Raw genomic sequence first — 72,089 nt, 5'->3', positions numbered from 1 at the left:
GGAGCGAGGTAAGTGTCGTGGTTAACATTAACTTGAGGGAATATGACTTGTTTGTCTAATTGCTACATGTTTAAATGTTGGGGAACAACGTATATGTGAGGTGATAAGTACTTATGCGTTGTAGTCGGGTTAAAGCATGCAGGTGGGGCTTGGTTTCTTGCAATTATAGCTTCCTTTGTTCATGTTATCCATGTTTAGACTAGTATTGTTAAATTGATCGTTCTTATCATGTTTACGGATCTTCTGGTGATAATTGAGTCATGATTCCGAAGTTGAGGTTGATATTGTTGAACCAAATGTTAAAGTAAGGCTTGTACTGGTTATTCTATCTCCCTGTTGTTATTTGTTTAATACATTATGGTAAGGGAGAGTGTTAATGCACGAAGGGTGATGCCATGCCATATTATGAGTGTTAATGCACGAAGGGTGATGCCGTGCCATATTGTGAGTGTTAATGCACGAAGGGTGATGCCATGCCATATTGTGAGTGTTAATGCACGAAGGGTGATGCCGTTCCATGTTATGAGAGTTAATGCACGAAGGGTGATGCCGTGCCATTTCTATTGATTTTATGGTGAGGTTGAGAGTAAAAGCACGAAGGGTGATGTCGTGCATTTTTCCTTTACTGTGTTTACTTGTTCTTATTGGTTCATAGTATATTGACTGTTCAAGTTACCATTCTGCTGTAGTTCTCTATCTCATATTCCCCTCAGCATGTTCCCCCTCCCAATAGTACATGTTTAGTTGTTATTTGTACATATACTGTTAAATTGCACAGGTTTGTTATGTAGGTGTCTTGTCATAGCCTCGTCACTACTTCGTGAATGTTAGGCTCGACACTTACCAGTACATGGGGTCGGTTGTACTGATACTGCACTCTACACTTCCTGTGCAGATTATGGTATTGGTCCCAGCTGATCGAGAGGCGTAGCAGCTCGGACTGGTTCATCGCAGACTCAAGGTATATCCGTTGGCATTCGCAGACCTTCAAGTCCCCGTCTATCTTTTTAGTTTTTTTACTGTTTCTTTCGTTCAAATAGTTGTATTTCTTTCAGACTTCTACTTGTAGTCAATCCTAGAAGTTTGTGAATTGTGATTCCAGATCCGGGTGGTAGTAATTAATGAAGTTTTTTATATTATTCCACACTCGTTGTATTTCATTTTAACTTATTTGTTGTTATTTACTGAATTGAATAAGGATTGGCTTAATGATTCTCTAATGTTGGCTTGCCTAGCAAGTGAAATGTTAGACGCCAACACGATCCCGACAGTGGAAATTTCGGGTCGTGATATATTTTCTTGAGGTAAGTATCGTATTTAAACTCGGTTGAGGCACCAGTTGCATGAATTGTTATGATTGCCATATGCTTTTGGGTGTGCACATGCGTGGGCACCGGGGTTATATATTCATGTTCGGGTTATGCTCGGGCTCTTATAAGCCTAGATTTGACTGTTAAGCTTTAAGTTATGATATCTCGCATGTAGTAATAGTTTATGTGGTCTAACTTGTTAAATGTGTTTCAGTGATGAAATTACCGATTCGAGTTGCTATACACCTTGCACATGCCTACACTTATCATGTCATTTTTACCAGTCCAGGGACATGACAATCTTATTTCATTCATCATATACATGTATACTTACTTTATTGCTTATGTATGATATCTTTGGACTGAGGGCCTGTGACTATGTTGGGCGGATTATGTTATTGGCACGTGAGCTGTCCGTGCAGCGTGTGAGTTGTCCGTGCAGATCCATATATTGATATTATTGGCACGTGAGTTGTCCGTGCAGTATGTGAGTTCTCCGTGCGGGTACATATATTGATAATATTGGCACGTGAGTTGTTCGTGTCACACGTGAGTTATCCGTGCAAGTTCTATTATTAGCACGTGAGTTGTCCGTGCAACACGTGAGTTGTCCATGAGTGTGTCGAATTGTACCTCTTGATCATTTATCTGATTTACTTGTTTCTATCCTCTACATGCCATAATACTGTCAGAGCAGGGTATTTGACAACCTTTGCACATGCACACACGGATATTTTTCTCACGAAGCTTGATGAGTTAGTTTTAAATATTGTTTTTTGCTGGTTTAAAAAGGCAGAATTGCACCAGAATAACTAGTATCCTCAATAATTTAAGCTTCTCTTACATTGCCTTGTTTATTTACGATACTTATTGAGTTGGTTGTACTCACACTACACCCTGCACCTCGTGTTCAGATCCAGGTATTTTTGGGCATGGTGGTTGCTGATCGTGGAGTTTTACCTGTTTGGAGATTATCGAGGTAGCTGCTTTGGCATCCGCAGACCTTGACTCTCCTCCCCCATCTCTCAATTTTTACTTATTCTATTCTCCTTTCTTAGACAATGTATCGGGCTGTGTTATTGTATATATGCTCATGTACTCAGTGGTACCAAGGTTTTGGGAATTTCTATATTGAGTTGAGGCATTTTCATCCAGTTTTTATGAGATTTTTACTTACTTAAACCTGTTTCTGTATATTTTGAATTTAAAAATATTGGTATGTGTGAGTTGTTGGCTTCCCTAGTATCATGATAGGCGCCATCACGACATGTGGAGTTTTGGGTCGTGACAGTGACAAACTTGGTTTCAGAGAAAGTCTGTCATAGGGGTTATCTATGAGCTGTGTCTAGTAGAGTCTTGATTATGGATGTGTAGCGCGCATTATTTATAATCAGGAGGCTACATGAAATCTAGGGTTGTGACATTCCTTCTGAAACTAGATCGTGCGTAGAGTTGAGTCGTAAGTGTTCATCTCTAATATTCACCTTGTTTTCTTTCAGCGATGCCTTCAACTAGGAAGCAATCGATTAGTAGATGGCTTCATACAGCCATGAGAGAGGGTGTCACGCCCAATTTTCTCGCAAAAGCGGGCTTCGACGTGTGACAACTCTTTAAAATAGGTGTTAAAAGAGAAGAGTCTCCACCTAACTACTTTTATGGTGCGTTAGGGAACCTATTTGTGAATGACTTTGATTTAACTAGTCTATGTCACCAAAGATAGGGTAAGGGCTCAAATTACCTCAAAGAGAAGGTGTTAGGAACTCTTCGAGGTCCACAACTACGGGTCCCGACCGATGTTCACACTATGTGGATTACTAGATTATAACTATCCTATTTGATCATATAAGCGAGGGAAGACAAAGAATTTAAAGGTTCTTTTATGAACAAGTTTAAAGAAAATCGGACAACAATTAAGCTATATAGATAATCAGTACAAGTCCTTAGACGTTACATGGTACAACTTAATTGTTCTAAATTCAATGACTAAGTGTGAAAAAATTATCATATAAAGGAAGCGGGGGGGGGGGGGGGGAGTTCCTAAGTTGTTTAGCATAAATGATTACCCTGTGCAACATAAATAATACTTTGCAACTCCCTTAGGGTAGGGGTTACTCATATTATTCAGCGGGCACAAACTATCATCTCCTTCTACCCAATTATTATGTTAAAGTTATTTACCTGAAGCGTTCTAATTCAATTCTAAACCTTGTCTTATGCGTGCACTACTCGTCTCATGCCTATGGTCCAGGAGGCTTTAGACCTAGTATTTGGGTGGTTCTAAACTGGGTGCTCAAAATGATAAAAATAGGCGCACATTCAAAACATATAGGACTTCACATAAAGACAATTAAGGGCCCAAGTTAGCCTCCACACATAAACAAAAAATGCATACGGCAGATTAGACAGTAGGTAGTTTCAGCAGTTAAGCAGCATTATAGTCGTTAAGTCCTATAGGCATGGTTTTAGGTGATTATGATTTCAAGCATTATACAAGCAACACTGCAGCTTTAGGCTAACAGATTTGTAGATTAAGGCATTACAAACCTATAGGCATGATATCTATATATTGCGCAATGAGGCAGTAAAACAACTTCGAGAGCCCAGAATTAACAGTTTCTTATGCAAGTGACAATACCCTATAGGCAGGATTTCTAACAGTTGATAGTCACAATTACTGTTATAAGATTTTATCCTTATAGGCATGATTTCTATGTATGGTAACACAATGGAGTAACAAAGTAGTTGATTAATTAATTAAGACCATGTAATCATGATATCTAAGTTAACTGCATACCAAAATAATAGAAGTGACTGATTGATTAGTTGAAACCCAATAGACATGGTATCTAAATGAGCTTTAGCAAAACATATGTTACTGTTTCCTGTAGGCATGCTGTCTAAGTGTGCACAGTGATAGAAATAGAAAACAAGTATGGCGAGTACTAACATGCTTTGAATAGTGTATAAGGAAAGTTTGTGTGATCCCTATAGTCATGATTCTTTTAGTGTACAGAAATAAAGCACGCTAAACGAAATAACAAATATGGCATGCTAAACGAAATAGCAAATAAAACACATAGACCCTATAGACATGTTTTCTACCCTTTTTTGCAAGAGTAGAGTACACTCTTCCCCAATTTCACTAACTCCCCAATTGTTTGTTTACAGATAATTACATGCCCAACATGAGATAACACATACTTAAAGATGACCAAATACAGGCTGAAACAAATACATACCCACTAAGGCAATTACATGCCCAATAAAAAGTAACCTAGGGGTATCCCTAGGCCTTCAATAGCATTATTCCAAAGAGAAACAGCAGACCCAAACCACAGGCTCACGAGGACATTACAATATTCTTGAATCTAATGCCCAAGTCCAACAACATATATGGACCAACATCATGCCCAACGAATAACTTACTTACCCAAATAGATGTCAAACTTAGCCATATAGGTGACAAAATACACATAGAGTTAATTAAACAACTTTGAAGCTTAAACACTTAGTTCTTAAAGCTATGACTAATAGCAGCTCTCGGACATATAGACATGATCATACTAAATTGGAAGGCACATAAAGCACATATGAGGAAAGTTTATGGTTGTAATTCCAAACACAAAGTTAGAGTGATAGGATTGACCATCATAAGATAGTAAACCATTCTAAAGAGTTTCAAAATGAAACATGATTCAGGATCACCTAAAGAACTTTAGATGATGGTCTAGCAGAATCAATGAAAAGAAGCAAGTAGAGCACAACCTTTATATGAAAGTGTCTATCATGAAAAACCTAATGGAAATAGCATGACCACACAGGTTGATGGACATAGTCTACAAACAATACTTAATTGAGCATGAAAAGTCTTGAACATGCTAAATATCAGTCATAGCACAAACACTTAAGCAATACCAGAATTCATAGTAAGCAAGGATATGCCAAGATCTAGATTACACATAGAAGAAAAGCTGGATATTTCATTTTTACCTTGCAGGCTTTAGGTAGTACTAATTAGGCATGGAGCACACTTTAAAGTTCACGAAGCATATTAGGCTAAACATTGAGACAATATTGTCACATGAGAATAATCATGGGTCAATTTGCAGAGAAATAGTAGGTTATACATAAAGGATTCAACAGAAAGATACTCATTAAAGTAACATATGGGAAGGAACTAGTTCCCTAGGAGTTACAGTACAAAATTTCAAGATAAGGCATGAAAAAGGACTAATAACAAACAACCAATATAGGAATTCGAGCATACATAAACATGATAGTCTCAAACAAGCATAGCAGTAAGAAAATCTTCCAAATTGAATACACTAAATAAACATATATAGACTTATATAGTTTCTGATGAAGTAGTATAAAAGAATTTCAAAGCAAGGTCGACACAGTGTCATACTGGTTCGTACAAGTTCAAATAAAATTGATATTTATAAGCATGAACACAAGAAGGGAGAAAACATAATTGTGAGGGATTAAACACTTACCAATTTGCAGATTTAATAACAAATAGAGGAGAATCACTAAGTTCCAATAGCAAAGTAAGAACAACAACAAGAACTCCAAATCCTAGTGCGTCAGAGTTCACAGGAGCTTCGAATGAGCTCCAAGCAGTGCTCACACTAGCAAGGTAGATAGAAAAGATTCTGGTGGCCTTGGCTTTCAGTCGGCCAAGAGCTCAAGTTTCAGAATAGTATAGAACGAGTGAGAGTGAGAGAATAGCAATCATTAAGGTCTGTTTTAGGGGAAATGGGATGGGTTTATATAGCAGTAGAAACTGAAAGAACAAACATGGAAAACAATCAATTAAGCACAAATAAGGAAAGAAAATATCACATGCAAATCAAAATCAGTAAAGGAGATGGAGAGTCTCAAACCCTAATTAGGGTTCAATTGTCTGAAAATCGAACCAAGAGTGCAAATCACTCTTTATTGAGCGTATATAAATGAAATAACACCTAAAATCGAAGATTCGAATCATTCCAGTCCAATCTCGTAAGTGATACTTGCCAAACTTAGGCAAGTACCTAAGTAACACCATAAACAGACGACCAACAATGAGAGAAGATTAATAAGGTAAGTATATCATAGGTAGATTCCATCTCTAGGTTGGAATCGGAGAAGAACCAAGCAACGACGCTAGGGTTTCTTAGAGAAGAAGAGAGGATGAAAGGATTAGGTGGCGGCTGGTTGAGAGAAGTGGTCTCTAGGGTTAGGGTGAGGGGTTATAAGGAGAAAGAGCTGGTTTATTATGGGCCGTTGATCGGTTAAGATCAACAGCCAAGATCGAAATAGGAAATGAAATGGGCTAAATGAACGGGTTGCGACCGGGTTTAAAAGGGGTCGTTTGTTTGGGCGGGTTAAGTGTTTGGGCCTGTAATCTGGTCCGAAATTAGACTTGTATTGGGCTGTAAATTAAATATGCAAAATTTGTATACAATAATTTATAAAAGTAGTTTATAAATTATAAAAATACTACTGATGCAGTAAAACGATTAACAATAATATTTTAACATTATAAAACATAAAAAATGCTATTTTAGCATAAATAATATAATAAATGCAATTATGTATAATATATAGGCTATAATTGCAAAAATTGTGTAAATTGCTCGAAAATACAAATGTAATTGTATGAAATGAAGTAAAATATTATAAAATATATATGTGGGTGTAATAATAATTTTAGATGATTAATTCGTCACAAATATAATTTCAAAGTATTAATAATAACTATTTGAACAATTTAAATGCGAGAAAATCAATTTTAAAGCCTTAAAAATTATAGAAAATACTTATATGACTCTTGTAAATTGGTGATGATGTAAAAATTATATTTTGAAATTATATACGATATTTATAAAAATATGAGAGCAAAATTGGTGTCAACAGCTGCCCCTCTTTTCCCGGGAGTGATGAAAGAATTGTCGGATAAAGAAAATAATGACCACTTCTGACCGAAATAAGTAAGGATGATGCATTGTTTGGAAATAGGGGCCGAACCCTGGTTCCTGAGTTGCCTACATATCCGTGGTGTTACGGGAATCAGGCCGTGTGTAATTCTGGATCCAACGGCGAATGAAACCGATGGAGTTATTATAAGAATGGTCATATATTTTGAGGAAACATCATTTGTATAGGATGGTGTAATGAGTGACATATAATTTTAGGTGAAGCTATGAATGCAGATTTGAACGTTATGGATGTATAAGGCAAATATTTGAGCGGTTGTGGGATAAAGGGTAATCAATTGTTGATCATCGGTTACGTCTAAGATGGTCGAATGATGTGAACGTTGTGAATGGAAACCAGAGTGATAGTTGCTCTTGTTTGTAGAAAGTTTACTTCTCGAGTTACATGCAAAACTTAAAAACATGATGCGCGCGAATATAGATGGGGTTATGACGGAAATTTAAACATGATGCAAATTCCCTTCAGACCATGAGAATTGTCTTTGGACGATGAGGATGATGTCCTTAGACCATGACATCCTGGTCCATGAAGCGTATGATGAGGGATTTGCAGGCCATGAAATGGTGTCCTCGGGCCATGAAATGGTGTCGTCAGGCCATGGCATGATGTCTTCGGGCTATGAGGATGATGCCTTCAGACTATGACGCCTTCGGACAATGCGGCGATGTTTCAGCCCCTGAAATGCAGAGATGCGGTGATATCAACTGTTTGATAGAAGGAACAGGTGATGCTTAATCATATGCGAGGATGAAACAAGGCATCACTTAGCCTTGTATGTGATGAAGGCAGGGTTTAGCCCTATGAGGAGGAAGGTAGCGTTTAGCCATATACAATAATGGAGGCAATGCTTAGCCTCGTATGATGGAATGAAGATAGTTCTTAGTCTCATGCAAGGGAAAGTGGTGCTTAGCCTTGTGCAATAAAAGAGGCAATGCTTAACCTCGTATGATGTAATGGAGACAGTGCTTAGTCCCATGCAAGGGGAGACAATGCTTAGCCTTATGGAATAATGGAGGTAGTGCTTAGCCTCACGCAAAGAATGGAGACAGTGTTTAGTCTCATGCAAGGAAAGGTAGTGCTTAGCCTTATACAATAATGGAGGCAGTGCTTAGCCTCACACAAAGAATGAAGACAATGTTTAGTCTCGTGCAAGGAAAGACAATGCTTAGCCTTATACAATAATGGAGGCAATGCTTAGCCTCAGGAAAAAAATGGAGACAATGCTTAGTCTCATACAAGGAAAGGCAGTGCTTAGCCTTTGCAATGATGAGGGAAATGTTCAGCCCTATGCAAAGAATGGAGATAGTGCTTAGTCTCATGCAAGGAAAGAGAATGCTTAGCTATATGCAAAGAATGAGGGCAGTGCTTAGCCCTATGCAGAGAAAGACGGAGATTAAATATGAGAAAGAAAGCGATGCTTAGCTTGGCGCGTTTGCGCTTGGTGACTTCTGTCAGTAACAATAGCATTCTTGTTATGAATTTATGGGCATGCTTGTCATGTTTGTTATACCTGCACCTAAAGAAAAATCATGAGTTTTTTTGTGGGAAAGGTTGGTTTGTGCCTTTGATTCTTCATTTCTCCTTTGCTTCTTGTCTTGCTGCCTTGTTCGAGTCACCCTGGGTAACATCTTGCTATTACAAGTGAAATTTTCAAAAATATGCATTTGTGACAAATCATTTATAAAAATGCAGTTGTTCAAAATATGTGATAATGCCTAAAAGCAAAGAATTTTATTGAATCGACGACTATGACACGCTTTTGAGATATTTCAAACCTCCTTAACTCAGAATTTTGAGGACCCTCCTCAAAATTCTGCCCCAGTTTAAATGCATACTTCCGGTGATACACTTTTTGGTGATCCTTGAAATAGAGAGATTTGACAAACTCGAAATCTTGACCTAGTTTATGTCCATAGGGGGAATGAAGATTTTATTATGATGTGACCGAACCCATATGAATTCCTATGTATCCCATTTTAAACGGGAATCAGGTCAAGTGTAGTTCAGGTTCATCAAATAGAAAGTGCAAACATAGTCTTAAACGTAATATCTCTTGACTGCGTCTGAATCGATAGGTTTTGACCATATTTATCCATCCATCTCTGCAATAGCGCTCCTCCTATCAGTACTCGATGAACCATATAAGGGCCTTGCCAGTTAGGTGAGAATTTCCCTTTTGCCATATCCTGATGCAGGAAGATCAGTTTCAACACCAATTGCCCCGGTGTGGATTGCCTCGATCTAACCTTTTTGTTGAAAGCCCTTGCCATTCTATTCTAGTAGAGTTGACCGTGACACACTACGTTCATCCTTTTACCATCAATGAAAGCCAGCTGTTCATACCGGCTTCGTATCCATTCCGCGTCGCTGAGTTTGGCCTCTTGTAAGATTCTTAAGGAAGGAATCTCCACTTCGGCAGGAATAACGACTTCAGTACCGTAGACCAGTAGATAGGGGGTTGCCCCAGTTGACGTACGAACTGTGGTGTGGAACCCGAGCAAAGCAAATGGTAGCTTCTCATGCCATTTCTTGTAGTTGTCTACCATTTTCCTCAATATCTTCTTAATGTTCTTGTTGGCGGCTTCTACGGCTCCTTTCATCTGCGGTCTGTATGCTGTAGAATTTCGGTGCTTGATCTTGAATGTGTCACAACCCTAAAATCCTAACCTCTTGTGATGACGCCTAACGTGGTACTAGGCAAGCCGGCATTACGAAGTATTTCCAAAACTTTTAATAGAAAATAAATTTAAATAGTTTAAATAATAAACGTTATCATAAACAGGATAGAAACCCAAAACTCAACGCGGAAGTTCCTAAAACAATTGGGGTATCACATAGTACATGAGCATCTATAAATCACTAGTCTAGAAAATAATATCTATAATAGTCTAAAACTAAATACAATAAGAGGAAAGATAGGGAAGGAGAGACAAGGTCTGCAAAACGTCGGGTATCTACCTTGGAATCTCTAAAAGATCAACTGTGCGATGGAATCAACACTCACCGTGTCCGAAAACACCTCGATCTGCACACGAAGTGCAAGGTGTAGCATGAGTACAACCAACTTAGTAAGTAACAATACTAAATAAAGGACTAAAAGTAGTGACGAGATTCATAGTTAAAGTTCAATTACAGTAATTTCCACATAGGAAGGTAGGCATGCTTTCAAGTTCGACAAATAAAGCCAAAACAATTATTTCATGTCAAGTTCAATTGAAACAGAAGATAATATCTCTCAAAAATTTCAGGACCGTGATTATGATAGCAAAAGTGAAACAATAATGAAGTCAAATGCAACCTCACAGAGCAGTAGTCACTTAGTCATCCCATGCACTCTAACCTTACAATCACTCATTCTTCACAGTCACTCCATCCTCTCAGTCGCTCAGCACTCGACACTCGCACTCAGTATGTACATGCGCTCACTTGGGGCGTGTATAGACTCCGGAGGGGCTCTTTCAGCCCAAGCGCTATAATTAGCCAATCATGGCATATATCAATGAAACATGCTGCGACATGCAACGCGATCCCATAAATATCCTCACAATCAGGCCCTCGGCCTCACTCAGTCATCAACCTCTCCTGTCTCTCGGGCTCTTAAAAATCATGATAATCAGCCCAAACAACAATGATATAATGCAACAATAATGAATAGAGACTCAGATATAATATGCAAGTAAAACCGTGACTAAGTACAAAACAACAATTTAGCAGATAATTCAACATGTACATGACCTCTATGAGTCCCTACAGTGTCAACACATGGTCTAAATGTGATTTCTAACATGATTTGCAGTTTAATTTCTCTAATACGCGGAAAATGTATGGATAACAACAGATTATTCAACTACACAGTTCCATAAAATTGACCAAGTCACAATTCCTACGGTGCACGCCCACAAGCCCGTCACCTAGCATGTGTGTCACCTCAAAACCAAATTTACATGACACATAATACAGGCTTTCATATCCTCAGAACCAAATTTAGAACTGTTACATACCTCAATCCAAGCAAATCTCTACTCCAACACACTCTTACCTCGCGACACGGCCTTCAAATGCCTCGAATCTAGCTATTAATAATTCGATATAATCAACACGGTCTAAAGGAATCAATTTCATAAGAAAAATACTAAGTTATTAATCAAAAGTCAAAAATTACTCAAAAGTCGGCCCTCGGGCCCACGTCTCGAAATCCGTTAAAAGTCACAAAACACGAAAGACCATTCAACCTCGAGTCCAACCATACCAAAGTTACCAAAATCCGACACCAAATCATCACACAAAATCCCAAATTCAACTCTCCCAATCCCTAGCCTCAAACTCCCAAATTCTACCTTAAATACACATAAAATAGGTGGGAAACTCAATGGGGAAACAAGATTATTGATCAAAAATGAGAATAAGGGACTTACCTCAAGAAACCCCTCGAATATCCTCTTAAGGATTGCCAAAAGCCGAGCTTGAAATGTTGCAAATGAAGCAAAATTGCGAACCCACATTTTTAAATAATCTATCCAGCACTCTTCCTTCTGCGGTCACATACCCACTTATGTTGATTCCTTCGCTCTTGCGGCCCCTTACTTTGCTCCCGCGGACTCGCTTCTGCGAGCCACCAAGCCGCTTCTGCAGACCCAACTCCCATGCCTATTTCTGTTTCTGTGATCCCCCTGCCGCATCTGTGGTCACGTAGGTACGATAATTCTCTCGCGCTTGCCCCCCTACACACTCACCTCCAAAAGTTGCATCTGAGCAACACAGTCCGCACCTGCGATCAAAGCTCTGTAGGTGCAGTTACACCAGCTGAGTCCTTGCTTCAGCCATGCACCAAGTTCCATTTTTGATCCGTTAAATATTCGAAATCAATCCGACGCCCCCAGGACTTCAACCAAACAAACCAACAAGCCATACAATACTATACGAACTTAGTCGAGCCCTCAAATCACATCAAACAACATCAAAAACATGAATCACATCCCAATTCAAGCCTAATGAAACTAAAAAAATCCAACTTCTACAACCGATGCCGAAACCTATTAAATCACGTCCGATTGACCTCAAATTTTGTACACAAATCACAAATGACACCACAGACCTACTCCAATTTCTTAAATTGGAATCCGACCCCGATATCAAAAATTCCACTCCCGATCAAACTTCCCAAAAATCCAAATTTCTCCATTTCAAGCATAATTCCATTGCGGACCTCCAAATCACAATTCGGACATGCTTCTAAGTCCAAAATCACCCAACGGAGCTAACGAAACCATCAAAACTCCATTCCGGAGTCCTTTACATATAAGTCACCATTCGATCAACCATTTCAACCATGAGACTAAGTGTCTCAATTCATTTTGAAACCTCTACGGACCCAAAGCGATTACCCCGGCAAGTCACATAACAACTATAAAGTACAAAATGAGCAGTAAATGGGGGGACGAGGCTACAACTCTCAATATGACTGGTCGGGTCATTACAGAATGCTTCACACATAGCTTTCATCAGATCACTATTGAGATTGGCGGCATTGTCAGTAATGATTGACTCAGGCACTCCAAATTGACAAACGACATGATCCCGGACAAAATCTATGATGACCTTCTTAGTCATAGCCTTATAGGAAGCGACTTCAACCCATTTTGTGAAGTAATCTATAGCCACCAAAATGAACTTGTGTCCGTTTGAAGCAGCGAGTTCAATTAGTCTGATGGCATCCATGCCCTAAGCAGAGAAAGGCCAGGGTAAAGTCATTGCATTGAGTTCATTGGGTGGCACTCGTATCATACAACATGTATCTAGCATTGGTGACAATTTTGAACATATTTGATGCAGTCTGTCTCCATAGTCATCCAGAAATACCCAGCCCTTAATTTCTTCTTGGCCAGAATGAACCCATTTATGTGAGGTCCCAGGTTTCGACATGTGTTTATTCGAGCAATCTAGATGCCTCATTGGCATCGACACATCACAACAATCCCAAATCAGGAGTCCTTCTATACAGAATTCCTCCACATTTAAAGAAATGATTGGCCAATATTTGGAGCGTGTGCTTCTGAGTTTGTGTGGAATATTGAAGGTATTCTCCTTTCTCCAAATACTCCTTGATATCGTGGAACCATGGATTCACGTCAAACTCTTCTTCAACATGAACGCAATAAGCTGGATGTTTACGAATCTCTATCGGGATAGGATCGATTAAATTCTTGTCTGGATGTTGTATCATGGAAGACAAGATAGCCAATGCATATGTGAACTCATTATGAATCCTTGGAACATGTTTGAATTCTATCTTTGTGAACCGCTTGATCAACTCTTGTATGCAATGCAAGTATGTTAATATTTTAGTGTTCTTGGTAGCCCATTCTCCTAGTACCTGGTGTACTAGTAGATTAGAATATCCTATTACCAGAAAATATTGAACATTCATGTTGATGGCTAATCTGAGTCCCAAGATGCAGGCCTCAAATTCCGCCATATTGTTGGTGCACGGGAACCTGAGTTTTGCGAATACCGGATAATGTTGACTAGTTTTTGATACCAAGACAACCCCAATGCCCACTCCCTTAAAGTTGGCTGCTTTGTCGAAAAACATCCTTCAACCGTCATATGCTTCGGCAATATCTTCACCTACAAATGACACTTTTTCGTCCAAAAAATACGTCTTCTATGGTTCATATTCTCTATCTATGGGGTTCTCTGCTAAGTGATCGGCCAATGCTTGCCCTTTGACTGCATTCTGAGTCACATAGATGATAAAAACTCACTTAGAAATATCTACCACTTTGCTAACTTGCCCGCAGGCATAGGTTTCTGAAATATTTATTTTAGTGGATCCATCCTTGATTTAAGATATGTGGTGTATGCATAGAAATAATGTCTAAACTTTTGGGCTATCCATGTCGAAGAACAACAAGTGCGTTTCAGCAAAGAGTACTAGGCCTCGTAAGGCATGAACTTCTTACTCATATAATATATCGCCTCCTCTTTCCTCTCGGTTTCATCATGTTGTCCTAGGACGTAGCCGAAAAGCGCCATCCAACACGGACAGATACAGTAGCAAAGGTCTTCCTGGCTCTGGTGGGACCAACACGGGTGGTTTAGACAAGTACTCCTTGATTTTGTCGAATGCTTTCTAACATTCTTCGGTCCAACTTGTCGCAACATCTTTCCTCAACATCTTGAAGATCGGCTCACACATCACTGTCGATTGTGCTATAAAAGAGCTGATATAATTGAGACGTCATAGAAAACTCATCACATATTTCTTGTTCTTTGGTGGTGACGATTCCTAAATAACTTTGATTTTTGACGGGTCTAGCCTAATACCATGACGACTAACAATGAATCCTACCAACTTTCCAGTAGGGACTCCGAAAGCATATTTTGCAGGGTTTAACTTCAAATTATATTTTTGAAGTCGGTTGAAAAACTTCCTCAAGTCTGCTATGTGAACTTAACTTCTCTTAGATTTGATGATATCATCATCCACACATACCTCTATCTCATTGTGTATCATATCATGGTAAAGAGTCGTCATAGCCCTCATGTAGGTGGCTCAAGCATTCTTCAAACCAATGGCATCATTTTGTAAAAATATATGCCCCATGGTGTAATAAAGGCTGTCTTTTCGGCGTCCTATTCGTCCATCCAAATCTGGTGATATCATGCGAAGCAATCCACAAAGGATTGGAGTTCATGCTTGGCGCAATTGTCGATTAATATGTGTATGTTGGGCAGCAGGAAATCATCCTTAGGACTTGCTCTGTTCAGATCTCGATAGTCAACACACATTTTGACTTTCCCATCTTTCTTCCGAACCGGCACAATGTTGGCTAACCAGGTCGAGTATTCGGCCACTCGAAGGACCTGGGATTTGATTTTATTGGTAACGACCTCCTTTATCTTCAGACTAATATCTGGCTTGAATTGTCTAAGCTTATGCTTTAACGGAGGACACATGGGGTTGGTAGGTTGATTGTGAGCTACTATGGATGTGCTTAACCCAGTCATCTCATCGTAGGACCATGCGAAAGTATCCTCATATTCCTTTAGAAACCTAATATACTCTTCCTTCTCTGACGGTGATAGATGAATGTTTATGCAAGTTTCTTTGACTGTTTCAGAATCCCCTAAGTTAACTGCCTCACTTTCTTCCAAGTTGGACTTTGGTTTGTTCTTAAAATTCTCTACTTCTTTGACAATTTCCTCAGGTATTATATCATCTTCCAAATCCTCTGAATCACTTTTCTTATGTTGCTTTGTCTCATTACCTGTCACAGTCGTAGGTTCATCAGGATATGTAATAATTACGTTGAAAAAGATGTAGAAAAATAATGATAAATAAATGAAAAACAATAATGCATTAAAACTTAAAATTGTCAACAAGTACGACTCGATGGCCCAAGCAATTATTTAAAAACAAAATACTGAAAATGTCTTAAATGCCCAAAAACATTTTGAAAATAAAGCATGTTAATTTTGCCAAAGCTACCTAGGTATTCGTCGAGCCCGGGACGGTGCATCGGTCCAGTTTTTGAGAACAACTCCTTCTCCCACTTTCTGAATAGTAAGGTCTTCCTCCTTCCCCTCCTCTAAAATTGCACTGCAGTTTATGTCTTCCTTGTGTAGAAACAGCTTCCTCATGCCGGCCAAAATTTTTCCTTCCTCGGATCCCCAAATCATGTCAGTCTGGCGGAATGTCTGGTGCAGTGGTGTTATGGGTTTTGTGATCCCCTGAAGTTTTCGGCCAAGACCCTTGCCTGGTTCATATCCCAACCATATCAATATGCTTTCTATCTTATTTCCCCACCATCAATCCTTCTCAAATTCATTTACTTGCTCAATGCAGCGGTATGTTTCTCCTCCTAATTTCCTCTTATTTTCGATGACTGGCATGGTCTGGTTGGTGTAATAGGTTGCTTCCATCTCCATGAATGATCACCTCCTGATGATTCTACTCGAACATCACAACCTGGTGCACGGTAGAAGTGACTGATCCAGCTTTATGTATCCATGGTCGTCCCAACAACAGGTTGTAGGTGGCGGATATGTCTAGCACTTGGAATTCGACATCAAACCAGGTCGGGCACATTAGTAGATCAAGGTTGATTTCTCTGATAGTGGCTCTCTGAAATCCATCGAACGCTTTCACATTCATTCTTCCCATCTGTATTTCATGCAGGCCTTTATCTAATCTTTTCAGAGTGATGAGCGGTCATAAGTTCAGGCTCAAACCTCCATTTATTAGGACCCTGGCAATGAACTTGTCTTCAAATTGCATAGTGATGTGAAACGCTTTCTTGTGGCTCAACCCTTCTAGTGGTAACTCATCTTTGTGGAAAGTAATTTTGTGACTCTCCAGTACCTGTCCGACCATGTTAGCCATCTCCTCGCTAGTGATACCGGTGGGCACATAAGCTTCACTTAACACTTTCATCAAGGCGTTCTTGTGCGCGTCTGAATTTTGCAACAACGACAAAATAGATATCTTAGCGGGAGTCTTGTTCAGGTGATCAACAATAGAGTATTCCCTCGCATATACCTTCCTCCAAAGATCGTTAGCGCCCGTCTCAACTGCAGGTCATTTAGATGTAGTTTCTTTGCCCGTTCCATCAAGATTCTCAGGTGTGTAAACTATGTCAGTTCTAAGTCATACCTTGCGCAACACCCGTCTTTTCCATTTTTGCTTTTCCTTTTCTTCTTGCCTCTGTAACATAATCGCATGGGATGGCATCAGACTTATAAGACGATGTGGGAGCTACCATCACGGTGAAGGGCATAGCTACCTCAACCTTAAATGGTGCCTAGGTTCTTACCATAATCAGCGATAGGGTGACAGGGGATGTTTTGGGAGTATCCCCCTCTCGAATAAGTCCAATGGATCCTTCCTGATCCCATTCCTCATCAGTTTCTATCACATTCACTCCCTCGCCCCTATGATCCAAGAGAGGGTTATTACAAAAATTTGGTGCGACTTCCTTTACCTTTATAACCTTGGTGTCGATCAGAGAGGGTTCTTCTTGGCCTTCAACCTGTGGCATACTTCAATGGTATGACCCTTCATGCCTGAGTAATAGGAAAATGTTTTGTTGGGGTTAACCCAACTAGGAAAGGTTTTCAACAGCAACAACAGGAATAGGGGTGACGTAACCAGTAGCCTTTTGTCTCTCATATAGTTGGGCTATAGTTTCAGTGATTGGGGTGCATTGTCTGGGAGCTTTGCAGTCAAAGTTTAGTTGTGGATTTGGATAGTTTTGGCGGGCGGGTGGAGGTGAATGGTAATATGTAGGTTGGGTGTTATAGGTATGGTAGGTGGTGGCAGGGTATTGGTATTTTGGAGGTGAGGATTGATATGTGGGTGGAGGTGTTTGGTATGTAAGGGGAGACTTAGGGCCATGGGCTACCATCACGTCACCCACTTCTTTCTTCTTCAAAATACTTCCTGATTGCAAGGCTTTGTTTGTGGCTTGCAGTGCCTCAAAATTGTCACCATCCCGCTATTGATTCCTTCTTCTATCCTTTCTCCTAACTTGATGATGTCTAAGAACTTGCGATTCTCTATACCATAAACCTTTCATAGTACTGTGGATCTTGAGCTCTGACAAATAACTTGTTCATTTGTTCTTCTTCAAGTGGCGGCCTTACCTTGGTGGCCTCTAATCTCCAATGAGTAGCATACTTGCGGAAGGTTTCTGTCGGCTTCTTTTTGAGGTTTTGAATATAGAAATATCTGGCGTATTCTCTGTATTGAACCTGAATTTGTCCATATAATCCTATGCCAAGCTCAACCAATTCGCCCACTTCTTTGGATTCTGACTGATATACCGGGATAAGACACCTCCTGTAAGACTTTGCATGAACAATTTAATGCGGATTTGTTCATATTACCCACTCATACAAGCTTATCACAGTCAGTTCTTAGATGCACCTTTGGATCACCTGTGCCATCAAAGATCTCAAACTTGGGAGGTTTGTAACCCTTTGGTAGTTCTACATCTTGGTCGATACACAGATCTTGGTAGTTTAAACCTTCAACACCCTTCCCACCTTCAACACTCTGGACTCTGCCCATCAGTTTCTTGAGTTCTTCTGCCATGTTTCGAATGAGCAGGTCCTTCTTGGTTGGCTCAGGTATGTAAAAGGTTTGTTGCGAGGTATGGGGTAAGGTTTCCACGTATATCGGATTGCCTTGATGAGTTCCTAGAACTTAGGTATATGGGTGATCATTGGTTGAGGTTTGAGATGGATCAGGGGTTAGTTGTGGTGCATTTTTAGGAGTATGATAAGTGGTGGTTTGCGGATATTGGGTCGGGTGAGGATGGTGTTATTGCAGGTTTTGCACTGGTGGGGGATTAAGGTTTTGGGGAGGTGCGGAATTGTGATACTGGTGCGGTGCGGGAGGAATCGGAGCTATGGGTGGTGGATATTATTTTTGTGTATTTTGTGGTGGTGTTTGGTTCTGAGTGGTTGTGTTTTGCTGATTGATGTCAGGGACATTTAGGATAAGAGAGAGGTTTGCCAGATTTCGGACCTGCTCAAGCTCACCCTGTAACTCTAGGATTTTCTACTCCAAACGTAAGACCAACTCATTCTGTCCTGGCGTACTTCTTCCGTTTGAGGTTTCAACATTCTCTGCCATGGTAGCATTGTCTTTTCAAATACCGCTTAGATCATCCATCTTTCCTTTGCCTTTGACTTTACTTTTCGGGTCTCTAGGTGGAGGACCTATAAATCTGGTATGGTATGTTGATGATGCTAGAATACATAGAGTGGGAATAATCAAAAGAAATAAAAACCAAGGGTAACCAAGTCAGTAAGACGGAGTAAAAGAGTGTTTTCAATATTTAAGCATGTATCACATAAGGTCATGCAATAATTCGTGTCCTAATTTTGGGGACCTCATTGTGCCTGAGGTAGGCCTAAGAGACATATAGACTTGGGAAAAAATTCGTGCCAACCTTTGCCTTATTCCATTAGTGCGAAAATAAGCCAAATCAATCTTTCACTAAATAAACAATAATTATAAAGTCACTAATGGCATTAAGCCTTATTACATCGAAATCTAATCTAATCAAGAAAGCAGTAGAGAACATTATCTCCTAGTCTACTTGGTCCCTAGAGGACCTTCTCCATGCTTGGCTCTCTTGGCCCCATCAATCACATTCCCCAGATCGCACATGTCCAGTAGCAAATAAGCCTTGTCCAGCTTCTGTATTTCATCATCGTCCATGCCTTGAGATTCCCAAAGGCTCTTTCTCATCTTCCCTTATAGTTACATCAATCGTTGCTCTAGATATTCTAACCTCAGTGTCGACTTATAGGCAATCTCTTTCCATTCTCTTATAGACTCCATGTTCACTTTATGTTGTTCGAGATGCTTAGCTTTAGACTCGAACATCCTTTTGCGTAGCCTCTTATACTTCACATGTGCCTCAGCTACCTCATCTATGATCCTATCTTTCAAATTGACTCTTGGTTTGATGTCCCTAGCTATGTCGTCCTCTAACCATGAGAGATAGTAGTATATATGACCGGTATGATACCTGTCTGGTTCAATAATTTCTCCTTTCACAATGATCTCTTTGTTCCACATGTGTTGCGCTTCGAACTTGAATGGGATAACTTCTCCTTTGAAATCCACTTTATACTGAACCATGTTAGAAACCTGAGGTATGTCTTATTTCCTTCCAGCTTGCCTCATTACCCTTATAAGAATGTAAGGGTAGATGCCTCGCAGCCCGATCAGTACTAAGTGAGTGGTTCCTTTGGACCTAATGATGAACTCACTACTAGGAAACCATCCAATGCACTTGCTCGTCTGTCAGGTTGTGGAAGAAATGCACCAAGCCTACATCATTTCTAGGCTTTGCAAACCTATTTGGGATGAATGTAATTTTCTTTGGATGATGAATAGCTATGTAGCCGTTCAGTGGCCATTGTATAAGCACCTGGCGATAATCGCCCCTCCGAAAGTATTCTCGCAGCCAAACTTGTAGCAAGAGATTACAGCCCTCGAAGTGTCCGGACCCATGCTTGCACCGATCCAGAGCACGATACATCTCAACTAAGATCATCAGGATGATAGTTGCTTCTGCCCCTCGATACCCTCCATTAAGGTCCTGGCGACCATGGCTAAGAGAGTATGAATTATTCCCCCTTGTGTGGGAAAGATCAACAAACCCAAGAAACAAACTATGAAAATATAAATCGGTGGTGCACCCATCCCAAAGTGGAAATCGCTAGCTCCTCATGATGAAGGCGAAATGATTTTCTTTGCCCATAATGCTCATAGACAAATTCAAAGAGGATGTATGATTTCTTCAGACAGACCAGTTCGTCATTCTTCTTAAAACCCAATATTTTCAGAAAACCGCGTGGACTGCGATTCTCTAGCACCAATAGTCCTACACTATCCCATGGTAAATTGGTGAAACCCCCTATTTCTTTCAGGAGAGGAGTCATTTCTATATTGCCCAAATCAAAAAACATTTCTCTTCTCGTCCTAGAACATGGTAGCAGCCTCGATCAGTTCCCTATTTGGTTGAATGTTCAGCAAAGATGGCAGGTCACCAAGTACTCTCCTCACATGATTTCTGTCACAGGGTGCAAGGTCTTTCCACCAGTCAATTAGCAAAGGCGGGATATTCTACATCATACCAAACCTAGGAATTTCTTCCTTCATTTTCTGCACACAAATAAAAGTTAGCCTTTACCCCCTCCAAATAAAAGTTAGCCCTTTAATGTACAAATAAAAACAGGCTTCGACGTGTGAAAACTCTTTAAAATGGGTGTTAAAAGAGAAGAGTCGCAACCTAAAATTTTTTAAGGTGCATTAGGGCCTATTTGCGAATAACTCTGATTTAACTAGTATACGTCACCAAAGATTGGGTAAGGGCTCAAACTAAATCAAAGAGAAGGTGATAGGAACTCTTCGAGGTCCACAACTGTGGGTCCAGGCCGATGTTCACAATATGTGGATTACTAGATTATAATTGTCTTACGTGATCATATAAGCGAGGAAAGACAAATAAAATTTAAAGGTTCTATTATGTACAAGTGTAAAGAAAATCGGACAACGATTAAGCTATACAGAGAACCAGTACAAGTCTTTAGAGGTTACACGGTACAACTTAATTGTTCTAAATTCAACGACTAAGTGTGAATAAATAATCATATAAAGGAGGTGGGTCCTAAGCTTTTAAGCCTAAAGGATCACCCCATGCAATATAAATAATACTTCACAACTCCCTTAGGGTAGGGGTTGCTCATATTATTCAGCGGGCATAGACTATCATCTCATGCTACCCAATTACTATGTTAAAGTTGTATACCTGAAGTGTTCTAATTCAATTCTAAACGGTGTCCTATGCGTGCGCTATCCGTCCCATGCCTATGATCCAGGAGGCTTTGTACCTACTATTTGGGTGGTTCTAGACTTCGCTTAGGGTACTCAAAATGATAAAACTAGGTGTACATTCAAAACAAATAGGACTTAACATAAAGACAATTAAGGGCCCAAGTTTTCCTCCACACATAAACAACAAATGCACGGGGCATATTAGACAGTAAGTAGTTTCACCAGTTAAGCAGCATTATAGTCGTTAAGTCCTATAGGCATGGTTTCTAGGTGATTCTGATTTCCAGCATTATATAAACAACATTGCAGCTTTAGGCCAATGGATTTGCAGATTAATGCATTACAAACCTATAGGCATGATACCTATATATTGCGCAATGAGGCAGTAAAACTACTTCGAGAGCCTAGAATTAACAGTTTCTTATGCGAGTGACAATATCCTATATGCATGATTTCAAACAGTGATAGTCCCAATTGCTTTTATAAGATTTTATCCTTATAGGTATGATTTGCACGTTTGGTAACACAATGAAGTAACAAAGTAGTTGATTAATTAATTAATTAAGACCCTATAGTCGTGATATCTAAGTTAACAGAGTACCAAAACAATAGAAGTGACTGATTGATTAGATGAAACCCTATAGACATGGTGTCTAAATGAGCGTTAGCAAAACATACGTTATTGTATCTTATAGGCATGTTGTCTAAGTGAGCACAGTGATAGACATAGAAAACAGGTATGGCGAGTACTAACATGCTTTGAATAGTGTACGAGGGAAGTGTGTGTGATCCCTATAGGCATGATTCTATTAGTGTACAGAAATAAAGCACGCTAAACGAAATAACAAATAAGGCATACTAAGAGAAATAGCAAATAAAACACATAGACCCTATAGGCATGTTTTCTACCCTTTTATACAAGAATAGAGTACACATGTTCCCCTAATTCACTAACTACCCACTTGTTTGCTTACAGATCATTACATGCCCATAATGAAATAATACATACTTAAAGATGGCCAAATACAGGTTGAAACAAATACAAGCCCTCTAATGCAATTACATGCCCAATATAAAGTAGCCCAGGAGTATCCCCAGGCCTTCAATTGCAATATTCCACGGACAAACAACAGGCCCAAACCACAGGCTAACCAGGACATTACAATATTCCTGAATCCAATGCCCAGGTCCAACAACACATATGGACCAACACGAGGCCCAACGAATAACTTACTTACCCAAATAAATGTCAAACTTAGCCATATAGTTAACAAAATACACATAGAATTAATTAAACGCGTTTGAAGTTTAAATACTTAGTTCTTAAAGTTATGGCTAACAACAGCTCTAGGACATATAAACAGGATCATACTAAACAGGAAGATACACAAAGCACATATGAGGCAAGTTTATGGCTGTAATTCCAAAAACAAAGTTTAAGAGTGACATGATTGACCATCATAGGATAGTAAACCATTCCAAAATGTTTCAAAACGAAACATGATTCAGGATCAACCTAAAGAACTTTAGATCGGGTTCTAGTAGAATCAAAGAAAAGAAGTAGAGCACATCCTTTACATGAAAGTGTCTATCTTGAAAAACCTAATGGAAATATCATAACCACACATATTGATGGACATAGTCCACAAACAATCCTTAATTGAGCAGGAAAAGACTTGAACAACACCAGAATTCATAGTAGGCAAGGATACGACAAGATCTAGATTACACATAGAAGAAAAGCTGGATATTGCATTTTTACCTTATAGGCTTTAGGCAGTACTAAGCAGGATGGATCACACTTTAATGTTCACAAATAGCAGGGAAGCATATTAGGCTAAACATTGAGATAATATTGTCACATAGGGATGATCATGGGTCAATTCGCAGAGAAATAGTAGGTTATGCATAAACGATTCAGCAGAAAGATACTCATTAAGGCAATTTCTGGGAAGGAACTAGTTCCCTAGGAGTTCCAGTACAAAAGTTCAAGGTAAGTCATGAAAAAGGACTCAAAACAAACAGCTAATATAGGAATTCGAGCATACAAAAACATGACAGTCTCAAACAAGCATAGCAGTCAGAAAATCCTCCAAATAGAATACACTAAATGAACATATATAGACTTATATAGATTCTGATGAAGCATTATAGAAGATTTTCAAAGCAAGGTCAACATAGTGTCATATTGGTTCGTACGAGTTGAAATAAAATAGATATTCAGAAACATGAACACAAGAAGGGAGAAAAAATAATTGTGAGGGATTGAACACTTACCAATTTGCATATTTAATAACAAATAGAGGAGAATCACTAAGTTCCAATAGAAAAGTAAGAACAACATCAAGAACTCTAATTAGGGAGGTAGATACAAAAGATTCTTGTGGCCTTGGATTTCAGTCGGCCAAGAGCTCAAGTTTCAGAATAGTATAGAGCGAGTTAGAGTGGGAGAATATCAATCATTAAGGTCTGATTTAGGGGAATTGGGGATGGGTTTATATAGTAGTAGAAACTGAAAAAACAATCATGGAAAACAATCAATTAAGCACAAATAAGGAAAGAAAATATCACATGCAAATCAAAATCAGTAAAGAAGATGAAGAGTCTCAAACCCTAATTAGGGTTCAATCGTCTAAAAATCAAACCAAGAGTGCATATTGCTCTTTGTTGAGCGTATATTGACGAAATAACGCCTAAAATCAAAGATACAAATCATTTCAGCCCAATCTCGGAAGTGATACTTGCAAAACATAGGCAAGTACCTAAGTAACACCATAAACAAAATGCCATAATGAGAGAATATTAATAAAGTAAGTATATCATAGGTAGATTCCATCTCTGGGTTGGAATCGGAGAAGAACCAAGCAGCGGTGGCTAGGGGTTTCTCAAAGAAGAAGAGAGGATGAAAGGATTTGGTGGTGGTTGGTTGAGAGAAGTGGTCTCTAGGGTAAAGATGAGGGGTTATAAGGAGAAAAAAGTGGTTTATTATGGGCCGTTGATCATTTAAGATCAACGACCAAGATCAAAATAGGAAACGGGGCTGGTTAAATGAACAGGTTGTGACCGGGTTTAAAAGGGGTCGTTTGGTTGGGGGTGTGAAGAAAAATTGATTGGGCTAAGTGTTTGGACCTGCAATTTGGTCCAAAATTAGCCTTGTATTGGGCTGTAAATTAAATATGTAAAATTTGTTTGAAATAATTTCTAAAAGTAATTTAAAAATAATAAAAATATTACTTATGCATTAAAACGATTGAAAATAATAGATTAACATTATAAAACCTAAAAAATTCTATTTAGCATAAATAATATGATAAATGAAATTATGTATAGAAAATAGGCTATAATTGCAAAAATAGTGTAAATAGCTCGAATATGCAAATTTAATTATATGAAATGAATTAAAATTTTATAAAAAATATATGTAGGTGTAATAATAAGTTTGGATAACTACAAAACTACTTGAACAATATAACTACTTGAACATATAACTACTTGAACAATTTAAATGCAGGAAAATCAACTTTAAACCCTTAAAAATTATGAAATATTATAGAAAATAATTATATGACTCTTGTAAATTGGTGATGATACAAAAATGATATTTTAAAAGTATATATGATATTTATAAAAATATGAGGGTAAAATTGGGTATCAACAAAGGGTACCAATTAGGTGCCTCGAGCTAGAGCAGTCCAGAGTGAGACACAGAGCGAGATGTTGTCTCATACCTCATCTACTCCGTCCCCTCCATAGGATATTAGGAGGGACCTAGCACCTCTAGTTCCTCTGTCTGGCACTACAGACTAGGATGTACACAGTGCGGTATAGTTGTTGACTAGATTGGTAGCTGCTCATGCTCAGAGGCCAAATACCAGTGCTGCTGACAGACATGTTAGTGTGAGAGTTCGTGATTTTATTAATCTAGACCCTCCAGTATTTACCAGATCAGACCCCAAGGAGGAACTACAGACTTTTATTGATCATGTTCATCGTACACTGCGGGTTATGCATGCTAGTGATACTGAGGCAGTAGAGTTGGATTCTTATCGGTTATAGAAGTTAGCAATATTTTGGTATGACAGTTGGGAGAGATCTAGGGTCCGAATTCTCCTCCAGCTATGTGGAAGGAATTTTCTTAGGCCTTTCTTCGTCACTACTTGCTAGTTGAGATACTAGAACAGATTAGTTCTTGAACCTTCGACAAGGTAATATGAGTGTGCGAGAGTATAGTATGCAATTTTATTCTTTAGTAAGGTATGCTCCCCATATGATGGCCGAGATGAGCGATAGGGTGCACTAGTTCGTGAACGGGTTGGGACCACATTTGATCAATGAGTGCACAACAACCTCCTTAGTAGAGGGCATAGATATTTCCCATATTCAGTCTTATGCCCAGACACTAGAGGATCGTAAGCAGTACCAAAGGGAAAATAGGGAGCATGATAGGGGCCAGCATAAGAGGGAGAGATTCGCAGGGTCTTCTGGTGACTTTAGAGGTAGTTTCAAGCCCTAGTCTTCGAGGAGTTTGGCGCCACCTGTAGCTAGTGCTCCTCCACAGTTTCATAGGCCTCAGTATGATTGATCTATCTATTCTGGTCCAGTTCAGAATTCACGGGCATCAGGATCGCAATATCATGGGGATACTAGTTAGACGAGACCCCCAGCACCCTGTTGTGTTTAGTGCGGAAAGGCCCAATTTGGATTGCGTCGTCAAGGTTCTGATGTGCGCTATTCTTATGGAAAACCTGTCCATATGATGCGGGATTTTCCTAACAGAGGAGGTAGTGGTATGGCTCAGCTGACTGGACCTGTGTCTAGTTCTTCCTAATTAGTTTAACCTCCAGCACGAGGTTTTCAACAGTCAACGGGTCGTGGTATAGGTAGAGGTACAGGTGTAGTGTCGGGTTCGAGCGGTACTCAAAATTGACCCTATGCTCTAGCAGGTCGACAAGGTCTCGAGTCATCTCTAGATGTTTGTTACAGGTATATTGTCTGTGTTTTCTTATGATGTATATGCACTGATTGATCCGAGATCTACATTATCATATGTTACACCCTTTGTGGCTAATAAGTTTGGCGTTGAACTTGAATTGAGAAGTAGACCACTTGCGGTATCCACTTTGATAGGAGATTCTATGATTGCTAGAAGGGTATATAGAGGTTGCACAGTGATGACTTGTAGTCGTCAAAACTTGACGAATTTATTTGAGTTAGAAATAGTTGATTTCCATGTGATAATGGGAATGGACTGGTTGGCATCATGTTATGCGAACGTTTGTTGTCGTATGACGATGGTTGGGTTTCAGTTTCCCGGTGAACCCGTCATTGAATGGAAGGGGAGCATTGATAAACCGAAAAGTTGATTTAATTCCAATCTCAAGGCAAGGAAGATGATCTCAAAAGGATACATTTATCATCTCATTCGTGTTAGAGATGTGGAGGTAAAGCCGCCTACTCTACAATCAGTTCCCGTGGTAAATGAATTTCCAGATGGTTTCCCAGATGAACTCCCAGGCCTTCCTCCTGAAAGGGAGATTGGGTTTAGCATTGATGTGCTGCCTGACACTCAGTCGATCTCTATCCCTCCGTATAGGATAGCCCCGGTAGAGTTGTAAGAGTTGAAGGCATAGTTGAAAGACATGCTGATTAAGGGCTTAATTAGGCCTAGCACTTCACCTTGGGGTGCACCAGTCTTGTTCGTGTGGAAGAAAGACGGGTCCTTAAGGATATGTATCGATTTTTGACAGTTGAATAAAGTTACTATAAAGAACAAGTATCCACTTCCGAGGATTGACGACCTATTTGACCAACTCCAGGGTGAAAAGTATTTCTCCAAGATTGACTTATGTTCAGGGTATCATTAGGTGAGGGTTAAAGAGAAGTATATTCCTAAGAAGGCCTTCCAAACAAGATATAGGCACTTTGAGTTCTTGGTGATGTTGTTTGGGCTAACAAATGCCCTAGCAACTTTTATGGATCTCATTAATAGTGTATTCAGACCCTATCTTGACGTGTTCGTGATCATATTCATTGATGACATTATGGTGTATTGTTGTTCGGAGGTGAAACGTACGGGCCACTTTCAGATAGTATTGCAGACCCTTCAGGATTGTAAGTTATATGCTAAGCTCTACAAATGGGAATTCTGGCTTAACTCAGTATCATTCATTGGCCATGTGATATCTGACGAGGGTATGAGTGTCGACACTCAGAAGATCGATGCAGTGAAGAATTGGCGTGACCTACAATGCCATCAGAAGTCCGCAACTTCATTGGGCTAGCAGGATATTCTAGGCAGTTTATAGAAGGGCTTTCCACTATGTCAGCACCATTGACTAAGTTAACACAGAAAGCTACCAAGTTCTAGTGGTCTGACGCTTGTGAAAGTAGTTTCCAGGAGCTGAAGAATCGATTGACATCCGCGCTGGTGCTCACTCTACCGGAAGGAACATAAGGTTATGTGGTATATTGTGATGCCTCGGGTATAGGTTTGGGGTGCATATTGATGCAACATAGGAAGGTGATTGCTTATGCATCGATACAATTGAAGAAACATGAAAAGAATTATCCGACTCATGATTTGGATTTGGCTGCAGTAATATATGCTTTGAAGATATGGCGGCACTACTTATATGGCATTCATGTTGATATCTACACAGATCATAAGAGTTTACAATACATCCTCAAGCAGAAGGAGTTGAATTTGAGTGTCACAACTCCAAAATCCAACTAGTCGTGATGGCACCTAACCCAACCCGTTAGGTAAGACAATTAAGAACTATCCAATTTAATGAGATTGATTAAGAGAAGAAATGATAATACAACTACTCTATACAAGAATTTTCCAAGGACTGGTAGTACAAATCATGAGCTTCTAAGATTTAGATTTTTACAAGACAGAACTGAAATAATTACAACATCTGTTTGAAATGTAAATGAACAGAATTCGAATCTAATGCTACCAAGGACAGGTGATAGCCATAACTGGAACGCAGGTACATATTTAGATCCAGCTCCCATCGTACGCAGCAACATCAGCATCCCACATCTATATGCAAGGTGCAGAAGTGTAGTAAGACTACAACCGACCCCATATACACAATAAGTAACAAACCTAACCTTAGGTTGAAAGTAGTGACGAGCTAGGACAAGGGTTAGAGTTCAACTCCAATAACCAGCAACAGTTCATAACAACCATAACAAAAGTATTGCAAGAAACATAACCTAGAGGTATGATGCTCAACTCATTCACAGTTACGAGAAAATATGCATGTTTTTCGAATAAAACATTAAAACCCAAATCTTTTACCGAAAACACCAAAATATGAGTAAGTTTGTAAATCCGTGATTTTCTTCCCAAAACTTTTCAATAGGTAAGTGTTTCATCATAAATCTTCATGAGCAAAGTATATCACTATGCCTACATGTCAATGTGTATGAGAAGTCATGAATGACGTGATACCATACATTATGAGAAAAATGCGTCTCTATGCCTGTATGTCAAATGTGCATGTCAAATGCAATACAACATAATGAATAAACCATATGCATTATCTCAGAGTATCAATTCACTCAGTCCTCCCAGTCACTTCGTCCTACAATCACTCGGCGCTCGCGCTTGGCACTCGCACTCGCCCTCAGTAGGTACCTGTGCTCATTGTGGATATGCAGACTCTGAAGGGGAAATTCCATCCCAAGCGCTATAGTAAGCCAACCATGGCATGTACTACATAAACACGCTGCAGTGTGCAGCCCGATTCCATAAATATCCTCACAATCAGGCACTCGGCTTCACTTAGTCATCAATCTCTCCAGTCTCTCGGGCTCAACAAAAATCATGATAATCAGTCCAAACAGTGGTGTTATGATGTATAAATAAAGGAAAACAGAGACTGAGATATGATATGCAAATAATAGCTGTGATTGAGTATAAATTTCAAACTAAACAGTTAATTCAATATGTAACACGACCTCTGTGGGTCCTAAGAGTGCCAAGATGTGGCCTAAACATTATTACTAACATGGATCACAACTCAATTACTCTAGAACGTAGATATTTCATGGTTACAGATAAGATTAGGTCACTACACAATACCATAGAAATAACTAAGTCATAATTCACACGATGCACGCCTACACGCCCATCACCTAGCATGTGTGTCACCTCAACGCAAACACATATCACGCATATTCAGGGTTTCATACCCGCAACACCAAGTTTAGAAGTGTTACTTACCTCGAACAAGCCAAATCCATTACCGAGCAAGCCAAACGATACTCTAAAAATGACACCCCGCACGTACCAACCTCGAACGGGTCGAAACTAGCCAAAAGAAGCTCAGATTCATCAAATGAAACCCAAGGAAACAATTCCAAATGATAAAGGTCAAATATTTAATCAAAAGCCCAAAGTTAACCAAAAGGTCAAACCCGGGCCCGTACCTCGGAACCCGACAAAACTTACAAAAATCCGACAACCCATTCGATTATGAGTCCAACCATACTAGTTTCACTCAAATCCGACTCTGAATCGACGTTCAAAACTCAAAAATTCGGTCTATGAAACTTTAGTCAAACCTTCCAATTTTCTCTTTGAAATGATCAACTAAATGCTAAAAATGAGGATAGATTCATAAAATATAATCAAAACTAATAGAAGAACACTTACCCTAATCCATATGGTGAAATTCACTTCAAATTTGCCTCATTCCGAGCTCCATAGCTCCAATTATGCAAAAAATGGTCGAAACCCCCAAAATTAGAGTACTTATAATCACTAGGCTAAACTATAAATCGCGATTGCGAAGAAGAAAAAGCACCGCTCTTGAAAAATGTACTACGCAATCACGTCAATATACTCGCGAACGCGGTACACAGGACTGACAGAACTACACATTCGCGAAAGCAACCTCGCGAACACGAAGAAAGAACCAACATTCTGCCAAGCTCAGCCCCAAACACTACGCGAACGCGATGAAGACCATCCTAACTCTATGTGAACGCGGCCATCCAATCGCGACCGCGATAAAGAAAATGCCCAGCTCCAGATTTCCTCTATTCGATCGCACACCAATCTTCGCAATCACGAAGGACAGTTGAGGCACCAGAAACCAGCAGCAACCAACAGTCAACTTGAAGGAAAAATGCTCCGATTCCACTTCGAAACTTACCCAATCCCCTCGAGGCCACGTTTAAACATTCCAACAAGTCTCTTAACATAACACATACCTACTCAAGGCCTCAAATTACACATAACAACATCAAAATGACGAATCGCACCTCAAATCAAACTTAAATGAACTTTGAACTTTCAACTATCAAAACTCGCGCCGAAACATATCAAATCTTTCCGGAATGAACTCAAATTTTGCACACAAGTCCAAAATGACATAACGAAGCTATTCTAATTCCAGGAACCATAATCCAAATCTGATATACTCAAAGTCAACTCTCAGTCAAACTTATGAGTTTTCCAAACCTTCAAATTTCTAACTTTTGCCAATTCGCACCGAAACCTTCTAGAAATATCCAAATAAAAATCCGGGCATACGCCCAAGTCTAAAATCACCATCCGTACCTAACAGAACCATCAAAACTCCGTTCTGGGGTCAAATACACAAAAGTAAACTCGGTCACTCTTCCAAATTAAAGTTTCAAACATGACATTCATTCTTCAAAATCATTTCCGAATAACCTTAAAACCAAAACCTATAATTTACACATGTCATAATACATCATACGGAGATAATCATGCCCTCAAACTACCGAGCGAAGTGCAAATGCTTAAAATAACCGGTCGGGTCATTACACCCCTCCCCCCTCCCCCAAACTATTTTTTTTCTCTTTCAATTTAAGTGGCTCTTACTTTTTCAATACAGTGAACCTTTGTCCTTATTTTAATAGTTCCACTCAAAAGCCAAACCAGCCACCCCACACTTAAACTTTTACAAAGTTCATACAATTCAAGTGCTCACAAGAGGTACAAGGTTCAAAAAGATAGTCAATTCAAACAAATAGGTAAGGCTTGTAATGCGGTTACCAAAGAAACAAGATTACAGGCTCAAAGGGGTTAACTACGATACATAACAATTAGGTGGGGAAAAGCATATAACTAGCTAAATAAAGAAATGCCTATATCACTTCCTAGACTAAATACAACTACTATTTCGCCTTGCAAACACACGGGGCAAGTTCTAGACATCAAATGCAATGCACAGAATAATATAAAGCTCACACACACATTGCACATAACTCACTTAAGATTGGATTATCAAGACACTCTAGTCAAAGAAGTTAAGCAAAGTTTAAAATCAAACTATTTAAGGTAGTTATGCATGAGTCAATAACTGAGTCTAAGCATTACACTAAAGCACTCATACTATTCTCAAGGTATAATAAAGCCAACAGATATTGCCTTCCATCTAAGCCATAGCACAAAGTTTCCTACTCCTAACAAAAATAAAAATTAACTACACCCGATTCAAACAAAACCCTTGGAAAAGAACCACGACACAAAGAAAAACCAAGTGGGATTTGTTACATGACCTAACAAAAGAAAATCATTTTGTGTTTTTCTTTCGACTTTAATCCCTCAAGAAACCTGTCGAATGATATCCATCGTAAGAAAAAATGGTATATACAAAACGATTGGTCGGGTCATTTCATAAATACCTTCTCTGATTTTCTCTAAGAGGGGATCTTCATATTATCTCTTATTTACTCAATCACAAGAGACGACTCAACTGTGTTCTAAACTATAATACCCTCATCATCTAAGTACATTAGCCATGTTCAGATACCAACTAGTTGATGAAGTTCCTTACTCAACTCCTTCCTTTGGGGATGTACATGCCCCATACTTCCCATAGATTTACGGCTAAAGGCATCCGGTACAACATTAGCTTTACCATGATGATACAAGATATCGATGTCATAGTTTTCCTTAACTCGTGTCATCTTCGTTGCCTCAAATTCAACTCTTTCTATTTGAATATATATTGGAGGCTTTTATGATCTATGATGATATATACATGAACACCGTATAGGTAATGCCTCCTATATCTTTAATGCATACACTATTGCTTCCAACTCTAGATCATGTGTCGGATAGATCTTCTCATGTTTTCTCAATTGCCTCGAAGCATAAGTGACTACCTTACCATGGTGCATCAATACATAGTCCAAATTTGTACCTGAAGCATCACAATACACCGTGTAGCCTTATGTACCTTCAGGGAGAGTAAGAACCGGTGTTGACATCAATCTATCCTTCAACTCTTGAAAGCTCTATTCACAGGCATCAGACCACTAGAACTTAGTTGTCTTTTGTGTCAACTTCGTTAATGGCGCTGATATAGTAGAAAACCCTTTTATGTACCTCCTATAATAGCCTGCTAATCCCAAGAAAGTGTGAAGCTCTGATGGGGTAGTATGTCTCAAACAATTCATTACTACTTCAATCTTATGAGTGTCAACTTTAATATCTTCATCGGACAATATATGTCCAAGCAATTGAGTTCAACCAGAACTCACATTTGGTGAATTTGGCAAACAACTTACCATCATGGAGAATTTGTAATACCATCCGCAAGTGGTATGCATGTTCTCTTTCTAAACAGAGAATAAACCAGAATATCATCAATGAACAGGATCACGAACACATCTAAGAAAGGCTAGGATACACTATTCATCAAGTCCATAAATGTTGTCTGCGTATTCATTAGCCCAAATGATGTCATGAGGAACTCAAAGTGACAATATCTTGTTCTAAAAGTCGTCTTTGGAATATCTTTCTCCTTGAACCTTACCTGGTGATATCTGACCTTAAGCCAATTTTCAAAAAACACGTAACACCCTACAATTGGTAAAATAGATCATCAATGCTGAAGAGAGGTTACTTGTTCTTGATAGTGACTTTGTTCATATAACGATAATCGATGCACATTCTCAATGAGCCATCTTTCTTTTGCACGAATGACACTGGTGCGGCCCAAGGTTAAGTGCAGGGCCTAATAAAGCCCTTGTCTAAGAAATCCTTCAGTTTCTCCTTCAATTATCCCAACTAAGCATGAGCCATCCTATAAGGAGGGATAGATATCGACTGAATACCTAGGAACACATCAATATCGAACTCAATCTCCTTTTTTTTAGGAAGACCTAGAAAATTATTTGGAAATATATCTGAAATTTCATTAACCACTGAAACTAATTGAAGGGTTGGTGACTTTATATTTGCGTATCTAACTCGAACAAGGTGATATATAAAATCCATAGAGATGGTCTTTTTTGCCATGAGATAGGAAATAAACCTACCTTTGGCGTTACATCATTACCCTTCCATTCAAGGACTGGTTCACCAGGAAACTGGTATCTAACGATCTTCGCCCAGCACTCAACTGTGTCATAATAAGACTCCAACCAATCTATGCCCATAATAACATACAAATCTACAATCTCTAACAAAACTAGATCCGCAAAGGTATCACGACTATAGATTATTACCATACAACCTCAATAGACTCGCCTAGCAATAACAGATTCACCCATGTACATTACTAGCAAATGGCTTGTTATTAACTAGGGTTCTATACCGAACTTACCAGCAACAAAGCGAGTGACATAATATGGGGTAGAACTTGGATTTATTAATACATATACATCATGTAAAGAAATGGATAATATACCTGTAATGACATCAGGTGATGACTCTAGAGCATGTCGATCTTGCAAAGCATAAATGCGGTTACCACCCAAACTCGATGTCCCACCTCTACCCCTGCCACGACCGGCTGATATGTTAGAACCTTGACTTGGAAGGCGTATTGATGGTAAGAAAGCTGGTATAGATCTTGTTGGTTGGGCCATGCAACCTCCACCTTTCATCGAGCAGTTCCGTATAATGTGACCAGGAGGTCCACAAGTATAGCACACATATGAGTCCTTATGACACTACCCAAAATGTGCCTTACCACACTGGTCACAATTTAGCATGGATGGTATCCTCTGACTAGAATCTCCCTGTATTGCTAACTTGATGCTCTTGAATTCTGACCTTGTTCGGAATAAGCAAATTTATCGTATCGTGGCCCCGGGAACTATGGGGGTTCACTAGCCGCAGGATAAGCTGGGTGCCTAGAAAACAATGACCTAAAGCCACCTCGAAAGTGTCTGAAATGACCTGTAGATCTTGCCCTCTTACTCTATCCCCTACTACGATCATGATCCATCTTTTGCTGTTATTTGCGCTCTTTTAGATTCTAAGCAAATGCCTGTATGCCGAAAATATCTATACTCTCATATAGGTAGGTTGTAGTACATTCATTAATTGGATGCGACCTGAGACCATTCACGAACCGATATACCCAATCACTCATCTTTGTTACTATTGCGGGCGCATACCTAACCAAATAATCTAACTAAAAGATGCACTCCCCCACACTCATGTCTCCATGTAGAAGATTCAGGAACTTATCAATCCTAGCATGTTGTATTTCCACTAGCAGATAATGATTTGAGAATGCTTTTGAGAACTTCTTCCGCACTACTGGAGGTGCATTTGATTCCCTGGACTACTCCCAAGCCTCATACCATAAAATCCCTATATCCCTTAGAGTGTAAGATGCTAGATCTACTGCCTCAGTCTGGGTGCCATGCATGTCCCCCAACATCCCTTGAATCTGATATATGAAACTCTACGAGTCCTCATCCGGGTCAGATCTCCTAAATATTGGAAGATCAATCACCTGTCTCTGACCTTGTGCTTGGGCGGCAACCAACTGGGTCAATAACTGCACTACACTCTACATATCCTGGTCAGAAGTGGCAGGTGGGGGAACTAAGGGTACTTGGGCCAGTGTGAGCTCCTTTGGTGCTGGAGGAGATGGAGAAGTCTGAGATGGTGTCTCGCTCTGGTTCATACTAGCGGGTGGTACCTAACCGTCACCCTGTCCTACAATTGTATCCAACCTCTTACTAGTTGTCTGCTTCCTAGTCGTAGGCATCACTGTATTATGAAAAAGGATAGATATTAGGAATTAAATTCTTACTACTCAACTCTAGCACATGATCTAGCATGAGAAAAAAAAGTGATAGTCCTAAATGCCCCGTAGCCTCTTATTTACAAGTGTGATGCACAACATACCCATAAACAAGACTATACTAGATATGAGTTGTAGATTCCCTAGGACAGACCTGCTCGGATACAAAGTTTGTCATACCCAAAATCGGAGGGGCACGACTGGCATCCCAGGCCTTACTTACCACGCAACAACAAAACGTAAATATATTACCATTATAGCGTATATAAGTGGGCTTAAATGACATCATACGATAATCTGACGTAAGTTAAAAGACTATCCAATCATAAATAACCCAAAAGGATATACATAAGTGAATATATGAGATATACATGCCGACGAGGCTATAAAAACTTCTATACATAGGACATTAGTCTACAACCTCTCTACAGAGTATGTAAACATCATAAGTTTGGGATAGGGCCCCGTCATAACCATATGCATATGTACATAAGCTTACCGACTTTAAAGGCAACTCTGGAATAAGTGGCGTGCACCAACACCTTCCGCTGAGTTGATAACCTACTAAGAAGGATCTTCAACATGTCTATCAGGACCTGCATGAATGTAATGAAGCATTCCCAAGAAACAAGGCACGTCAGTACAAATAAAGTACTAAGTATGTAACGTATGAAAGCATAAGTAAAATCAGTAACTCCGAATGCCGCTGAGGGCATACGACTTGAATGCTTTTGTTTAAAAACATATACATATGTACAAGGCACTTTGTGGGGCTGAAACATCCTCAAGCCACTCTTTGGGGCTAACATCATCATAATGTACCCGACTGCAATGGTGTGAACAATAGGTATCGGACTCGGCTGACTATAGCATGACTCCGTCTCATAAAATAGATACATATATATATAATGCAAGAGTGACATATAAAAAGACGTCCTGAACCTTTCGAAGTGATGTAAGGTTAGTAAACCTCCAAATAGGTTATGGTGCTAACATCATCAATGTACGTTTTATTAAGAGTCAAAGATCAATACAATGGATCATAAATACATCATGGAATATAAATACATAAGCTTCTAAATTATTATGAGTAGAGTCATTATAAGTATTGTTCGTTTATGTTTCGTTCATTTAGAATCATGTCGAAAGAAGGAGTGATAGTGCCATAACATTCCTCGGCCAATATTTCCTCAACAACCCCAATTCAAATAACCTACAATGCACCTCAATCTACATACTAACAAGTACATAAATGTTACTAGCGAATAACTAGTTAACATGACAAGTAGCAAGCTTGGATTGAATCCAACTTAAACGCCTTTACCCTTCTTAAGATTTTTCTCCAAAACAACATATCCAGCATAACAACAAGTTTATTTAAAGGTTTTCCAACCTTATATCCATCTTCACAACAACAAACAGCCGCAACAAGAGGTAACAACAACATGAAAAACTTTCAAACAATATGTGGTCATTTCTTCTTCTAGATTATAACCTCATTCATTCAACCAACACATAGACAAGATTAATAATAAAAACAACATCATAACCAAGCCATTTACCATAATTTCTAGCCATAAGAAGCCATATATACCACTTCAAAACAGTCCAACATGAGACAACAACACCGTACACCAATTCAAGTGTTATCTTGTACTTTTTCATCCAAACATCTTAACCAACATATAAATAAGCCTAAGAACTAGCAAGAGGGTATTATACTTATCTAAAGTAGTAGAAAAAACATATAATCCATGATTTACTTAACTTGCAATAGCCCTTGATCACACCACAACACCAAAGAGTTATTATTCTTCACCTTAACTAATATTGGATGTTGGATTTGGATATAAACACTTGGTTTTTACCTTGAACCCATAGGTAACTGTTGATAGGTCTTAGGAGAGTGAAAGGATGAAGTTTGATAAAGCAAATGACTAGAAATGAACCTTCCAACCAAATAAAACGTTCAAAGGTCAGCCACAGAGTTGGTCCAAAAAAGGGGCTGCCTGCGTAATCTCGCAAAAACACGAATATATCTCTACTCTGACACCGCATCGACGAATGGTTTAATACGTTAGAAACTAGACTCGTAGACCTTCAATTGGGTTGATCACCCTATAACTCCAAGTATATTGGGAGAAAAGATCAGTGACATTAGTCCCAATATTTAGTAAAGTTATATACGTAACTTGCAATAACCTTTGCCGACACAACTCTGGGTTGATCACCCTGTAATCCCTCTGGGTTCGTATTGATTTACGCATGACACACGAGAACATCGGGCTTAATAGGGTAGATCTCGCTACCCATAACCCTACGAGTTCAAGTATGTGATTAGATACCAAAATCGAATCCAAATCGACCTTCAAATCCCCAAAATACACCCTCTTAAGTTGTAGGCAATAACCTCACATTTTCTTATAAAAATCCATGTTTTAGGTGTAGAAAACCACGAGGAATTAGGATATTAAGTTAAATCCAAGTGAAAATTGCTTACCCCCAACGTAGTATTAATTTTACTCTCCAATATATCCACCTCTCGAAGTTTAGGGTTCAAAATATGAGAGAATGGGTAAAATCCCAAAATTATATCATTTAATACACTGCCCATTTATACCCATCGTAATCGTGCGACCTAATTAGCGATCTCAAAGCCGAAATAACTGCCAGCTACTACCCTTCTTCGCAAACATGAAGACCCCCCCAACATGGGGTGTAACATCATTCCCCCCTTTGGAATATTCGTCCTCGAATGTTGACTGATGCACTTATCATTTTCATAACTTATGTCTTCCGAATACTTTAATATTCTCCTTGCCATTTAGGCAAATGTTCTTTGAATAAATCCAAAGGCCAGGGCATTCCCCCCGTTAGGCCTCTTTCTCACACCACGGTCTGTGGTTGGAATTCTTTCAATCTCGTAACTCTTGCCACCTTCTGCCATGCAGCCTGTAGGACTTTTTCCTTGCATGTGCTCCTATGCGACTCTTCCCTTCAGCTTTTAACCAATCTTTAGGCCTCACTTTGGTAACATATACATAATTTGATAATATGTCCCTCCAGGCATCTATAGGTGTATTGAAGTTCTTCGATCGGTACTTTGTCGAACTTACAAATATTGCCATATCTCATTTCGTACTTTGTAACTTCTATCCATCCATTTTTCTTTTACCTCAATGTTGATCTACAATCTACCATTGACATCTTGAAACTTATTATAGAATCCCAATGTGACTCACTTATATGGGTATTTTAATCCTCTACAATTCATGAAATCCCTTCAAATCATCACTCAATCGAAGGTCCAAACATCATCCTTCAAATTTCACAAGTATACCCTCATTTTACTACCAGGGCAACATTCTATCTCTTTTAAATGCTATTAGTCTTAGACTCTTTTGAGTTCATTCAGGCTATACTGAGCTTTCTATAACTTAGAGAAACCATCAGCTCTCTTGTTTTCATGGGCTTAATCCTAAGGACTTATCCATTCTCATCACCTTCTCACTCACCCTTTCTTATCATTACTCCTGCCTTCCTAAAACCTTGTTGCTTTACCATACTTTAGCTTGCGACCTATACATATCTATTTATATATTCACCGATTTCCTTCAACTTGTTTGCACCATAGATTTTCTTATGTTATTCTGGAACATCAAGCGAGACATCACATCATCTCAAACTGTTCTTTACTCTTTTAGCTAGACGTCTCGATATTTAAAAAAGCATAGGTTGGAAGATATTCCACTGACGACGCCGCTATCATTCCTGGATACTGAATCGCAGCGTTTCTAGCCTTCTATCTGATGTATGGACTATTCAAGATCTTCTGCATTTGAGTATCTCGTACGTTGTTCACCTTTACCTTACCTTAAAATCTCGCATCATATATTCTATCTCTTTCATGACCTCCCTTCCACATAGGTATAATTCACATCCATAACTTGAAGCTCTATTATAATACTTGCACCTGTAGTGCACACACAATCCGATGGGAGCTTCATACTAACTTCTTATGAGGATGGTACTCTTTTAACTGGCTTTCTCGTAGAGCCATTATAGAATATAGCTATTGTACTATCTCTCTTGTACCTCTGATATTAATGGTAATTCTGCTATGTTCTCAATCACGATTTCGGAAATTTTTCGGGTCAAATAATCAGACTACTGATTTACTTAGTTGATTAAACTCTTTAGTTTCCTCTTCCATCTGATCTGCCCTCATGTAGGCTTAAGCTATCTTCCGATCTATGGCTCCTGCTATTAGTTATTACTTTAGCCTTTCATGGGCATTATGGAATATCCATGATACAATCTTCTGACGATTCAATCCTTTGTCTATGCCCTGGGCTCAATTCCTTCTTTTAACTTATACCAGAGTCTTCTACGGTCGTATGAATGTCAGTATATATGCTGCATGGATAATACTCCAAAATTTTAAGTGCGTTCACAATGTAACTAACTCTAGATCATTGATCAAATAAATCCTTTCGTTCCATCTCAGTTTTCTTTAAACGTAAGCAATTACCTTTCTTGGTCTTTCTGCCCCTCCGTTGCGTGTATACTTAGCTTATCTTAGTTCCCACACATGCCGGAATTTTTGTGCAACTCACATGGTCTCGAATATTGATTTTGATTTTTCTTCCCGTTCCTTAGCCATGGTAGGTGCCACTTTCTCATGGAGTGAATACAATATTGTAGTGAGACTATTTTTACACGATCATTTCCTCTTTAGGTCACTGTGCTTAGGTTGAAGCCTTCTTCCTTTTTTCCTCAGCTAGTCTTTTGTTGTAGTACTTAGGGAAAACCTTCTGACTCTTGTGAAGCTGCAAGCTTATTACATCATATACTTGATAGAATCTTTTATGTTCTTCCTTGCCTATAATTATCCGTAGTTACTTATTTCCATGCCCTTGTGCTTGTAGGGTTGTTCCTGAATTGAAGTTTTGACTGTCTTCCCAGTGAGACTAATTTTTATTTTCATAACATTCATACGGTGCCCTTAACTACCCCGAATCCTATCTGAATATTTCTCAAGTATTACAATGTCATATCTGCGAGATTGAATTTCCCATGTTGGGGTTCACTATGTTTATCTTGCACGATCTGTTGATTTGTCAGTATCCTCTTGTCTAGCCATAACTAGGCTCTTCTTGAATCAACTACTAACTACTCATTGGCTCATTCTCATATTAATATTCTGCGTAATCTTTCATGGGTCATTTCCTTTATCTTAACTTACGTCCTGCACTGGCTCCTTATCTATCAATAACATTTCAGGCAGGAACCCTTACCTCCTCTCCTTGATGTCGTGTTTGTATAATGTTCTGGAATCGTAGCATATCTATAGGATTTGAATAAATGCAATCTTATCCCTTTCTTATTCTTATCACATTCTTACTTTATTAATCCACAGTTACTAGAACCACTTAATTCTAACTTAATGCCACATCACTACACATTCCCCCCTTTAGGGGAGTACTAGGAGTTGGAGCCACGAGGATCTACCTATAGATATTTTACCTCTTCATCTTTGGCGTCTTTTCAAATCATCGATAACCCTTACTCGCCTTGCGGTAATCCTTCTGTATCATGGATAATAAAATTCCTTATTCGCGAGGGTGACACTTAGTATAACATGCACATACAGTCCCTTAAGCTTAACTTTGCTCACATTGCTTGCTTTAGGGAAGCATCTTCCTGAATGACTATTCTCTGAATTTCTCATGAATCTTCTTCTGTTGTCCACTCTATTATCGCTGGAATGAAATATGAAATTCTCATGATGCTGACTATTATCCAATAACTCAGTCTCTAATTCATGTTTAGTTTATCTTGTTCACCAGCCCATACTGATTTCTATTATTCTAGGGTCTAACTTTTCCTTCCGGTAGTCGCGTTGGAGTCACGAACTTATTTCTTGAAATGAGGATATGACTTTATGACTTATACTCTTTTGTTGTCTCAAGGCCTGTCACCTCTCGTATTTTCCTTCAATTGACTATAGACTCTATAATATTGTCATCTTTTTGATCTACCATTGTCATCCATGTATCATATCTTACTCATAATTCTTCATTAACTCTTTTCTTATTTCCTGCTAACATTTATGTCTATCACTTTATTCTGAAAACTCGAATAAGAAATTCTTTTGCTTTTAGCTCCCCTTTGCTCCATCCAATGGCTCTTCGGGTTGCTTAACGTTCTCGCTCTAGTAGGGATGCGACCCACACTAAGGTAATATTTATCCCTTCCAGCCTTTCCGTGCCTATCTTCTGATTTTCTTTTTATAGTAATATTCACATCTAATTGTAATATTCTAGAGTGCACCATCTGGGTGCCTCACAAGGAGATCTATTAGCACCTTTGTAATATCCTTCGGAAATGTCAACTAACACAAACAATCCATTTACCATTTTGGGTTACTCTAACCCCAGTCGGATCCTAATATCCTGTCCTTTTCTTAAACTACATATGTTAGCCCTAGGTACCTCATACCCTTCTCATCTTGCTCCTTTTACTTGTTGAAGCTCGTATCTATCTTTTGAATCTCTCATTGCCTTTCACCATAGATGTGGATAGATATTCTTGCCTTAAGGCTCCTCATAAAGAAGCTTACACGTAAGGTACACATATGTTCTGCTGAAGACCTCACATTTATCCATCATAGGAATGATGCAAACTCAAGTTCCTCTAACTCAACTCTTTCACATATATGTCTCTTACCAACCATCTTTCTGGATGTAGGTATCGTCGTATTATGAATAAGAAAGAGATTAGGAAATTGAGTTCTTACAACTAAGCTCTACCACACGATCTAGAGTAAAAAGAAAGAGTGACAGTCTTAAATGCCCTGTAGCCTCCTTCTTATAAGTTTGGTGCAAGGCACACCTATAAACAAGACTCTACTAGACACGGCTTGGAGACTCCCTAGGACAGAACTACTCTGATACCACTTTTGTCACGACCCAAACCGATGGGTCGCGATGGGCACCTGGTACCTTACTTATCCGAGTACCAACATAACATATCTTTTTTATTGCATCATCATAGGTAAGTGGGCCAAAAGGGGCGTCATGAGATAAACAGAGTAAACATGAGGGAATTACCCGATATAGAATTACCCAATATGATATAAAAACCCATACACGTGACATACGGTCCTATAAGGCCAACATGATCATTTATAAACTCAAAAATATAGGCCGACAAAGCAATACAAATACACGTACACATGACATCAGTCTACAAGCCTCTAAGAATATATAATTGTCATGAAGGTTCGGACAGAGCCTCGCCATACCAAACAATACACATCTAAATCATATTGACCAAACAAGCAACTACAGAGCAAATGGAGTATACCAGCATCTTCCGCTGAGCTGATCGCCTACTGGGAGGACTCTCGATCTGTCTATCGAGACCTGCGGGCATGAAACGTAGCGTCCCTAGGCAAAAGGGACGTCAGTACAAATGATGTACCGAGTATGTAAGGAATCAAAATCAGTAAATAATAGACATGAGAGAAACATGGAGTAAAAGACTCGACATGTATGTCTGCATAGCTCTGTGAATCATTTCAATTTTATAACGTCATGCATATGCATAAAAATATCATACCATGCATAGGTATATGAGTTCATAACATCATCAAGCCTCTGAGGGCATCCCATCATATCATTTCGGTCATTGTGAGCAAATCATCAACGTATACCAGCTGATCAGGTGGTGGTGCGTATATAACGCCATAACCTTTTTCCATATCCCATATACATATAATATACGCGTATATAACACCATCTGGCCATGGGTCAATGTACATGTATAAATGCATGAAATACATAAGAAATACGTTAGTAAGATTTATCGGAATATCATAAAATCAATATGCCTTTCGGATAAACTTTATCAAATATGTATTTTTCTCAGACCCATGTACATAAGATATAATAATAATTCACATGGAGAATCAAGAATATAGATACCCCTAGTATTTCTATGAATATAGTCATTTATGAAAGTTGTGTATTTTGCTCGTTTCATTTGTATCATCTGGACCATGCTAAAAGAAAGAAGAGATAGCCTTAACATACCTGAACCGATTCTCTTAGAATTTGCAATTCAAGCTTTACAGAATCAACAACTAACGTTATCTAATTTTGGTATGGAATTGTTTTGCTCTTTGAAGAACTCATGGCCAGTCACTCTCTAATGTGTGAATTGCACACATGAAGAACTCATTTGATTTATAATGTACACATAAATTCATTTGAAGAAACGCACGTTCTTAAGAATTAAAATTGCTCTCTTTAATTAGATGGATATGTGACTCATATGCTTAAGACTTAAAATGGCTCTCTTTCATTAAATGAATATGTGACTCATGTCTTTAAGACTTGCCAATATCACCTCTCTAATCTTGCCACATAACATAATAACTTAAGAGTCACAATTCCTTGGGGTGGCTTGTTGCCACGTGGGGGAGGGTCTTATCTTACCCAATTCTTTAATTAATTATTAATCTCCCACTAAAATTAATAATTATCCGATTATCCACATAATTAAGAATTATCTCAAATTACTTAAAATACTACTTACTTTTAACATACCTTATACAGCTCATTATTATGGTCATGTGGTACCTTGCATTGCAAGAGTCCATAAATAGCGGGTATTTTAGTTCGGGCCGTATTTTATCCCAACGTGTTAAACTTTGATGAAAATTCATTTTCTTTGATTTGCTTACCCTCTCGCATTCACGAATTTACTCATCACTTGTTTGAAATAGCATAATGCTTACAATCTCAAAATAATCTCATTCTCGAACTTACGTCGATTAGCTTACGACGAAATTTTAACATATAAAAATACGGGATGTACCATCTCATTTTCGAGTTTCTATCAATTTACTTATGGCGTACATTCACGTACGAAAACACGGGGTGTAACATGTTTACCTTCAATTTACTTTTAAAATCTTTCAATAAAATTTTGTATATAATGATATTTTTATATGTTAAATTAAATGCAAATTTTTTCCATCCTTTCAGACAGCGCATATGGTGATGGAATCTATGAAACTATTTTTTCATGATCCATGAAATTCCTGGAGACAGATACCGTACCAGATTAGAATGAATACGTGGCAACAATTTAAGGTAAGAATTAATTTATTTTTATTAATACTTATCCTCATTCGTCTAATATTAATTATTCAATTTACAGGTTAGGAGCGTATGGTATCCAACACATGAAAATCTGGTGAATGAGAATTTCGAGAAAATAGCACAGAAGTGGATAACATATTTACACCATGTTGCTAGGAGAGGCGGCACCAGGCCTGATTGGATACGTGAAGATGTCTGGGATCAACTCTTGGCGAAGTGGAACACCCCTGAGTGGAAGAAGAAGACTGAACATACAAAGTTAAACAAAGCTTCTACAAAGGTTGTAGCATTGCATACTAGAGGTTCTATTAGTTTTGCAGTCCATCGTTTGAGAATGGTAATTTCAATTATAAAATATTCTTAGATTTACAAGTATGCAAATTGAACACACACACTCACACACACACACACACACACTCTCACACACACACACACACACACACACACATACACACTATATATATATATATATATATATATATATATATATATATATATATATATATATATATATATAAAATTACTTCTTAATTTTCAGAAAAAAGGAACGTGGGGGAGATGTGACTTATGCTGAGGTCTTTGCGGAAACCCACAAGAAGAAGAAGAAGAAGAAGAAGGATAGCACAAGAGAAGGATGGGTCGAACCGCGTGCTTCAGAGACATTTGTATGATCCCAACACCGACACTATATTATTTTTCCTTCTTATTTTTTTTATTTATATAATGTGTATTATTTTTATTTGAGGACAAGTATCATATTGATCTTGATGCATGGCGACAAACTTAGCCTGAAGGAACTCAGCCGGCCCGGAATGATATGACTGCAATTTGGACACAGGTAGCTGGTTTCGTGAATAAAGCTATAAATATTATGAAATTATCTATTTTTGTATTAGTTTGAAAGTTTCGTGTTTGTTTTCTTATTTTTTTTACTTTATTTTCTTTATTTATCATGAAAATAATAAAAAGGTTGAGTCAACAGGATTGGAGCAGAGACATCCTCCAGTCGTCCACCAGCAGCATTAATCACAAGGGCATCAGTTTCACAAGAAGATATGGAAGCTATGCGTCAAAGAGTGGATCAAATATCGCAAGAATTTCAAGAAACTCAGATGTTCATTCCATGAGTTACGAAGACAAATTCCTCCTCTGGCTCGTCCCTAAGCCGAAGGAGGGAGTCAGAGGCAGGCACACGGGAGCTAGAGCCCCTCCTGGGCTTGCGGAGCACCAGCTTCTTCGGTTTGTTTGCCTCGTAGCTCGGGGAGATCGAGGGCTTTGTTTTTCTTTTCTTCTTTCCCTCTGAGTCAGAAACATATGGTTCGAGATGGGACGCTACAACATAGCTCTATGTAGGCTAGCAGGTCATCAGGTAAGCTTTTATTTTTCACTTTCAATATTTATGATTTACGGTCGGTGAGGCAAATTGCTGCTATTTATAAAGATTGGCCATATGTGGCATGCATAGTATGTTTCTGGCTACGTGCAGGTTGGTTTTAACCTAGTGTACGAAGGATACTTTGGCAAAATTTTCCAAAGTCTCTAAGAGTAAACATTCGAGGACGAATGTTCCCAAGGGGGGAGTGATGTTACACCCTATATTTTCGTACGTAAAAATGCGTCGTAAGCAAACTAATGTAGGACCAAAAATGAGATAATATTTAAAAGTATATAAAGTAAGTTAATCATGTTACCTCTGAGGTTACAAATATTGAAGATCATGAACAACAAGTACAAAGAGGGTTGGACAGTTCAGAAGCTAAAGCAATTAAATAAAACAATGTTTCGTCGAAAGTCGACAAGTTGGAAATGTTATAACATGTACTTTTGGGGTGAGACTAGGGTGATTAACATGATAAGGAGATTATTTTATGATTTATATTAGTCGTATGACATCCGTGTGTTATGTTTTGAAGTCAAGCGAGTTGTGGAACAAAAGTCGATGAAAGTCATCACAAGTTACATTCATAAGTTTTACTGAAACTTTGGGTCAAATGTAACTGTGATTTTCTCCCAATATACTTAGAGTTATGGGGTGTTCCACCAATCACATTAAATATATATGAGTCTATTTTCCAACGCATTAAACTATTTGTCAATAAGACATTGGAGTAGAAAGATATGAGCATTTGTGCGATACTGCGCAAGATGCTAGGTGACAAGTAGGTGTGTCACCTACTTGCTTAAATGAAAGCACAAAAATGGGCCATTTCGGGTCGTCCAAAGAGGCCTTTTAAGGGCCTATTTTCTTCATATATTAGACTTAAAATAGAGCATAATAACCAGACATAAGCTCTGCAAAGAATCCTCCCAAAAATTTCCCACAAACCCTAATTGATTTTCTCTCCCTTTCAAGTTCTAATTGGAGGTAAAACCTAGAGTTTGAAGAACCAAGATAAGAGCTGAGTTATCCAACAAATAAGGTGAGTTTACTGCTCTCTTTCATCCAATTTTTCTTCTGTAAATTCATGGTAAGTCGTTCTATACTTGTAAGAACTCACGGGACGGTGATCGGAAGCCGTGAGTTCGAGTTATTCACTTGTAGCGGACTGTTTTGTGGACTGTTTTGTGTTGCTGTTGGGCTGCGTGTTTTACTACTATTTTGTGGAGTTTTGGAGGAGGAAGGGGGTTTATAAACACCATATAAATGTAGGGTGGTTGGCTGGTCATTCGTCATAACATTTTCGGGTCGTTTGACACTACTACGGTGGTCGTTTTGTGTACGAAGAGATTGGGGTGTGTTGGGCTGTTTTGTAGTATTTGATGGTGTATATAGGGCTGGAAAATGATGTATATATGTTGTTATTGTTATGTTCTTGTATTGTTGGTGTTATCTTGAATTTGGAGGAAGTAAGGATTATAGGGGAGATGCTGCCCGTTTTAATACAAAATGAGTTTGTCGTTCGTTGTGCAATAGTTGTACCTTTCGTAACTTAACGATAGTATTATTATCATTCTTGTAGATTAAGGTGCAAAGAGGTGAGTTCAACTTGGTGATTGGAAAGATTGTGATAAGGTATGTTAAGGCTAAGCCCTTCCTTCATTTTGGCATGATCTCGTAGCTACATGTGTTAATAATGAGACATAAAGAGAAGTTCGTATTCATGAATTTATTCACATTATTCTAGTCTCATAAGTTACAATATTATTCCTTATCGGGACTTCATATTCAGTTTAGTTTTGTCTTTATTCAGTCAAGAGAGCAGAGGGTCTATATATATATACAGTATTACACTATTTTCACCACCATCGAGCTATAATCAGTGGGCAGGCCCCTATTGGGCAACCTCTAATCAGATGGTAAGTTACATATACCGAGCCTACTGTGGACGAGCGCCTATGAGCGAGCCCAGGATGGCCGAGATACAGAGCCCAGTATGGCCGAGCGCCTATGAGCGAGCCTACTACGGCCGAGCATTTACACGTACCGAGCCTTATAGGGCCGGACATTTATTTTACTTACTATATTGAAGGAGTTTAGTCACTATCAGCAGGTAAGTATATCTCCAGATCATCTTTGACTCCCAGTTACTTCCAGTTATTATATTATCAGTTCAGTTTCGATTTTCAGTTATGTTATTGCCTTACATACTCGGTACATTATTTCGTACTGACGTCCCTTTTCTGGGGACGCTGCATTTCATGCATGCAGGTTCAGATAGACAGACGAGTAGACCTCCTCAGTAGGTGTTTCCAGAGTTTAGCCTGATCGGTAAGCTCCACATCCTTCGGAGTTATCGGGTCTAGGTTTTTGTGTGCATCTTATGTATGTATTTATATATATAATATGGGTAGGTCGGGGCCCTGTTCCAATCACAATATATCTATCAGTAGAGGCTTGTAGACATATCATGTTGGTTAGTGCAGTATGTTGGGTTTGTAGGCCTGGTATGTATAATTTGGTGGTTTGTCAGCTGTAGTAGCTATGACGGCCTTTTCAGCCTAGCTTTATATTGATATTTAGTTAGCGCTAGTTTCCATTCAGTTTTATATTTTGCTTCGCAAATTGTCTTGCAAGGTGGCCCCATGGCCAAAGTATGACATTATGTGTTTAGAGTCCCTTAGTCACAATTTGGTACGCCAGGTTAGGTGAGGCACCGGGTGCTTGTATCGCTCCTAGGTTCGGGGCGTGACAATAAGAAGAAATTTTGATGAAGGAGTTGCACTTACGAGACACATTCTATTTCTCAGTGAATGACATGTATTCTGGGGGGACCAAATCCTCGATCTTCACTCGGCTGAAGCTTCCCTGCCATGCATGGTCTCGGTCTTCGTTGATACCGGAGAAGGGGGCCTTGCTGGCCCGACGTGTAAGCTTCATCAGTCCCCACAGAAACATCCAGAGACTGTATAATCGGAGTAGGTGGTCGATCGCAAATCGACAAGATTCGGTCTTGTTCACGAAGTAACGAAGGAGCGTCATGATCCTCCACAGTGATGGATGGATCTGCCTGAGGCACACTTCGTACCTCTTGCAAATTTTCAGGATGATCGGGTCAACCGGGCCCAATGTTAAGGGATAAGTGTAAACACTTATGTACCCCTTCACATGGGTAGTAACGGCGTCCTTGGGCCCGGGGACTACCACATCCTTGCCTTCCCAACCGCAGTCCTTACGAACTATGGGAAGAATGTCCTCGGTCAAGGAACATATATATCTCGAGACCCCTTCGACCCGGTCCTATTTGCGTGAGGGCTTCTCGACCTTAAAGTGAATAGCAATCGAACAGCCCCCGGGGATAAACGCTAACAAAGGAGGCTCATTGGCCGGTTCGTTAACAGCTGTAATAGGAGAAGCCGCTTCGAGGGCCACCACCTCGGGGGCGACAACTTCAGTACCAGCGGCCGGATTGGAAGATGAAGAAACAACTTGTTGAGGAACGATTTTCGATGTTTTTGCCATTGTCATTTGAGATAAAGTTTTAAAAATTGATGAATAAACATGAAGCTTTGGAGAAATGGGTTTTGGAGATGAAGAACATGGTATGAAAATTTGAAGAAGTTTTTAATAGAAATCTCGATATTTCAATGAAGATTGAAGAACATGGATAAAGATTTGAAGATCTGATGAAGCTTTTGACAATGGTTAATGGCTCGAAGATAGCAGTTTGATCAGACAGAAGACAAAGGCAAAAGAAGGGGGCTTTATAGGGAAAACAACTGATGCTTCACATTCGGAGGCAACCTGCTGGTAAGCGACACATGTCCGAAGTTAGAACGACACGATTGATAGGATGTTTCGGTTCCCCGTTGTAACATACGAAGGAAGGAACCGGATTCATATATCGTTTCCCATCGTTTTGACTAGCCTACTCTCTAAGAAATGAGGGGACTATCTGTATACGGGTAAAACCGAGCCTGTCGCCTGACTCAACTTCCCGGTGAGCCGAGCGGAGTGGGAAGATGACTGTAACATATCAGAGTCAGAACGAAGAACCCCTCCTATCAGGGATCGGGCTAATACCTGTCCTCAGGGATATCAGAGCTATGTCTTTGAAGTCCGATTTAAGGGTTGGGACTTCGGAGAACATCACCGAATAGCTGCACACAACTAACAAAGGGTCGTGATATCCGACCTAACCGGATATCACGACGCGAATCTCGGCTCGTAATAATGATCGGCGTAACGAAATATTTTTACCTTTTTTGGAATTGTACTTAGGTTAAAACTCCCCTACTATATAAAGGAGAAAATTATTATTCAAGGACACATTGTAACATGCATATCAAGGCAATATACTATATTTTCTCTGTTATTTAAAGTTCTTACTTTTGTTCATCGAGTCTTCATTATTGTATGCCCGGATTGAAGGAGGCATTTCATTAAGCTGTTACTGAGTCCGGGATCACTCCCCTTAATTGGTTTGACAATTTATCACATCATTTATCTGTTTAATCTAACGTTATTTATTATTTGTATTGAATTAATCCGCATATCCTTAAAACCACATATAAATTCAATTGTTATCCGTTTTTTAGGGTAAACAACTTTAATGTTACAAAAGTCTTTTTATGATTTCACTGAAATAATAGGTAGTTAAAGTTCAAGTCAGTTAAGTTTGACAAAAAATAATTTTGTGAGTTTATTGTTATGCTAAGTAAAATTTGGTGATGGTGAAATGAACCTTCAGATAGGGGTTTGTTTGTTTTATTCCATCACCTCTAATGTACTTTAGTAGGTAAATTAGTAGATGAACTCTTTGTTGCACCAAGGGGACTCTATAAGCTTCTTCTTTACATAAAGAAACATTACAAAAATCCCAAAATTTACATCACTGAGTGCGGTAAGGCAGTGATCAATTGAACATGTTATATGTTAATCATTTATTTAGTTACATATATTGACTAAGTTAAGAATCTCTGCGTATATCGGTTTTAATTTATTTTTTTTTGGATTGTCAATAGGAATGGGTGAGTCTAATATTACCGAAGTTGAAGAGGGTGTGAATGATATCCAGAGAGTGCATTTCTATAAACGCCACATCAAGGCTCTTTACGAAGCTTTTAAGTGAGTATAATTTATTTATTTTAATATTTTGATTATTAACCTTTTTGTATCTTTTAACTTTAAAAAAAATAATGCTCTTTTTAATTTGATTTTCTCTTTTATTGCAGAGAGGGGGTGAACGTTCACGGTTTCTTTGCATGGTCATTTTTCGACAACTTTGAATGGGGCTCGGGATACACCCAGAGGTTTGGCATCAACTTTATAGACTGCAAGAATAATCTCTAAAGATACCCCAAACGATCTATGATTACCCGTTTTAATGCCTTCTTTATGATTCTGCAACAAGTTTTATATATTATATCTAGGAAAAATACATAAGTTTCCTTAAATTATTACTTCCAAAAAAAAAACAATGGTGACAAATATTACCCGTCGCTAAATAAAAAATCTATGTTGCTAATCTTATTTAGTGATGGATTTGTGTTTGTCCATAACATGCTCGTAGCTAACTCTTTTGGGCAGGGGAAATTGAATCCATACAAAATTTGCAATTGAATATTAGCGACGATCATATTCATTGCCATATTTGGCGGCAGAACAATCCATCGCTATTTACATTAATTCTGTCCAAATTCAAAATTTATTTAGTCGTTATAATTAATTTGCGATGAAAATTTAGTCGCTAATCTGTCACAACTTTTATTTTATATGCTGGTTTTACCAACAAAAAATATCCGTTGCAAAATTGTGGAAGATTTCATTTCCTTATGAAATCTTTTATTCAATGTTTTAAATCCATTCTATTGAGATTATTCTATATTTATACACTGATGAGTCAGTATAGTTGTATTCTAGCTGTATTCCAGTTGTCAGCTTAGTCAGTTTAGTTGTATTCTTTGTTGCTTATGTGTATAAAGAGGACAATACTCAGTAATAGAGAGTTTTGAGTTTCATTTTCCAAATCAGAGACTCCTTACTGCTTATTTCTCTCTCTCTTCGAAATACGTATTCTAGAATATTCCGAATCCTCCATTGAAGGAGGAGTGGAGCTCACTCAGAGCTGATGATCTTGACATGGTATCAGAGACGATGTCTTCTTCATCGATCACGTCGTTGAATTCAATTTCTCTTCTTCCGTTTTCAATCACAAAGTAAACTAGGTTTTTTTTTTACAAACAAGCAATTTGGGGAAAAGTTCTGAATCGACACATCTACCAACAATTGCCAGTGAATAGAGGTTTCTGAGCTTAATTCCGGCTAGGCGAGCAGCAATCCAACTAATTCAATATTATCATGGCAATACAACTAATACACTTTATATTCATCCATCTGACAGTCCAGGTTCTACCTTAGTACCTGTTCCTTTTGATGGAGTTGGCTATCGCTCCTGGAGAAGAGGGGTGTTAAGGTCCCTTTCAGTGAAAAATAATCTAGGTTTTATCAATGTAGAGTATGTGAGACTTGATGTAACCTCTCCACAGTTTCGTCAATAGGAGAGGTGTGATGACATGGTTACTTCATGGATTCTGAACTCTTTAGCGAAGGACGTTGCAGACATCGTTGAGTATGTAAATAACTCCGTTGAATTATGAAAGAAATTGGAGGATCGATATGATCAGACGAATGGAGCTAAGTTGTATTAAATCCAGAAGGAGATTAACGATTTGAGTCAGGGAGTGCTTGACATTACAAGTTATTATACAAAAATGAAGAAACTCTAGGAAGAGTTGAAGACATTAAGTTCTAAAACTCACTTTAGTTGTGTGTGCACTTGTGGAGCAAAGGAAAACATGCACAAGGCAGAGCATGATAGAAGAATCATACAGTTTCTAATAGGACTCAACGAGGTTTACACAGTTATTCGAGGAAGCATTCTCGTGATGAACCCATTGCTTTCTATGGCACATGCATTTTCTTTGTTGATACGGGAGGAGAAGCAGAGAGAATTCAAGCCTAGAATTCAATTGAATTTTGATTCTTCTGCATTGAATGTCAATGTAGGGGGAATAACTTTTAAGGCAAATTACTCACCTGGTGGGAAGCAGACTTCTAACAACAGGCCTAGGCCATTTTGTGACCATTGCAGACGACCAGGACATATCAAAGACAGATGCTACAAGCTACATAGTAACCCTCAAGATTTTGGCCTTGGTACACAACAGTACAAGCAGAATTCAAAAGGGTATAACAACAGTAACAACAACATGAGGTACAACAAAGGGAAGAGCACTGTGGCAAATGCAGTTGCAAGTGTGCAGGGAATGTCATCAGACATGTTGTCTACTAAAGCAATTGAACCAGAACATCAGGGAGACAATCAGAACATGAGCCTTTCAAAAGAACAATATGGACAAATTCTCAGTTTACTGCAGCATTTTCAAGTATTTCTGGTGGAGTTTTTGTGAATTTTGTGGGTATGATTGCTTGCACTTCTTCTATTGATTTTGATAATCCATCATGCAAATGTTTCAATGCAAAAACTGACTTGTGGATATTAGATTCAGGAGCTTCACACCACATGACCTTTGATAAAATTCACCTACAGAATATTATAAATTTACCATATCCCTTGCTTGTTAAATTGCCAAATGGTTACAAAATTAAAGTAACCCAAATAGGAGATGTACATCTAGCCCCTAAAATCATCTTACATAAAGTCCTGTTTATACCATCCATCAAGTTTAATCTAATCTCCATTAGTTCATTAGCAGTACATCTCAAATGTGTTGCTTCTTTTTCTAACACTTCATGTCTACTGTAGGCCCCTTCACTGAAGAGGCCTCTGGATATTGGTAAGATGTATGATGGACTTTACTTTCTTTGTTCTCAATGTCTCAAGAAAGGTAGTCTCATTTCGATTTCTAAGTGTACACTTCCTTGCTTGTCTAGTCATGCTATTGATATGAATGCAGTATATTGTCTATCCCAATCCCACCACCCTACTGTAAATAATTTTATTTGCAATAATAAAGACAGTGCTTCTACTCTACTTTCTTTTACCTCTCTCAGAGACAGTGTGGATCTTCTGTGGCATTATAGACTTGGTCATGTACCCTTCAATAAGATGAGAAGTATTCCTAATATACATGCATATTTCTCTCCTAGACAACTATTTATTTGTTCCATTTGTCCCGTGGCCACACACTCTAGACTTTCTTTCCCTCAGAAAACAACCAGTACTACAAAAATCTTTGAACTCCTTCGTATTAACTTGTGGGGCCCCTATCATGTAGCAACACACAATAATTTCAAGTATTTCCTCACCTTAGTGGATGACTACAGTAGGTCAACCTAGACACACCTTCTAAGCTGTAAAAGCAATGCTCTTCAAATTATAAAAACTTTTGTGAACATGGTAGAGAACCAATTCAAAACCAATGTTCAGTGTGTAAGGACAGATAATGGCCTAGAATTCACTAGCAATGAAGCTTCTTCCTTCTTTCAATCAAAGGGTATAATTCACCAGAAAACGTGTCCTTACACACCCCAACAAAATGGGGTGGTGGAAAGAAAATACAAATACCTTCTTGAAGTTTTCAACGCACTTCTTTTTCAGTCCAAGTTACCACTGAAATATTGGGGAGAGTGTGTCCTTACAGCAACCTTTCTAATCAATAAACTACCAATTGTTCCTCTAAAGAATAAATGTCATTTTGAACTCTTGTATGACAAGAAACCAACTTACTCCCACTTGAGAAGCTTTTGTTGCTTGTGTTATCCTATTATGCCCAAATCCTTCAGGGACAAGTTTGAACCAAGGGCCACTCCACATGTATTTGTAGGTTACCCATTCAGGACAAAAGGTTACAAAGTACTAAGTCTAGCCACTAAGAAAATCTCTATCTCCAGGGATGTCTTGTTTCATGAAACCATTTTCCCTTTCACTTTCACTTTAAATGTACAAAATCTACCCTCACACTTTCCCGCATCTTCTTCTGCAGATCACCAACCTGATTGCACCATTATTTCTCCTACATATTCCACCACTGATGAAGGGGACACAGATCAGTCCACCACTCCTTCCTCCAGCACCACAACTCCTTTACCTTATATGTCACCCATTTCTCCTTCTAGTACCTCTCCTTCCTCTGAATCACAAACTCACACTTAATACTTCCATCTTCTAACATCACCTTCAACCACTCAGTCTCACCCTTCTTCCATAGAACCTTTAGCCCAAAGAAGATCTAGTAGGAAATCAAAACTCCCCTCTTACTTGAATGATTATGTATGTAATCTACCCAATTTGAAATGTAATTCCATTCTTTCCCTCAATGCTTTGTTTTCACAAAATAACCATATTAGTCCTGATGACTTGCACCATAATAGTCAGCATGTTGTAAGAAATATTTGTCATGATAGAGAGCTAATTTCATATGAAGAGGCAGCCATGTATCCTGCTTGGCAGAATGCCATGACTCAAGAGTTTGAAGCCTTATATGCCAATAGTACTTGGGACTTAGTCCCTTTGCCAAAGGGTAAACAAGTCATTGATTGTAGGTGGGTGTACAAGGTAAAACACACAACAGATAGTAGCATAGAAAGGTACAAAGACAGACTAGTTGTGAAGGGGTGCACACAGCAAGCAGGAATAGATTACACTGATACTTTTTCTCCTGTGGTCAAGATGACCACTGTCAGATCCTTGATTGCCATTGCAGCTAAGAAGAGATGGCAGATTTACCAATTATATGTAAATAATGCTTTTCTCCATGGAGACTTGTATGAGGAAGTCTAAATGAAAGCTCCTCTAGGGCTTGAACTAAAGTCTCCAAACTTGGTCTGCAAGCTGAACAAGTCCCTCTATGGGCTAAAACAAGCTAGTGGACAGTGGTATGATAAATTGACTGAGGCTTTGTATACAAGAGGATACACACATTCCATGCATGATTACTCCTTGTTCTTTAAGAAGAAGGGTTCTTCAACTGTTTTTGTAGCAGTTTATGTTGATGATGTTCTCCTCAAAGCTTTCCTACATGATAGGTTCAAAATAAAGGATTTGGGACAATTGCATTATTTTCTGGGACTAGAGGTCCTTTACAAGGAACATGGTATTATTATCTCATAGAGAAAATTTATTCTGGACCTTCTGAAAGAGTATGATTGCCTGTTATGATTGCCTGCACTTAACCTGTCTGACCTCTCCTCTTGATCCTACAGTGAACCTGAAGTCTAAATAGGGCACTCATTTATCTAATCCTACTTTCTATAGAAGATTGGTTGGAAAGTTAAATTTCCTTACAAATACTAGATTGGATATATCCTATGGGGTCCAACATTTGAGTCAGTTAATGCAAGACCCTAGGGAACCTCACCTACTTGCAGCTTATCATATGTTGAGGTACCTCAAGAAAGATTCCACTTTGGGCTTGTACTTCAGCAATACATCCGATTCTTCTATCATTGCTTATTGTGATTCTGACTAGGCAACCTGCCCTGATTCTAGGAGGTCTGTGTCTGGTTACATTATCCTTTAAGGAGACAGTCCTGTGAGCTAGAAGTCCAAGAAACGGGAAACTATTTCCTTGTCCTCGACAGAAGCAGGGTATAGAGCACTTAGGAAGGTGGTGGGTGAGCTGGTATGGCTGCACATGTTATTTGAAGAGCTCACTGTTCCTATCTACTTGCCCATACCTATACATTGTGATAGCCAGTCTGCTCTACACATTGCAAGGAATCCCGTATTCCATGAATGAACAAAACACATTGAAGTGAATTGCCATTTTGTGTGCACTAAACTTCAGGAGGGTCTCATTTCCTTGCATCTCATTGGCACTATAGAACAACTGGCAGATGTTCTCACTAAAGCACTCCCTGGGGTGAAGCATTCCTCTATTCTTGGCAAGTTGGCTGTGATTATCTCACCTCTAACTTGAGGGGAGGGGGGTATTGAGATTACTCTATATGTATAAATAGATGAGTCGGCATAGTTGTATTCCAGCTGTATTCCAGTTGTCAGCTTAGTTAGTTTAGTTGTATTCTTTGTTGCTTATGTGTATAAGGAGGACAATACTCAGTAATAGATAGTTTTGAATTTTATTTTTTAAATCAGAGACTCCTTACTTCTTATTTCTCTCTCTCTTCGAAATACGTATTCTAGAATATTCTGAATCCTCCATTGAAGGAGGAGTGGAGCTCACTCAGAGCTCATGATCTTGACACATTCTTGTCCAAACATATTACGTGAAATTTATAGATACACTTCAAAATAAAAAAAATCAAGCAAATTGATATTCTAAATGCTCCAAAATAGATAGTACAATAATATAATAATTGTATAGTAAAAGTTAAGAACAACACATCCGCAACACCAACAAAAAGTCCAAACAGAAAAGTTAAGTAATGCAAGCTGAAGAGAAATGCAAATCTTCAGTAGTAAATTAACAAGACTAGCTAAAATTCAGATAAAAAAGCTACATTCAAGAACAAAATCTAATAAAGGTCTATTGAGAAATACAAATATGAGATTCTCTTCAAGTGAAGCATTTTAGGATAATTTATCTACTCAACCGAAACAATGGTTCTACCCATTATTCTAACTAATATATACCCCGTAAAAATTGCACGGGCGTCGTATTTGGTCCCCCCATTTAACCTATACCTACTTTTTAAAAAAGTTTTAACTTGTACCCACTTTTTAAACAACTTCAGGCCTTTTTCTCGTCTTCCTTCTCCTCCTTCGTTTTCTTCTTCTTCTCCTCCTCTTTCTTCTTCTTCTTCTTCTTCTTCTTCGGGTGACAATAATTTTATATGGTGGTTGTAAACATATTTTAATATTTTTTGTGATGTTTTACAATAGTGAGTTGTTATGACGCTTTATTTTTTTGCTATTGCTTAGGGTTTCTTCTTCATCTTTTTCTTAATTGCAAAACAGGTTCATTGGATTTATTGATGTTTTGATAAATTGATAATTGGGGTTTGTTCCTGATGATAATTGGAGATTATATTTCAAATTTGAGCTCATTTGGAGTAGATTTAGGTATTAAATCGTATATTGGATTGCTATAATTTGAAGAACAATTTTCTGTTTCTGGGCAATTTGCACTTCAGGCCTATTTGACCTTAAGTGCATAAAAATATTGGTTGCACTTCAGACCTTTTTGGCCTTAAGTGCATCTGAAGTACAATTTTTTACTTCAGACTTTTTGGCCTTAAGTGTAGAAAAACGTTTGTTGCACTTTAGACAGTGCATCTAAATTGTAATTTTTTACTTCATACTTATTGGCCTTAAGTGTAGCAAAATGTTTGTTGCACTTCCGACCTTTTGGCCTTAAGTGCATCTGAAGTGTATTTTTTTACTTCAGACTTATTGGCCTTAAGTGTATGAAACCATTGGTTACACATCGGACGTATTTGGCCTAAAGTGCATATGAAGTGCAAATTTTTACTTCAGACTTATTGGCCTTACGTGAATGAAAACATTTGTTGCACTTTAGACTTTTTGGCCTTAAGCACATGAAACCATTGGTTACACTTCAGACCTATTTGGCCTTAAGTGCATCTGAAGTGCAAATTTTCACTTCAGTCTTACTGGCCTTAAGTGAATAAAAATGTGTGTTGCACTTCAGACTTTTTGTCATTAAGTGCATCGGTAGTGCAAATTTTCACTTCAGACTTATTGTCCTTAAGTGCATCTGAAGTACAATTTTTCACTTCAGACTTATTAGCCTTAAGTGCATGAAACCATTGGTTGCACTTCAGACCTATTTGGCTTTTAGTGCATTTGAAGTACAATTTTTTCACTTAAGACTAATATTTTTTAACTTCAAGCCCGATAAGTCTGAAGTTGATCGTAAAGTGGGTATGCTTGTAAACGCTTTTGTAAAGTGGGTATAGGTTTAATTGTGACACTCCAAAATCGGGTATAAATGCAAAAGACCTTATACCCGGCTTTACCCATTCCACAACAAGTGTTAAAGGGCCATTTTTTCGGAAACGGCACTGCACGGCAGCAGCCTGACGCCAAAACCACTCAACCTTATTTTTTTCCCTCACAGTTTTGGACTTAGAATTATTTCAGACTTGTCAAATGAAAGCAACGCAAACAATCATAGGTAAATACCCAACCTTTTACTATTCTCACAGAATTTACAAAGGAACTCAGTTGGAAGGCTCACATGTGCTAACTTGCTTTAGCCAACGAAATTACAAACATATAAAGGGGATGCCAATTGCAGATTACAAGGGGGCAGTTACAAAGGGGTAGTTACATCAGTGTGCTTGGCACATGCCAAACCTAAAACAAGCATACAACACTTAGCCACGATCTGAATCACTTCCCACGTAATGAGCCCATCATCAGCACTTTGAGCCAATTGTCACATGTGCAATGCACATGGATCAACTTCCACAGCATATGCATAACACACTTCTTCACAGTCACATGTTTTGCACACCTGTTCCATTAATTCGCCCACACTTTGTCTTTAGCTTGCCTTGCCTTGTCTTTTTGGACCATGCCTCACACATTAGCTTATGACAATGTTCTTGTCGCAGCTTTGCCATTCCACTAATACTCACGCATGCCTTATCCAAGTGATATGCGTCTGCCTTCATTCGCCATAGTCGTCGCCCACAATCAAGGCTGCCTTGCCATCACTCAAGGCACATTGTCCAGCTGACCTGCTGTCACGACCCAAAACCTAACCCTTCGTGATGGCACCTATCACGATACTAGGCAAGCCGACATCTCCAAAACACTTTCAACATTTTACAAAAATGAATTAATATATTTAAAATAATAGGATTCTTTCATAAAAACGGGGTAAAACCCAAAGCATAAGTGCGGAAACAATAGTCCGACATCGGGGGGTCACTGAGTCATGAGCATCTAGATGTCCAGTCTAATAAGACAACGTCTAAGCATAAGTAGAGAAAAGAAGGAAAACATAGGAGAGACAAGGTCCGCGGACGCCGACATCTACCTCATAGTCTCTGGTACTCGATCGCGCAAGAACTCAACGACCTCCATGATCAAACACACCTGGATTTGCACATGAAGTGCAGTGTGTAGCATGAGTAAACCAACTCATCAAGTAACAAAAATAAATAAGGAACTGAGAAGGTAGTGACGAGCTATATAATTACAGTTCCTTTTTAATAATTCCAACAAAGAATAGACATGCTTTCAAATCCGGCAGTTCAAATCAAATCAAATTCATACAGTTAAAGTGCAGGTAAATCCGGATATAGAATCTTTTGGAAATTTCATGATAATGACAGATAGAAACTAAGTGCATCAACAAATGAAAAGGAAAGCAAGTACAACCTCTCAGGGCAACAGTCACTCAACTCATCACAACAGCTCAATCACTCGGTTCTAACTCCTCAGTACTCACACTCAATAGGTGTTTGCGCTCACTAGGTGTGTGCAGACTTTGGAGGGGCTCCTTCAGCCCAAGCGCTATATCGTTTCGGCATATATCCTGATCCCATAATATATAAATAGCCATAAGGCTCGTTGCGGCGTACAACCCAATCCATATAGATATATACAGCCTTAAGTCTCATTGCGGTGTGCAACCCGATCCATATACATATAACCCTCAGGCTCGTTGCGGCGTGCAACCCGATCCATATATATACCTATAGCTCACTACTCGGCACTCATGCCCTAACTCAGTCACCAACCTCTCTAGTCTCTCGGGCTCTCAGAAATTATAAAGATCAACCCAACAAAATAACATAGTGTATCAACAAGAATCATGAAGAAACTGAGATATGATGTGTAAGTAAACCATAACTGAGTACAAAACAACAATTAGCAACTAATTCAACAAGTACGCGATCTCTGCGTTCCCAACAGTACTATCACATAGCCAAAGCATGATTTCTAACATGATTTGCAGTCAAATTTCTATAACACAGAGAGAACAGGTAATTAATAATAGTCTATTCGACTTTACAGTATCACGGGACGGACCAAGTCACAATCCCACACGGTGCACGTCCACACGCCCGTCACCTAGCATGTGTATCACCTCCACAATAGTCAAATCATACCAAAATCCGGGGTTTCATACCCTCGGGACCAGATTTAAAACTGTTACTTACCTCAGACCACGCAAAATCCTACTCCGTAATGCCTTTTCCTCTCGAATCAATCTCCACACACCCCGAATCTAGCCAAAAGCAATACGATATAATTAATATAGGCTAAAAGAGTCAATTCCTCAAGAAAAACAATAAATTATAAGCCAAAATCCGAAATAGGCTTAACCCCCTACCCCTGGACCCATGTCTCGAAATCTGACAAAAGGCACAAAACCCGAAAGCCCGTTACTCACGAGTTCACTCATACAAAAATTATCCAAATCCTATATCAAAATATCAATCAAAAACCAAAATCTTAGTTCAAGAACTTCTCATTTTCCCCAAAGTTTCCACCCGAATCCGAATTGATGTCTCTGAAAATCCCTTAAAATCAAGAGAAGAATCGTTACCCAATTGATGTCTCTAAAAATCCCTCAAAATAACGTCCAAATCCGAGCTCTCAAACTCAAGTTTGATAAAAATGACCAAACCCTCGTTTTGAAATGATATAAGTCTGCATAGTGATTCCTTAATCGCGATCGTGGAAATAGCCTCGCGATCGCGAAGAACAACTTCGCTGCCCCACGATTTAACCCTATGCGAACACGTAAAACACCAAGCGAACTCGATGTACTGGCTCTCAGACTTACGTGATCCCGAACGTCCTCACGCGTCCGCGATTAACAAAGCATGTGGCCCAACTTTAGCCTTCTTAACTCTACGCGAACGCGACCTTGGCCACGCGTTCGTGAAGCACCACTTCACACCACTACGCGTTCGCATCCTTCTTCCAGCGAACGTGAAGAACAAAACTTCCTCTGCCCAGCTAAGCCTTCACGATGGCGGCCCCTCTTTCACGATCGCGTATAAGGAAACTAGACGCACCAGATCACAGAACTTCAACCATTTCTCTAAGTCCAAGACGCATCTGATAATGATTCGAAACACACCCGAGGCCCTCGAGACCACAACCAAAGATACCAACAAGACCTAAAACACCATACAAACTTAGTCGAGCCCTCATATTACATCCAAAAATGCTAAAAACATGAATCACCCTCCGATTCAAACTTAATAAACTTGAAACTTCAAATTTCTACCACCGATGCCAAAATCTATCAAACCACGTCCGATTGATCCCAAATTTTGCATACAAGTAATATTTGACATTACGGATCTACTCCAACTTTCGGAATTGGAATCCGACCCCGATATCAAAAGTCACCCCCAGTCAAACTTTCTAAAAATTTGACTTTTGCCATTTCAAGCGTAAATTAGCTACATACCTCAGATTCATCCAACGGAGCTAACGGAGCCGACGGAACTCCATTTCGGAGTCGTCTTCACACACTTCTGACTATGGTCAAATTTCTAAGATTTAAGCTTCCATTTTAGGGACTAAGTGTCCAAAAATAGTCTGAAACCAAAAACAAGACCTCCTGGCAAGTCACATAAGCAGAAACAGATACGGGAAAAACAATAAATAGTGGATCGGGGCCAATACACTCAAAATGACCGTACCTACCCAAGTACATACACTAACATAGGCACACTCCAAACTCTGCACACTGATTGCGAAATCCCGTGCGAACCCATGTCAATGGTTAATGTACAAGCCCTTGACATTGGTTCTGTCCGACATCTGTCATGTCTCATCATTAGGGGCTAACAAACCACCCCCACTAGTTGATCTCGACGTCCTCGTCAAGGATGACTTCCAGTAGTCCTATATTTGCTGTTCATATTGCCACAATGAAGCATCCTTTTCCCAAGTCACATCTTTCTCGATTATTCCTCCAACAAATGGTTAGTTCTCTCGGTTTGGACATCAGTTTGGGGATGATTTGCCATTGAAAACTTCAAGTTCGTACCTATCAAGTTGAACAAATAAGTCCAGAACCGGCCTGTAAATCGAGCATCCCTGTCACTAATAACGTACTTTGGCATTCCGAAATATTTAACCACATTCTTGAAGAACAATTCAGCAGCAACATTTGAAGGACATTCTGTAGGGGAACAATAAAAAAAACATATTGAGAAAACTTGTCAACCACAACCATGATCGAGGACAAACCATTGACCTTAGGGAACTCACAGATAAAGTTCATTGACACAGATTTCCATGGTTCTTCTGTAATAGGCAGAGGTTCTAGCAAACCTGCCTCCTTCGTCCGCTCATATTTATCAAGCTGACACACAAGTCAACTCTTAACATAGGCTTCCACATCATGCTCCATCTTGGGCCAAAAGTAGTATCGGGACAGCATGGCCATCATCCTTTCAATTCCTGGATGACCATCCCATAAAATATCATGCATCTCCCTCAATAGTTCATGATGTAACCCACAACCAAGTGGTACTACAATTCTCCCCCCTTTGAAATATAGGAGATCGTGCTCGATCCAGTACCGCCTTACCGTCCCTTCCCTCAGATGATTCATTGTCTTGATGTACAATGGATCATTAGAAGCACACGACTTGATTTTATCAAAAAAATCAGATTCAAGTCAAGTAATAGGATAAACAACAACAAATTCCTTTTTTTTACTAAACGCATCAGCAACCTGGTTGTGTTTTCCCGGCTTATGCTCCCAAAAAAATTCATATTCTGCCAAGAATTCTTGCCGGAGTGCCTACTTCGGACATAGCTTTTTCTGTGTCTTGGAAAATGTATTAGCCACATTATCCGTCCTTACAACAAATTTAGTTCTCGGTAAATACACTCGCTAAATCTGTAAGCAATGGATCACAACAACAATTTCTTTTTTCATGAGCTGACTATCTTTGCTCCGCTTCATTCAATTTTCTTCTTTCAAACGCCACTGGGTGGTGTTCTTGTACCAACACACCTTCAATAGCCTTGTTGGATGCATTAGTATGAACTTCAAAGGGCAGTTCAAAATCTGGAAGCCACGAGCTAGGTTTTGAGGCAATAGCTTCTTTCAGCATGTCAAATGCACCACTGTATTTTTCAGACAATGCCCACCTAGCATTCTTCTTTAACAAATAAGTCAAAGGAGCAGCTTTCTTTGAATAGTCCGCAATGAATTTCTGATAATAATTTTCTAACCAGAGGAAATATCTCAACTCTTTCACAAAATCAGTAGCTACTGCTCCATAATGACCTGCACATTTTTCGGGTCCATACGCACTTGATTCTGGCTCACCAAGTGCCAAAGAAATTTGATCTCCTGTCTAGCAAACACACACTTTTACATTTTCACATATAACTAGTACTCCTTCAAACAAGACAACACCTCAATTAAGTGTGAGATATTTTCATCCAAAGTGCGACTATAGATGACGATGTCGTCTAAGTAGACAACGACAAAGTCATTCAAGTATTCATACAACACATCATTTATCAAGTTGCAAAACGTAGCATTGTCAACCCCAACGGCATAACGAGGAATTCATATGATCCATACCTCATAACACATGTAGTTTTAGACTCATCACCTCCAGTTATCCGTACCTGCCAATAACCAGACCTTAATTCAATCTTTGTGAACCAACAAGCCTTGCTCACGCTGTCCATCAAGGCTTGCACCAACAGAACTGGATATTTATTCTTCACAGTCACTTTGTTCAATGCCCGATAATCAACACATATCCGAAACATCACGTCATGTTTCTTTTGAAATAAAATAGGTGCACCAGATGGAGCTTTTGATGGCTGAATCAGTCCTGCATCGAGAAACTCGTTCAATTGTTTTTGCAATTTAGCCAACTCTTTTGGCGCCATCCGATAAGGAGGTTGAGCAAGAGGCATTGGACCCGGAAGCAACTCTATCTTGTGATCAATAGTCCTCCATGGTGGTAAATTTGTAGGCAATTTTAGTGGCGACACTTCAACCTATACATCGGGATTCACCTCAACCATAGCATCAAGGAAAGTCTCATCTTCCTCTTTTAGACCTTTTCGACCATTTGGAAGAAACTAATGAATCCCTCATTTGAGTTTCTCCTTTCCCATAAGGATGAACAGCTTTCACAAAACCAGGAGTCATTTCATGCATAATCATGACTCCGTCCAAGTGATACGTTAGAACAATGCGATTTTTCCGCATAAAAGTCGATTCCAAGGATCACCTCGAAGTCCTCTAGTGGAATCACCATCAGGTTAACCTTCCCCTTCCAGTTCCAAACAGACATAGGAACATTATAAGCCATACCCACAATGGCATGAGCTTTAGAATTCACAGTCTTCAGGTAAGAGGGACAAGTGCTCACATTCAACCCATATTTATGCACCAATATTGCCGAGACAAAGGTGTGAGTAGCTCCAATATCTACCATTACTATCACACCCTTCTCTGCAATTTTCATTTCAAAGTGCATCAGTAAAGAATGAGGGTTGGTATCATCACTTGTAGCATTAAGCAATGAGATGACATTCAACAATTCCAAAGGATATACCAAGGCAGCAACTTCTTTGCCTTCTCCTTCCCGATTATTTTTTGTAGCAAGCAAAGCATTAACTCGTTCCCGGTTTGGGCAGTTTTTTGCAATATGAAGACCATTGCAAGTTCAGCAACCATCTCTATTTTTGTTGGCATTTCCTCTGTTTCTAGCATTTTCGTCAACATGAGCCTTTCCCTTTTCCATGATTTCTTTTCGAACTTCCTTCTTCCATTCCCCTTTCTTCTCTACCTTTCTCTTAGGTTTTGAAGAAGAAGGAACTTCATAAAGACTTCGGGTACTATGGTAATCCACCAATGAGTCCGCCGCAGCAATCACACTCGGGAGGTCCTTTATATTTTGCCACCTAAGTTCGTTCTGCGCCCATCCTTGCATACCAGAAATAAAATTATGCAACTTGTCATCCTCCGACATGTTCTGGATGTCCAGCATTAAGGAAGTGAATTCCTTAATATAATCATGAACTGTTCCGATTTGCTGCAGACATTTCAAGCGATCCCTAGCAAGCTAAGATGCATTGCTAGATAAGAATTGGGCCTTCTTTTCCTTCCGGACTTTCTCCCACATATCGATCTTGGATCTGCCCAAACTTTCGTCATCGGCTATACCAGTTCTCCACTATAATTTTGCATCTCCCATTAGGTACATGCTTGTTATGGTTACTTTCTCCCCGTTTGGAATCTTGGTAACAACGAAATATTGTTCCATAACCCATAGAAAGTTCTCTAGTTCATTAGCACTACGTGTTCCACCAAATGTCTTGGTTTTGGGATCTTTACCTTAGAACGTCCTTCACTGCCCTGGCCATAAGTAGCCAAAGTCCTTCGAATAACAACAATTTCCAGGTTAAGAGTTTCATTTTCCTTTTTCAGAATTTTAACTTGAACATTTGTGGCCTCACACATTTGTTGAACAGTTTCACGAAATTGTTCCAATCCTTCCTTTAGATGATAGATCTCAATATATAGATTATCCAAATCCAAAGGGTCATCAGTCACACCAATCAGAACCTCCAACTTTTGCACAAGATCACGCAAGTCTGAAGTTCCTCTGGCCACGGTCCCAAATCACGAGCAAAGCTCTGATACCAGTTATTACAGGGCTAATGTTTCCCAAATGGCACTACATAGCAGCAGCCTGACGCTCAAGCCACTCAAACTTACTTTTTCCCCTCAGAGTTTAGGACATAGAATTATTTTAGACTTGTAAAACGAAAGCAACACACGCAATTACAGGTAAACACCCAACCTTTTATTATTCTCGTAGAATATGCAAAGAAACTCATTCGGAAGGCTCACATATGCTAACTTGTCTTAGCCAACTAAATTACAAACATATAAAGGGGCTACCAATGGCAGATTACAAGGGGACAGTTACAAAGGGGCAGTTACATCAGTGTGCTTGGCACATGCCAAGCCTATATACAAGCATTTAACACTTAGCCATGAACTGAATCACTTCCCACGAAATGAGCCTATCTTTAGCACATTGAACAAACTACCACATGTGCAATACACATGGCTCAACTTCCATAGCACATGCACAACAGACTTGTTCCACAACTTCGCCCACACTTTGTCTTTAGCTTCCCTTGCCTTGTCTTTTTGGACCATGCCTTGCACATTAGCTTATGAAAATGTTATTGTCACATCCTTTCCATTCCACTGATCTGCACGCGTGCCGTAGCCAAGTGCCATGCGCCTGCTTTCTTTTGCCATAACCGTTGCCCACAATCAAGGACTCCTCGCCATCACGCAAGGCACCTTGTCCAGCTGACCTGCCCAAGTCCATGCAATAACTTAATCACACTCCTAGCTCTACCCATTTCTTTCTAATGCCTGTGCGAACCCATGCCAAAGGGCAATGTATAAGCCTTTAACATTGGTTCTGCCCGACATCCATCACGTCTCAACATTAGGGGCTAGCAGCAAGCCCTCCTAAAGAGGATAAGTTCACAAATACCTACCCAACTCAAATTATTTACCTGTCTCTATCCAAATTAAATTATTTACCCAGTCTACCCATTACATAGATCATAGCATGCCTATTAATGATCAACAACATTTATGGATTCTTAATTTCTCTACATTTTTTAATTATTATTTTTTATCCCTTAAACTTGTTACGTGCAAGGTGCAATGGTGGACTATACCAAAGAAACTTGTCTTACCCCTGTAATAACCCGACCACTCATTTTGAGCTTCAACATCTAGTTCGGTGGTTTTAGGTCTTAAGTAGCTTTAAATTTCTATTATGACTTGCGTGTAACGACTCGACCAGTCATTTTGAGCCCTAGCACCACATTCAGCGGTTTGAGGCCATGAGCAGCTTCACTTTAGGTATTATAACTTGTACGTGTGGTCAGAATTGAATTTTGGGAAATACGGAGTAGGTTTAGGAAGAAAAATTTAATTTAGAAAGCTTTAATTTGGAGAAATTTACTAAGGTGTGATTTTTGAGTAAACGACTTCGAATTGGGATTCGAAGGTTCCAACATTCTGCGCACTATGGTCATAGTTGAGGTGAGTGGGGTTGATCTTACTACTTTCCAAGCGACGAGGTCAGCATATCGATAGTGACAAGCGTATGAGGGAAGTAGGCCAACTGGCACAGCACCGCTTACTTGGACTAAATTCTCTATTATGTTTTTAGGGAGTTCTTCCACAGGACCTCAGGGATGTGTGGCGCACCGGGTTTGAGTAGTTATGCCAGGGGACAGTGGTTGTGTCCGAGTACGCTATGAGGTTCAGTGAGCTATCACGCCATGCACCTACTTTGGTTTTTACAGTTAAAGAGAAGGTTCGTAGATTTATTGAGGGACTCAGTTATGGTCTCAAACTTGGGGTGTTACGGGAAGTGGAGACTAATACTCTATTCCAGCAGGTTGTGGAGATCACCAGGAGGATGGAGCTCATTCGTGATCTAGAGAGGGGGGATAGTCATATCAGGCACATGGTGAGAGATTGTCCCAGACTCCGGGCAGGTTTACCACAGCAGGGTAAACAAGCTATAGGTTCCGCTCCAGTTGCTACTACACATGCTCAGCCAGCTAGAGATGGGGAACAGAGGGGTAGAGGGCGTCCTAGAGGGGGAAGCCTGACCCGTTGTTATACTTTTCCTAGTTGTACTGAGGCTACTACACCATATGCTATCATCACAAGTATGGTTTCAGTTTGTCATAGAGACGCATCAATATCGTTTCGATCCGGTCCCATTTATTGGTGAGATTCCTCCTACCTTGTTTCATATATGGTTATGTTTCGTGATTTTTGTACTCTGTATATGTGTCTACGCCAGTTGGTGAATTTTATTATGATAGCCCGTGTTTATCATTCTTGTTTGGTCACTATTGAGGGTTATGAGACTAGGGTGGACTTTTTGTTACTTGATACGGTAGGTTTTACTCTGATTTCTGGATGGTTTCATGACTTGTGATCTAGGTTCTCTACAGGTATGGGAAGTTCATTGTGTGTTGTGATTTTGTTCTGCGAAATTGAGTTAGTGAAAGACTTTTGGTTGGTGTGATGTCTATTCTACTTGTGATTCCGAGTTGAGGATGGGATCTTCATGTTTTCGTATGGATAGGTATGTTTGGACCGGGCTAGGTGCCATGGTGCAGTTATGTTAGGATGATATTCTTTGTGGTTGTGGCTTGTGATTTTCTTCTTCCTAATGGGATGAATTCATAGTATGATACCGATGGGGAGTAGCTATTAGTTTCATATGTTTCTTACATCATTATCAGTGTTGTGAAGGTTTGGAACAAGGTTCTAGTTGTTATGAGGCTATTTACCGGTACCGGGTTTGGTAGTGGGCAGCTATTGTGGTTATAGTTGGTGCTGTGGGAATATGGGTGATGTGTTACGTCATGTGGTTATATGTTGTGGATGTATGCATGAGTTGTTGCAGCTAGTTGAGGTTGATATAGTGTGTATATGTGAGAATCGGGTCTTTGGGGGAGGCTTAGGTGTTGAAATTTGATTCTAAGGCTTATCGGTATGGGTGAAAGGAATAATCTTCAGTCGATATGGTGTTGTCGGGCTTATGTGGATTGGGGTGATGTGGGATCACCTGTGTGTATGTGTATGGTAAGTTTATATAGTAATTTGATGGCATTGGAATGACTCTTAGAGCATTCGAAGACGAACGCTTGTTTAAAAAAGGGAGAATGTAACGACCCGACCGATCATTTTGAGTTTTAGCATTCTGTCCAGTGGTTTGAGGTGTTGAGTAGCTTCAAATTTTGTATTATTACTTACGTGTATGGTCAATTTTGATTTTCGAGTGCTTTGGGATTTATTTGGATGAATGATTCTCATTTTAGATGTTTTAAGTTGGAAGAGTTTACCAAGTTTTAATTTTACATATTTTATCTCGGATCCGAGTTTGGATGGTTTCATTAGGTTCGGATGGTGATTTTAGACTTAGGCGTATGTCCAAAATTTGATTCGGATGTTCCTATGTTGATTTGGTACCTTTTGGCAAAAGTTGGCAATTAGAAGGATATAATTTTCATAAGTTTGACCATGGTTTTGATTTGGGACTTGGAATAGGTCCGCCTTGTCATTAGTGACTTGTATGCAAAATCGGATGACATTCTGAGTTGAGTTGATAGGAATCAGGCGCACGGTTGTGTTTCTAGCAATTCTTGAAGTTCATTGTGATTTTTATGTGTTTTGGTGTTCGATTGGTGGTTTCGGACATTATCTTAATGTTTTTATCACGTGAGCGAGTTCTTATGATGTTTTTATACTTGTATGGATGTTTGGTATAGAGCCTCGAGGGCTCGAGTGAGTTTCGAACGTGTTCCAGAGAGTTTGAGAGAGGTTCAGATTTTGCTAGTGCTTCAGGTCTCGAAAATGCAAGATCTTGTTCGCATTAGTGAACCTCACATTTGTGAGGCAGACACTGCATTTCAAAAGCTAGAGTCGCTTTTGCGATAGGGCACTGGGCTGGGGTTTTCCGCATTTGCGATCTGGGTCGCTTTTGCAAGGGGTCTTGGTTCGCATTTGCAAACTTTTTGTCGCTTTTGCAAAATTGGCAGAGCTGTGTTGGGTTGCTTTTGCGATCATTCATCCGCATTTGTGAATACCAGGTTGCAAATGCGACACCTGTAACTGGTTATATGTTGTTTATTTCGGGACATATTTCATTTTATCACTTTTTGAGCCCTAGACTCGGTGGGAGGCGTTTTTGATGAGAGATTTTCATACCAAACCATTGGGTAGGTGATTGTGATGCACTTTTGATTACATAACATGATTATTTATGTGATTTAACATCTAAATCTGAGATTGAAGATGATTTTTGGGGACTTTTTACTATGTTTTGAAAAATAAAAATTTGAGGTTTGAGAGTCGAATTGGAGTCGGATTTGAAAACAAAATACATATTTGGACTCGTGGGGCTATGGGTAGTCAAAATCTATCCTTCGACCCGGGTGTTGACGGGGCGAGCTCAGTGTTGACTTTTGTTAACTTTTTGGGAATTGTGTAAAAATCTTAACTTTAGTAATTGAAAGTGATTTCACTTGCATTGTTTGATGTTATTGAGTCAATTTTGGATAGATTTGAGCCGAGCGAAAGTGAATTTTAGAGGAAAAGCATTTTTAGAGTATTGATTTAGGGCTTTTGAGGTAAGTATCTTGCTTAACTTTGTGTGGGGTAACTACCTTGTAGGATTGGATTTAATTGCACTATTTGAATTATGTGGACGTGTACATGAGGTGACGAGTGTCTACACAGGCTTATATGTGGAAATTGACCGGCTTAGACTCCTAAGTTTATTCTTATGCATTTAATTGAAGTTGTTATTACATGGATTATCTTTCCTTGTTGATTTTATTCTTCCGTTTTATTTTTTGTTGTGGTTGAGACTCTTGTGTATATTCTTTTTGAGCAGTGGTCTATGAGTTGTTCTGATATTGGTATTGTTGTTTTGGAAATATTGTGGCATATGGGCACGTATGGTGCGAGTCGATATGTTGTGTCGTTGTGATTTTGGCACACATGAACTTATTGAGAGGATTGTCGGGGTGTTTGCATAAGGTTATGTCGTGATATTATTATTATTATTATTATTGATATTGCACATGCAACTAGACAAGGTAGGATAAATATATATATATATATATATATATATATATATATATATATATATATATATATATATATATATATATATTTATATATGTATATATGTATCAGGTTTGTGCATGCAGAAAGACATGGTGGGATAGTTATTGATGCGCGTGTGACGAGACAAAGTAGGCATTTAATTTATTATTGCGCACATGACGAGACAAGGAGGGCTATGTCAGGGATAATATGTGATGGC

The 72,089-nt window shown here is 39.1% G+C and overlaps 2 protein-coding genes and 1 long non-coding RNA gene across 3 annotated transcripts; 2 read left to right on the top strand and 1 right to left on the bottom strand.

Moving 5' to 3' along the window:
* The first annotated feature begins 51,044 nt into the window (after nt 1-51,044).
* LOC108945098 (uncharacterized) lies at nt 51,045-51,596 on the top strand. The gene is made up of 3 exons (XR_001969234.3): nt 51,045-51,135; nt 51,257-51,359; nt 51,467-51,596. It is a non-coding gene; the product is annotated as an uncharacterized lncRNA (long non-coding RNA).
* A 4,093-nt stretch (nt 51,597-55,689) lies between these two features.
* LOC108945100 (uncharacterized mitochondrial protein AtMg00820-like) lies at nt 55,690-56,037 on the top strand. Its single transcript, XM_018770728.1, has one exon. The coding sequence runs from the start codon at nt 55,690-55,692 to the stop codon at nt 56,035-56,037; it is 348 nt and encodes a 115-aa protein (XP_018626244.1).
* Nucleotides 56,038-63,119: 7,082 nt separating this feature from the next.
* Nucleotides 63,120-67,471, bottom strand: LOC138906285 (uncharacterized). Its single transcript, XM_070194820.1, has 8 exons — nt 67,403-67,471; nt 66,533-66,769; nt 65,870-66,230; nt 65,424-65,647; nt 64,807-65,187; nt 64,173-64,526; nt 63,406-63,520; nt 63,120-63,337 (listed from the first exon to the last, which is right to left on the bottom strand). Exons 1-8 carry the CDS (start codon nt 67,469-67,471, stop codon nt 63,120-63,122), a joined length of 1,959 nt encoding a protein of 652 aa, XP_070050921.1.
* Nucleotides 67,472-72,089: the final 4,618 nt, after the last annotated feature.

This window comes from Nicotiana tomentosiformis, chromosome 2 (assembly GCF_000390325.3).
Source record: "Nicotiana tomentosiformis chromosome 2, ASM39032v3, whole genome shotgun sequence".
Classification (NCBI taxonomy): Eukaryota; Viridiplantae; Streptophyta; class Magnoliopsida; order Solanales; family Solanaceae; genus Nicotiana; species Nicotiana tomentosiformis.
Note: the sequence above shows the minus strand (reverse complement) of the source record. Positions and strands in the feature narration are given on the sequence as shown.

Bases quoted from the DNA above. Each gene is read 5' to 3' on its own strand.
- LOC108945100 (XM_018770728.1), top strand. From the start codon at position 55,690: ATGTATCCTGCTTGGCAGAATGCCATGACTCAAGAGTTTGAAGCCTTA.
- LOC138906285 (XM_070194820.1), bottom strand. From the start codon at position 67,471: ATGGCAAAAGAAAGCAGGCGCATGGCACTTGGCTACGGCACGCGTGCA. The intron at 66,770-67,402 runs GTGACAATAACA...CTTGTGCAAAAG, and splicing joins ATCAGTGGAATGGAAAGGAT to TTGGAGGTTCTGATTGGTGT. The intron at 66,231-66,532 runs GTAAAGATCCCA...AAATGTCTGCAG, and splicing joins GCAGTGAAGGACGTTCTAAG to CAAATCGGAACAGTTCATGA.